At 41.8% G+C, this 72,089-nt stretch overlaps 1 protein-coding gene across 2 annotated transcripts; it reads left to right on the top strand.

Annotated features, from left to right (window-relative positions):
- The first annotated feature begins 32,996 nt into the window (after positions 1–32,996).
- On the top strand, positions 32,997–69,656 carry Stard3nl (STARD3 N-terminal like). Of its 2 annotated transcripts, none has more exons than XM_048461015.3 (9): positions 32,997–33,078; positions 50,251–50,533; positions 53,660–53,737; positions 54,213–54,290; positions 56,371–56,424; positions 56,532–56,649; positions 59,408–59,503; positions 68,229–68,302; positions 69,191–69,656. In XM_048461015.3, exons 2-8 carry the CDS (start codon positions 50,309–50,311, stop codon positions 68,285–68,287), a joined length of 708 nt encoding a protein of 235 aa, XP_048316972.1. In that variant the 5' UTR covers positions 32,997–33,078; positions 50,251–50,308; the 3' UTR covers positions 68,288–68,302; positions 69,191–69,656. The 2 variants fall into 2 exon arrangements, with proteins under 2 accessions (XP_048316972.1, XP_048316973.1); XM_048461016.3 differs by having other exon boundaries at positions 68,229–68,312.
- The last annotated feature ends 2,433 nt before the right edge of the window (positions 69,657–72,089 follow it).

Below are 72,089 nucleotides of genomic sequence, written 5' to 3'. Positions count from 1 at the left end.
TGCTTGGACTCGATTTGAACGGGCATATTGCAATGAGTCTGAAGTTCAGAGAAGATATAAGCAAGAATGCTTTAGGAGCACAGTTTAAGCAAGTCTATATCTTTAGAGTTTAGAAAAAATACTGAAAGAATTCATTATGTGTTTCTGATTACATGAGCTTACCCACACTAATCTACCTATATGTCTAACTTATGTATGTAGAAAATATTAGAAAATTCTGTTGCTAGCTTGTTGGTTGGACTGTCATTAGCCCCTTTGTTGGTTTGGATTCATCAAAACCAATTTCACACTTCTATCTTATATTTTGGCATAATTTAAGGTATAGAAAAGAATGTACAACTTTGCATTCCTTCTTTTTTTCTTTTCTTTTGTTTAAAAAAATTCAGTTGGCTAGAACTTCTTTTCATCGCTTGAGGAAGTCATGCAGCTAGAAGATTGTGAGATAAATCAAAGCAAGCTGGTCTCCTTTCTAAATCATTAAACATTTACATTTGACTGATCAGAGAACATCTTTTCCTTAACTGTCTTCACCCTCTGTTGAACAACAACATTTGGAAACAGTAATTTGGAGAATATCTCACTCTACCAGAAGGCTCAATTTAGCAAATCTTTGCTGAGGGACTAGAAAAATTAAGAACCAGGGTGGACTTTTAAAAGCATCATCCTTGAAGTCAAAAGCATTCTAAACCAGCGAAGTGAAGGACATGTGGGTGGTGGGTTAATGGTGGAATTTGTTGAGTTTCATCAGCTTAGGCCAGAATGAAAAATTGCTTAGATGGGCAATGGGCCTTTTTTTCAGAGCCTGTCATTCTCCTCCCTAAGGCCAGGGGATTGGTTCCCTAGGAAGAGCTATGAAATTACAGAGGTGTTGTGAAACAATCAAAGGCACAGTGTAGAGACAGCTTCCACTCTGAAAAGACTGAGGTCATATGTGTGTGTGTGTGTGTGTGTGTGTGTGTGTGTGTGTGATAGAGAGAGAGAGAGAGAACTTAAGAAAGCCTTCAAAGGTAACAGTTATTTAACCACAAAGCTATAATAAGTCTACAGTGTGCTCTAGTTCCTGTGTGAGTTGTGGGTGATAGTATTTAAGGGTACAGGGGGAAATCGAATTAAATGCTAATAAGCTGTGCTGGAAGAAAAAAATCATAAATCTACTTTTTCCATTTTCCAAAAAGCATTTCTGTGACGCTTCCATTTGCATACTTTGCAGATTGGGCAAAACCGTGGTTATCCACAGCAGTTAATGAGAACAGCCCAAGAGTTCCATTTTTCCGTAGTGTTTCAAAACCTCCGGGCCAAGTCATCTTCTGGTTGACGCATCTTTAAATATTATACCTCGTATCAGGTTATCCTATCACATGGCCTTTTAGTAAAAAGTATTGAACTAAGTGTGCAACTGAAACTCCCTGTGGTACAAACACCTTGAACAGAGCCCTGCTGGTGGGAACTCATGATCCCAACCTGCTTGGGTGATGTTTAAGAGAAGCCTACATGCTGGCTTTTCCCACCCTTCCCTGTAGTCAGCACTTTCCAGGATCTAATTAATAGTTACGTTTAACCAGATTCCCCTTAAATGTTAAGGAAAGTGAGAGGGGAATTGGACCAATTGTTGAGTCAGGAGACCTGATCTCCATTCTGCGCAGCATTGGTCTGGGACATTAGTGAAGACACAGTTGGATGTGATAGAAACCATTCTTAGGGTCTTTGCCCTCCCCCGTTAAGCTGTCAAGCCAGTTTGGTTAAATTTAGGCCTCAGGAATGTGTGTAGGCTCAAAATCACAGATTGCAAAGCCCTACATCCTCACCATGACCTCCCAAACCTCCAGTTCTCAGAAGATCGTCTTCTCTCTGGGCCTGCCTTTATCACAGAGACACCCTTGACTGCCCCCTCCCAGGTTGGGACTGTGCCCCTACTGCAGAAGCCTCTCTGCTCACCCTGACCCGAGGCTGACCTGTCTCTGTTCCCAGCAGAGCCTCTGTTTGCTTCTGGCCCACCCTCCTACCACACTTGTTCTGAATGTTGCCCGACATTCGCATAGAAGTGATACATCCTCAGAGACAGAGTCATATTAGGAGACAAGATACAACATTGTGAAATAGGAAACCAAATCTTGGAGTATCCACTTTGCAAAGCCATGGCCAGTTTTATGTGTGAGCTGTAGCTCTTGCCCATGGTCATGAAGGGACTTTCTGTATCTGAACTCTAAGCCTCCCTTCCTCTAAAGATACAGCCCAAGCACATTCTGCACCTTTCACACTCTCTCACGACTGGCTTTTCAGTCTCACTTGCTACTTGGATTATGCTTAAAGCAATTAGTAGTTTGTTTGCTGTTGGATACATTTTCCATTCAGAACTTTACATCATCCAAAGAGTTCCAACAAAAGCACATTTAACTTTCTTTCCTCTTATCTAAAAGTGGTGCTTATTCGCCCTCCTTCCCACCATGAACCATCTCCACACTTGTTCTTCATCCTTCCGTTTCCCTTCAAGACCAGTAAGATCAGAAACCTTCACGTGAACTGCTTTCTCTGATTGCTATCTTTAAATCCCTGAAATTCAGATTAATGAGGGAGAAAATGCTAGTGGACTGACCACCCACCCGTTCCAGCATTTTTACTTCTAAAGTTCAAGCTTAACCCTTGAACTTTCTCTACTGTACATTTCCCCCAATTTTAACAATCAGTTTTAGTTTCTGTCTCTCTGGCTCTCTATGGAATATTATTCATCCTAGTCTTTTTGTTTCATTTCTTTTAGTTATTTGTTTTTTGAGACAAGGTTTCTCTGTGTAGCTTTGGAGACTGTCCTGGCACTTGCTCTGTAGACTAGGCTGACCTCGAATTCACAGAGATCTGCCTGCCTCTGTCTCCCAAGTGTTGGGATTAAAGGTCTGCACCATGACCACCTGGCCATCCTATTCTTTTTAAATTTTGATTTTCTTTTATTTACCAAGACACACTCTTATCTCTATTCTATTTTCTCTAAATAAAGTCCCTTTCTTTCATGTACTTCTGAACCTTCGACTGTCTGTCTATCTTCATCTTCAGGAATGGGTAGAATTAACCTGTGGCTGTGTGTTCTGGTACTTGGAACCCCTTCTTCATCCGCCATGCTAACTCACATGGTGTTGACCTCTGTCACCTGTGAGTGACATGATTGTGCTGTCCCAAAGTCTGAGCAGCTGTGACTATCTTCAGAAGATCATCACAGAGTTGGGTTCAACAATGTCCTCTAGAGATGGAAGGGAGGGTCCATGTGGCAGCAGCACTGGTTCACAAGGTGGTTCACAGGTCCTGCCCCTAAAGGCAGCAGTGACCGGGATGGGGGCACTCTTCTTTGGCGGTGCAGTGGGTTGTAAGTTGCCCACACTCCTTTGAACAAGTGCAGTTAAAGTCACTGGAACATCAAGCTAGACATGGGTGGCACTGTTTCTTTGGGTTGCCCTTGGTGCTCTGTCTGGGGAAAGGAGACATTTGTTCATATCTTCCTAGGAAGAACCGGTGAAGCACAACTCTCTGCAACTAATATGTGTATATAAAATTTGAAGGCTGTGGCATGGCATCTTTGCTTTTCAGCATCAACAATGGCAAGAAAAATAATCAGTCACAAAATCACCAGAATCAAACTCATAGCCCAAATGCCTCTGTTTATTTGCTTTTAAACAAAATAAAACAAAGCACAAACTATATGTGCCACCAAAAAACTTAATTTAAATCTTGCCCAACATGTGCAATGCATGCTCAAGGTTTGACTCCCAGCTCTGCTAAAGAAATACTAAAACTTTAAGTTCCTTTTATTATTTCTCCATTTGAGAAGAATTCTTCACGCATTTCAGCTTTACTTTAAAGGTAGCATTACTTGGTTTTCTTCCTGTATATTTTTTTGTTGTTTTGTTGACTCTTTTTAGTGAGTTCCTTTGTTTGGTTGTACTTAAATATGAATTCAAAATCTCAAGCACTCAGAAAGCAAATGTCCAACTACTGGGCTTTGTCTTTAGCTCCATTTATTTATTTGTTTTAAATTTTAAAATGTGTTCTTTGATTTGATACAGTGTCTTGCTATGTACCCCTATGTACCCCTGGCTGGCCTAGGTACTTACTTGCATTGTTGACTGAAGATGGCCTCAGATTCACAGAGATCCACCTTCTTCTGCCTTCCAAGTGTTGGGATTAAATACACATATCACCATGTTCTCACTAGCCTTTTCTTTTTTAAAGATCTTGTTTTACTAGTTTTAAATTGTGTGTGTGTCTGTGTGTGTGTGTCTGTAAGAATGTAAATACACGAGTTCAGAAAGGAGCATCAGATGCCCTGGGGCTGGAGTTATAATCAGTTGTGAGACAACTCAACTAGGTGCTAGAAACCAAGAACTGGACCCTTGGAAGGGTCATATACACCCAGTAAGCACTGAGGCATCTTTTCAGCATACTTTTATTTTTAGGAAATTAAAATTGACAGTATGAGACTTATTGCATGTTTCTGTTGTTTAAATCATTTTTAATGATTTTTTATGATTTAAATCATAAGATTAATGTCCCTAAAAACAAATTTGTATGTTGGTGAAACTTTCTCATTTCATAGGATAAGGTTCATCATTTAGTGATATGTTATGTGGGAAATGCTTGAAACAATGTAAGTGGGGAGAAGCAGCAGCTAAGTAGACACATGAAAGGAGAAACTGGCCATGAGCTGAGCTGACTGTGGGGGGTGATGACACTGTCGTGCAGTTCTCAGGACTTTGATGTACAGATTTGCCATTCCCTCATCTTCCGCTGAGCATTGTTTCTGTAGAAGGATGTCACTGTTTCATCTCAACGGAGCCTGCTGCAGTATCAGGCATGATTTTGCATATTCCTTTTGTTTGTTAAAATAGGATCTCCCTATGCAGCCCATGTTTGACTCAAGGTGTCTTAGCTGGACTTCTTCAGACTTCACCAAGGCTGGAAGTAAAGTCAGGCATCACTGTTTCACTTCTTGCTCACAATAGCGAAGACTTTATGTTCTGCACTTTCTGTGTAGAATCTCAATCTAATGCCTTTTTAATCTTTTTTTCTTCTGGGGGAGATTTTGGTTTTAATATATAGCACAAACTTGAAGCCTTTTTATTCCCACATGGTTTGTGAGTTTGCTGTCCTAAGAAACTATCTAGATTTGGATCCTGGACAACATGTATAAGATGTATGTGTTGAAAGTTGCTTAGCTTTCCCAAGGCTGTGCACACATCTGTAAAATGGGTTCTCCTGCTCGGCTCTGCAACAGTTATATGGCGTGTTTGCGTAAGATTCATGACAACACTTCAAAAGAGCATTTCCTCCCTTTACATTAGAAACCAGTTTCTCCTCTGTAAACCTCTCGTATTATTTTATAGAAATGTATAGTAACTTATAAGCGACAACTGTTCTAGTTTAATTAACGATGCTGATTCAGTGGGCTGGTGTATATCGTAGGGGAAAACTTGGTGTTTTGAACCAGAAACCCAGGCTATGCATTGAGCATTCATACCATTACCAAGGTGTTTATTCTAGGGAGGGGTTGGAAATGAATGCTACAGTGTTTGTAAGCTGAATTACCCCAGTGTTTGCAAACTTCCTTGATTATGGAGCTCCTTTGAGAATTTTTTTTAAAAAATTGGTACGTGTTCGGAAGCCCTTCCCTATAGAAATGGGTGACAGGGGTCCAGGACAGGAGTCTGGGCTTTGTCTGTTGCCTCGGGTGGTTTATGAACAGGAAAGTATAGGAAAGGGAACATCGGATGAACTGTCTGTTTCGCTGACTTGGGGAAAGTGTATATAGGCAAACTAACCACAAAATTACATTTTTTTCTAAGTCATAACATGCCCAAATTCAATCGCTGTTTTCTCAGAGTTAGCAGTGGGTTGAAGCCTGCAGGGCTGAAAAGTTAATTACACTGAAGGTCATTTGGCCACACAGTCCTCTGTGGCAGGGTTGTATTTCTGGGTTAATCTATGTAGCAATTGCTTTCCTCACTGTTTCTTCCTGGTACCTCAGGACTTTCTTCATACCCCAATCCACCTCCCCCAACTCCAGAGTAACACTAAAACAGACATCAAGACCAGAGGAGCTTTTGGCAGAAGATAAATTTGTCTTACAAGGAAGAAAAAAGAAAATTTGTGCCCATTCCTCTTCTCCATTCTGGGATTTTGTCAGGTTTGAACTTATAGAGGTCTGATGTACGCTGGCATTGTTCAGGTGTGCATCAGCTGCAGTTTGTCTAGATGAACAGAGCAAAAAACCAATCCCCAACGGCCTTCTGTGCCCGTAGATCAGGGCATCACTGAACCCTCAACAGAAAGGTTTCTTTTTGAAGTAAACAGTAATTAGCACAGAGACCCGCGATGGAACAACAGACAGAGAACGGGAGATTTGGAGCTCTCAACTCTAAGTGGGAGGGTTTGTATCAGGCCCTTCCCTCAAGGCTCAGGGAACTGTGAAGAGAAGGTGGAAAGACTGCAACCCAGAGGTGGTGATCAGCTCCAAGGAATGTCATTTTCTGGAAAAGAGCATTTCTACAAGTTTAGGCTTGATGCTGGAACGTACAGTTTACTAACCAACCAGTGACTGGACAATGCCCCTGTTTTCTGAGTGTAGGTGCCCACCAGAGGTAGTAATGTAATGTGTATGGTATTTTTAAAGTGACCCCAAGCAGGTCAAGTTGGATGAACTCACGGTGACAACAGGTGTATGTTTTAAAACTTGAAATAGTTTGTCTCTTTTAATGTAGAAACCACTACAAGAGAGACAAAACCTTGTCAATTCTGGACCAAGACCCTAAAGTTAGGCATTTGTGTAAGATGATCAGGTTTCAAAGTAAATTTGAAAACAAGAGGAAGCTTCCTGAGGGCAGTCTGTGGCATAAGCCTGATCCTTCCTTCACGTCTTTTTCCACTTTCTGTGAGGGTTCTCATATTTTCTGTCAAAATCAAATTGCCTCTCTTCCACTCAGTGACATGCTCTATGCAATGATTTTGTCTCATTGCCCCTGTCAGTAGCATGTACATAAGCATCGTACGTGTCTTGTCAAAAGACTAGACAGTCCTGGCGGACATTGTAGCTGCTCAGCAGTAGTCTGGACAACACAATGGTTCCACATTTTTTGTAGGTTTGGGAGGGTTGCAAAAAGTGATCCCCACCACTAAATGTGAAGTCATGATGCCCTGGCGGACTGTGTCTACCTGGATCCCTGTTGCTGAAATTTTCTCTCTCCATCCCCCACCCCCAACGTAGCCGGAGAAATCCACCCATCAGCAGCAGTTTCTTACTGCTATAGCCAATAGTGTACTTTGACATTAAGTAAGTCAACTTTTGTCTTTGTTCTGATAGCTAGATCTGCTCCTACCATGTGTGTGAATTTGTGTTTGTGTATGTGTATGTGTTGTGTTCTAGAACATTTCTGTAACCTGTTGCTAAACTAGCATAAATGGTGTTGGTATAACTGGATACCCATAGGCAACAACAAGAACTCCCCCAGAAAACAAACAAATGACAGCAACAAGCCACTTCCCTTTCATACCTTGTTCCAACGTGATTCCAAATGCACGACGGACTTCAATATAAGAAGAAAGCTGCAGTGCTTTTAGCGGGAAAGAGTCTTAGGAGAAGATCCTTAGGATGCTTTTGGATTTGGCCAAAACACCTAGTCCACAGACGAAATACGAAAGCTAATCTCTGTTTTCGAATTGTCACACCAAGAAGAGGGAACTTCAGTTGAGGATTGCCTCTGTGAGACTGCTCCATGGGTATTTTTCAAAAACCTTTTTGTTTCAAGATTTCCTTTGTTTTGTGTCTATGAATGTTTTGCCTACATGTATGTATGTGCATCACATGCAGGCCTGGTACCCTCAGAGGTCAGTAGAAGGCAAAGCACATCTATCTTGAAGCTGGGGTTACAGATGACTGTGAGCTACCGTGTGGAAACCAGAACCAAACCCAGATTCTCTGAAGAAGCAGAAAGTGCTCTTACCCATTGAGCCATTTTCTCTGGTCCCTGTGAGCATTCCTGATTTCTAGTAGATAGAGGAGGGTCCAGTTCACTGTGGGTAGTACCATCCATGGTCACATCGGCCAGGGTTGCATAAAAATGGGAGCTGAAGCTGAATGTGGTGGCACAAGTCTCTAATCCAAGAGCTTAGAGGCAGAGACAGATCTCTGTGAGTTGAAAGTCAACATGGTATATACAGAAAGTTCTAAGCCAGGAATGGCTACATAGGAAGACAATATAAATTTGTATCTGCGTAAGTCAGTAAGTAGTATTTTTACCTGGATTCTGCTTTACTTTCTGCCTCCATGTACCTCGTTGGCAAACTGCCTTGAGTACTTGCCTTGGTTACCTACCTTGGCTACCCTGGATGATAGACTGTAATCTTTAGGTTGAAAGGAATCCTTCCTCTCCAAGTTGTTCTCGGTCATGGTGTTTATCAGAATAACCAAACTAGGACAGGAAAGGCCATTAAACTGAACTTCATTATCTTTAAAAGACGGATTCCAGTCATTACAAATCAGAAGAGAATTTTTAAACTACAGATATTCCAAATGACTGGTATTCAGAAAACACAAAATTCTTACACTAGAATAAAATTGTCGGGGACCAGCCTTGACAAAAATACTTCTTGCCAGGGTAGAGGCATGGGGATTTAGAAAATATTAGTACGAATATGAAGACACAAAAAAAATAATAAAATGGAGAATCATATAAGATAGTATCGGGAGGGAATTTCAGCGACTACTGAAATTTGCCCCTGTTTAATTTCCAACTGCTTAAAATACCCCTGACCCCAAAAGGTAGGAGTAAGACAAAAAAATTACATTAACAGGATACAAGGAAATTAACATACCAACTGAAGGTCACAGGCTACCCCCACAGTTAAACATTCTGTTGCTAGAAAAAAAAACAAGCCATGCTCACACCCTAGACCAAAACTTTCTGTAGGCAAATCACTCCCTGGATGGAATCCAAAGTTATCTCCTTAAGGGAACTGGAACTTGGTTGAATCCTTGTTTGACTAGGAACACATCTCCCTCTCTATTCCAGGAGTACAAGGTCTGGCTATTAGCCACACCTGTTGACAATAACCTTGAGAGCACAGAGCTCTCCTGTGCCTAGTCCTAGGTGGGACCCTTGTTTGAGGTAGAAACACAATAACCTTGAAGGAATAGAGGTAAGTTCCAATTCTCTGACCTTTGATTAACATGGAAATAGGCTCACATTTTTGGGCCTCCACAAAAAAATGAACAGTTCAATCACAAAACAGGAAGATGACATTTTGCAGAGAAGGACATACAAATGGCAAATGACTGTGTGAAAAATAAAAGATGGTCATGCCATTAGCCAGTGGGGGGAGAAATTTAAGCCAGAGAATCACTGCATACTTGTCAGAATGTGTAAAATAAAAATAATAACATTAAATGCACAATGGAACCTGGTCACTCATATGCTGGTTAAGATACGGAGAAACTGGATTGCTCATACTCTGTTGATGGGAACGGAAACGTGTAGCCTGTTCAGACAACAATTTGACAATTTGTTTTAAAAATCAGCCATGCAGCTACCCTTTAACCAAGCAACCAAATCCCAGATCATTTAAAGTCAAAGAAATAAAGGTTTATGTGCACACAAAGTCATTATATCATTCTTTAAAGTAGTTTTATTCGTAACATCACATAAGACCAAACCAGATGTCCAAGTATGACAAATAAGCCAGAGGATATTCATATAATGGAAAATAATTGAGAGTGTATAGAAATAAACTGTTTCTGTGTGCAGAAACTTGGATGAATCCCCAGAACAGGATGACCATAATCCTTCTAAATTTATATATATAAATGTTATGACCATAATCCTTCTATATATATATATATATAAATATATAATATATATATATATATTCAGTGCAATTATAAACATAGAAATAGTGGGCTTTCCATTTGAGAAACTTATTATGCATTTATATGGAAATAAGTAAATGCCAAAGGAACAGAAAAAATAATTTTGAAAAAAGAAGACACATTTAGAATAAACTATTCCAGCTATACTTTCTTACTTCAAAGTTATGCTGAAGAGTCACAGATAGTGAAACACTGATATAAATGTGTGTGTATATTGCATATATATTATATATACATTACACACACACACACACATACACACACACACACGCACACACACACACATACACACACACACACGCACGCACACACACACACACACGCACATATATGTAGACACAATGATCAAAGGAGCAGAGGAGGCATTCCCAAACCAGACCTACAAAGAGAGATAGTCAATTGATTTCCGATGAAGATAGCTGCACAATTCAATATTGTAAAAAAAGATTTTCACCAAATAATGATGAATATTTAAATTTCTGTATATAAGTAAAAATACCTCAAACTAGAAAGTCTCTTGGGAAAGTAAATTTTTTTGACCTAAGGTTCAGCAAAGATTTCTTAAATAGCAATACAAAATCTAGTAACAGTAGCAGATAAATAGATTATATATTCAAAATAAAATAAAAATAAAAGATAGGACATAATCAAAGCACTGTTTAATCAAAGATCATTCATAGCAAATGAAATGGAAATCCCAGAAAAGATTATTTGCAAAGCCAGAACTTAGCAAAGAATTTCCATTGAGAATGTATACAGAATGTTTGTAACTCAGTAGTGAGACCATGTTTCCTATTGTGGAGGGAGCAGCTTAATGTCATAACTATGCCCACTCTGCCAAAATGGCCTACAAGCCCACTGTAATTCTGTACAAAATACAAAGGGCTTGTTCTATGAATGCAGTTTGGTGAGCTGAATAGGCTATTATGGAAATGCAGATGGACAGCAAACAAATTGCTCATGAGAGAAGGAAGCCAAAGAACCTTCTGCTTTTCCAGTTAGTAAGAAAAATTCTCATCTCAAAGCAATAAACTTTGTAAAGGACCAATAGGATAGAGTAGAAAATGTAAAACAGACACACATGTACGAGAAAACTCCATGAATGGTGAAGATGCCATTGTTTAGGCTGACAGGCCATCTGCAGGAAAATAGAGCTCTTTTTTATGCTTTAATTCCAAGTTGATAAAACTCTGAGTTAAACCAAAGCAAAATGTAAAAGATGTACCTATAAAACCTTAAAAACAGAAGAAGAAAAGATTATCTTATAAACAGAGTAAGGAAGAACTCTAGTCAACAACAAACAAATATAGATAAAAAAGAAAGAACTAATATATTTACCCCATTAAAAAAAAGTCACAGTGAGAAAATGACAGCAATGAGACAAACATGGCCAACAAGTTTTAAGAATATTACAAATATTGGAGCCACAGAAGTTTGTCTGAAAGTATACCAATCACAAATGAACAAGGATAAATGTGGTGCAGAAAACTCTGGTCAATAGATAAAGTGGTCAAGAAATACAAACTTCGTGAAAGAGGAAGAAAAACAGGTGCTCATTAGCTATAAGTGAAACACAAATGGAAAATTAATAAACTACTGTTGAGACTGGAGGCGAGGCTCCGAGAGCGCTGGTGTTTGCTGTTCTTCCAGAGGAGCTGAGTTCCAAGCACTTACACAGCGAGGCTCATAGCCTCCTAGAAGCCCAGCTACACTGTAGCTGCTACAAGGATTCTGATGCCCTTTTCGGCCTTCTCAGACACCCACACACATGCAAATACTCACCCAGACACAGAGAAACACAAACATTTAAAAAAATAAAAAAAGAAAGAAAGAAAGAAAGAAACTGCTGTTTTCCACAGAAAGACAAAAGCTGTAAACCCTCTCCAACAGAATGTGAGGAAAACTGAGTCTTCATCTGCAGAAGGTTATTGCAATATATTGGTGCATATTGCAATAATTACTAGGGAAAAGAGGTTTGCCTACATATCACCCTTCAATCTATCATTGTACGTTTTTCTGACGCTTCTGCATTTTTGCACCATGTATAAGTATATAAAAGGCAAATCCTTCTGTCTCTTCAGCAGCTATGCTCATAATAACAAAACCTAAGATTTTATTAGGTGATGCAGTCATACAATGGAAAACTAAACTATGCAAGACTTAAAATTAGTGGAACAAGAGGTTGGAGAGATGGCTCAATGGTTAAGAACACTGACTATTCTTCCAGAAGACCAGGGTTCAATTCCCAGCACCCACATGGCAGCTCACAACTGTCTGTAACTCCAGTTTCAGGGTATTTAAATCCTCATCACCAGTGTCCATAAAATAAAATTAAATAAATTATAATTTAAAGAAAATAGTGGAACAGGGCTTACTTTCATCAGTAAAATTGAATCTTAAACACTATGTTGAATAACAGAAGCAAAGTATAAGTAGTACTTTACATTACACTACATTCAAAACCATATAATATTTAAATTTTTGTTTATAGATACCAATGAAAGAAAAAATAAAACAGTAGAAAAAGAAAGAGTGTAGCTTAAGTGTCGTACATTGATTGGCCGTACAAAGGCAGGAAAGGGAATAATGGGAGGAAGAGGCTGGCAATGAATTCAGGGATTCACTAAGGCTGTTGTCCTTGGTCTTGCTGTTGGTAAAGAATGTGGACACCTTATAACTGTACTTTAAGCAAACAAACTATGTTCAAATAACCTCCACTGTAAACATGCTCTATTTCTCCATATCTAAAGAATTAGAGACAGTAACTAAGTCTACAGAAAGAAAGTGTTAAGATTTAAAGTTAATACAAAAAGGAAAGTATAGAAATTTTGTCAGTCCCGTGCAGGAGAAGCTATGATGTAGCTTGGCAACAAGACAATCATTTTCTGACACAGAAACTGGAAGAAAACACAAAGAGGTTCACAGCCCTGACTCCACAGGCTGTTGAGCTCTGGGACTGTAAGGAGGCTCAGGGAAGACCATGAGACCACCAGAGAACACAAGTATTACACACTCAGACTCATGGCTTCATACCAGGAAGTGGTGTTGGTCACAAAGAGGCTCACAAATGTGTGTGGGGGTGGCGTGGAGGGAAATGTCCAACAATCTATGACTGACCAAAGCAGCAAGGAGCTAGAACTTTGAGGAAGCCCCGGGCAGAAGAAAATGATGTAGAAACAGCCCCAACAGCAGGAATAGGAAGCAGCCGCTGGATGTATCCGCTCTGGGTGTTATGTAAATCTAGTCTGCGCTGAAATGCCATGAGGTCCCAATGGAGGCAAGTTGAAATCTGAGACTGGGAGATGAGAGAATGAGCAACTGATAGAAAGGCAGACAGACAGACAGACAGACAGACAGACAGACAGAGCAGGGCGGTGGTGGCGCACGCCTTTAATCCCAGCACTCAGGAGGCAGGGGCAGGCTGATCTCTACCTCAGTGACTATTTCCAGGTTTCTGCCTTGAGTTCTGGCATTGACTTCTGTTGATGATGGATTATAACCTGTGAATTTAAGAACCCCTTCCTCCCCAAGTTGCTCTTAGTCATTGTGTTCTAGTACAGCAATAGAAACCTTGAGACGAATAACAATAGAATGAGATTAGAAGACAGTGGCAGGAGCCCTGGATGCTTCATGAAAAGAGAAATTAGAAAAGTCTTAACACCTCAAGCCAGCCGTCTAACTTGAAGCCTCGAGAAGCCAGAGAAGATAATAACCTACGTCAAAATTTACAGAGTAAGAAAGAAATAAACATCAGAAAATAAATAAATTAAATTTTGTAATAGAAAACCATATAGAAGCTAAGAAAATTAAGATGTTTTAAAAGATTAACAAAATGGACAAACTTTTGGCTAAAATAAGAAAAAAAAAGAGAAAAACACTAAAATAAAATCAGGCAAAAGAGGAGATATTGCAAGTGATATAACATAAATGAAAAGGATTCAGAGTCTAGATAGATGACTCAGCAGTTAAGAGTGGATTTCTGCTCTTGCAGAGGCTCCAGGTTCTGTTCCCTGCAGTCACGTGGTGATTCACAACCAACTGGAACTCCAGTTACACATGAGCCCGTACCCTGTTCTTACCTTCTTTCCCCGGGCACTGAGCATACATGATGTACAGACATACATGAAGGCAAAACCCCCATACACATTAAAATAAAAAAAAATTCTAAGGGAGTAGGTAATTATATGACAGATTGGATAATCTAGAATTTGGATAAATTTCTCAAATCATGCAACCTACAAAGACTAAAACATGGAATAAGGAAAGCTCTTAAATTTTCTGTAACCAGAAACTGAAAACCTCTGCCACAGAGCCTGCGACAGATGGCAGATGGCTTTCCCACAGAATCCTAGGGCACTTTTAGCAGAGAACTAAGACTAAGGCTACTAAAGACTTGCAACATACGTACTACAAGAGACAAAGAGGCAACATTTCCGAACCAGTCCAGGAGACCAGAAATCACCTGATAATAAAGTCAAATATTAAGTCAGCACCCAAAATTAGTTGCATTTCTATACAGTCACAGGAGAATTAAAAAAAAAGGCATTGAAGTAATTATATACTACATCAAAAATAATAAAATACAGTTTGGGCATATAGCCCCCTGCTAGTGTTTGCTAGCGTGTGTAAGGCTGTAGGTTCTATTCCTAACATCACAAAATATAAAATAAAATAAATAGGAGCTGACAAGATGGCTCAAAGGGTCAAGACCCTGACTTCTATGGTTCATGGCATGAAGTTAGTTCCTGAGAGCCACATGGTAGAATAAGAAAATGAACCCCCCGACATCCACACTCAAATTTTTTGGCACCAGATTTTGCAAATTTTTTTTTTGTTGTTCTATACCAAAACCATAGGAAATAAAGGCAAAAAAAAAATGGGGCTACTTAAAAATGCTCATCAAAGGAAAATATAAACAGGGTGAATAAATATCCTGTGAAGGAGAAAATATTTGCAAATCATACCTTTTTAGGGTCTAGTGCCCAAATGCACAAAGAACGCCTGCAACTCAGCAATGAGTAAACACAGCTCAACGTGACTGATATGGCAAAGGTCTTGGAGGGATTGCTCTACCAAGAAGTACACAGATGAATAAGAGCATCTGTCTTGTTTTTTGTTTTTACCCATTGCTGTGGATAAATAAAGATGCAACGTAAGGGAGACATTGTTTATTCTGGCTCCCAGTTCAAGAGTGTAGTTTATCGGGGAGGGCAATCAATGTGGCTAGATCTTGAAGCAGCTGGGCACATGACATCTGCAACTAGGAAGACAATAGTGATGGCGTGCTGGTGCTCGGCTCCCCTTCTCAGCTTCTGTGGTCTAGGATTCCAGCCAGGGAATTTCTGCCTCAAGTACTGTTACCAAAATAACCACCCACAGGCACACCCATGTCCTGTCTCCAAGGTTACTCTCGCTTCCGTCAGGTTGAGAGCATGTATCACAGCATATGGAAGATTCTCAACAGAATTACTCATTGCAGACATGAACATCAAAACTAGAATGAGATATTACCTCCCCTGAAAAAGCCCCATTATTGAGATGTGGAAACCTGGAATTCCTGTGCTCTGTTGATATGAATGCAAAATTATCTGCCAGGGAAGTGTATGGAGGTCACTGCTTTAAAAATCCCAATATAGCCACCATAGGATTCAACAACCCCATTTCAGTGTAAATACACAAAAGAATTGAAAGCAGGCTCTTCAAAGCAATATTCTCATAACCGTGTTCATCACAATAGCATAGTCAAGAAGTGGAACTTCAAATAGCCTCAAAACACAACATTATAGAGCAAATATATGCACATATGCATACAATGCAATGCAATTCAGCCTTAAGAAATAAACCCTGTGATGTCTTTACAACATGAGTGGACACTGACAACACTGAATGACGCATATAAACCAACCACAAATAGACGAGTACTACAGAATCCCACTGGTAAGAGTTATCTTAGAGGAAAAGCCATAGAAACAAAGTCCCTGGGCTGGAAGAAGAGATAAGAGTGCTGTTCAGCAGATAGTTTCTACAAGTAAGATGAGAAAGTTCTAGAAGTTAATTGAACCACAATTTAAATATAATTAGTACCAGTTAACTATATGCTTAAAATAAAAGAAAGTTAAATTGTATGTAATTCTCTTTATTATAAAATCAAAACAGTGTGAAACCCTGTGACGCAGAGATCACAGAGCCACTCTGAAAATAAAGATCACGTTAAAGCAACACCATGCTTTCTACCTGCTTCCGACGTCATCTCTCTCCTCCATGTTCTACCAGCTTAAGGTTCAAGTAGTGGTCAGAAATCACTGCCAAAGTGGGGACAGGGACTAGGTAGAAAAGGTCATCTTTTCTTTAATAACGTGTTATTGACTTGTATTGGTCTCTGATTTCCTCCCAGAAGATGATAAGATGCTAATCAATAGACAAACCTGTTCATTCCAATTGCAAGCACAGAGCTGTGACTGCTAGCTAAGCGATCACTGATCACTAAGAGACACTGATAACTAGGAGTCGGCAAAAGGCATAGGGAAGACCTCTTTCACCTACGGGCTAAGCAATAGATTTCCTATGCAGTGTCTGCACCGAAGAGGAGAAATAAGAGCTGAGATGTCTTCAGATGTGTTTTGCTTGTTCAGGGTGCTGGACGTAAAAACAGCTGTGCTGTCCAGAGAGGCAACCTGGGAAGACTGTACACTAAACTGTCAGCAGTAGTCACCTTCTGCGGAGGACTAAAAGGTGGGGTGGTGGCATGAGAAAGACTTCACTCTGTACTGGCAATGTAGCCATTGTTTGATTTACTACAAAAATAATGTGTTCACATATTATTTATATGGCACGGTTTTAAAGTCAAGAGTTGAAATGAATGCATCATGCAGGTTTGTTTCATATGGCTAAGGAGTGAGTTGGTGTACTGTCTAGTTAGACATTAACGAGCCTCCTGAAGTCAAACAGGCTTTAAAATTGCTTGATGCTAACATTGACAATAGTTGTGAACCAGGTGTAATAGAAATGATGTTTTCTCCAAAGTGTGAGTGTATGGGAGGAGGAGTTAGGGATACATCTCTAATCTCCTTTCCCCTAACTTTCTTTTTTTCTTTCTCTCTTCCTTCCTTCCTTCCTTCCTTCCTTCCTTCCTTCCTTCCGTCCTTCCTTCCTTTCTTCCTCTCTCCCTCCCTCCCCCCTCCCTCCCTCCCCCCTCTCTCCCTACCTCCCTTCTTTCCTTCCTTCCTTCTTTCTTTCTTTTCTTTCTTTCTTTTGTCAATTAACCTTTTTTTCTAAGGTTCCTTACTGGCCCTGCTTCCTTGAGTGACCAAGATGAAAGGAAAGGAAGCAGCTGGGTGGGAGGCAACCAGGTGACAGGAAGGGTCATTTCCACATATCATTTATACACAACACTAAACGGACAAGCATGGAGTCACTATTGTGGTTAGCAGTCGGCAGCATGGGATGGAGAGAGATGAGGAGTAGGATGTCTTCAAAAATAATACAAGCTCCTACACAAACCTGGTGTTCTTCAACTCAGGAATTAGAACTAGTTTGGACTGGCCAAAACCCCATGAGGGATAGAGGGAGGAGGACGGCTCAGGGAATGGAGGGAGAGGGATGTCTGGAACTGGAGTGAAGGGTTTGACCTCTCCTGCTGCTATCCCCCAGCTCCTCTGGTCTTACAGGAAGGGGGCAGCTTGTACATCCAAGATCAGGTCTGGGACTGTCATACACTCCAGGCAGGAGGCTGGAGGCAGCTAGGTGCACGGCCACCTAGCTTTTCTGCCAGGAAGCAGTGGTCCTTGGACTCTCTTCCTATCAGTTTGTTTTTTAACTCAAGCTTGATTCCTGTCAGTTTCTTCTTGGAGAAACAGCATCCTTGGAGTTGGCATAGACCATTTCATTCTTAAGGTGTGCACTCTCAGGGGTCTAGAAGATGAACTTCTGGTTGTCCTTGCTCCCCTTGCTCACCTTGGTCTTGTAGATTGCATGGAAGAGAACACAGCAGCAGTCCTTGTCTGGCAGTATCTTAACAAAAACGGTGTAGGGGTCATCCACAGGACACCTCACAACTCCTACTGGGATCTCTTTGCCGTCCTCCAGGATGATGTTCTTGTCTTCACTCAAGCAGAAGATCCCCACCTTGTATTTCTTCACTTCTGGAATTGAGCACTTGCACACTTTCCTGTCGTTGAACACCTGGATGACAGCATCAGATACAGCCTCAGCAGGGGCCTGTTTCGGGAAGCAAGAGGGAGACAGGGAGAGCTGCGGAAGAAAATGAGCGGCTGCAGCTGCTGCTGGACCTGACTCTCCCCTAAACTTCTAAACAGACAAAAGCCAGACCCAAAAAGAGGAACACGGTATGTATTCACTCATATGTGGATTCTAACCATAATTAAAGGTCTTTGAGCCTATTATTCGTGATCCTAGAGAAGCTAAATAAGAAGGTGAACCTGTTGAAAATCATGTAGCTATCTGCCTGGAGATTGGAAATAGACAAGAGTCCCAGGTAACCTCGGGTGCATGGGAGGGGGTGGGAGGGTTGTTGGAAGGGGAGAGGGTTAGAGAGAAGGGAGTAGGGGAGGAATGGGGAAAACTCGGGGGACTGAGATGGGGGGAGGGAGGAAGGATGGATATGGGATCAGGGAAGAATATATCTCAACTAAGGGAGTCATTTTAGGGTTTACAGGAGACTTGATTATAAATGGGATCCCAGGTTCAAGGAGAGATCCCCAGACTGTTCTCTAGACCGAGGAGAAGGTGCCTGAACCGGCCGTGGCCCATAACCATACTGATGAAGATTTTGCTTATCACCATAGATCCTTCATCTGACGATGGATGGCGATACAGATGGAGACCCACATTGGAGCACCGGACTGAGCCCCCCATGGTCCAAATGAGGGGCAGAAAAAGGAAGAACATGAAAAAAACTCAGGACCGCGAGGGGTGCGATCACCCACTGATACAAGGGGACTGATCTAATGAGAGTTCACCAAGGCCAGTTGGACTGGGACTGAACGAGCATGTGATCCAACCAGATTTTCTGAATGTGGCCGGATCTCTGAGTGTGGCTGGTCCGGAGCCTTTCTGAAAAGCCACTGACAATGACACTGGGACTTGTTTCCTCTGCATGTGCTGGACTTTTGGGATCCAGTCTGTTCGGATGCTCACCTTCAGGGACCTGGAAGGAGTGGGGAGGAACTTGAACTTCCCGCAGGGCTGGAAGCCCTGACTGCTCTTAGGGATGAAGAGGGAGGAGGAGGGGGAGGGGGGAGTGGGAGGGTTTTGGGAGGAGGGGCGGAAATGAAAACTTTCATAATTTAATAAACTTTAAAAAAAATAAATAAATGTTTTCCCTCTAAAAAAAAAAATAAAAGAAAAGAAAATGAGCGGCTGCAGCTGCTGCTGGACCTGACTCTCCCCTAAACTTCTAAACAGACAAAAAAGCAACAGCAAAACCCTCAAACAAAAGAAAAATGAAGAAAAGAAAGAAAGAAAGAAAAAGAAAGGAAGAAAGAAAGGAAGGAAGGAAGGAAGGAAGGAAGGAAGGAAGGAAGAAAGAAACCCAGTAACTCTGTCAGCTCTAGCTTGTGAAAACGGGTTTACTAGGAACAAGTGCCAAGCATTTACTGCTGCGTGTGTGTGTGTGTATGTGTGTGTGTTTGTGTGTGTATGTGTGTGTGTGGTGTATGATTTATCTGCTTTCCAATGAACATTATAGAGAACATAATTTGTGGAGAAAACTTTGCACCAACGTAGGGCTATCAAAAACTAGGAATCACTAACAATTTAGTCAAACTAACAATTCTGTCATCACAGCAAGAACAACAGGCAACAAATGCTTACAGTAAAGCTAAAACTTTCCAATAACAGAAAAAAAGCAATGAAGATAACTTTTTTTGACAATTCACGACAATGGTAAGCATCACTTTCCTGGATATTCCGCCATTATTTTGGCTGTTCCTCACACACTACCACCAGAGCCTTCAGAAGAATCTTCCTGCCAATGTAAACATTGTGTGAAAACTTTGTAAGTATAGCTGGGAAGAATAGACCCATGACCTCTGCGTGACTCCTCGGTACTTTGCAAGGCAAAGGCCTAATTTGACATGTGGAATTGGTGGTCTAACCAACCTTGGCTAGCAATGGGTCCACATGTAAGGGAGATGCAGTGGCTTGCTACCCAGATCTTCAGCTCAGTATCATGGATGGTGAGTCATAGGGGCAGAAGGGTGCCTCCTTCCTGGCCGTTTTGACTCACTCAGTGTAGCAGGGGAGAATTCTCACTGGAGTTGTGGTCCTGAGTTACATGAGAGACCACATTGAACTAAATAGTTTCACCAAAATGCAACTGGATCCCTCATGTTTGGAGAGAACAGGATGGAAATGACTAAATTCACTGACTGTTTGGGTTGGCAAAGTTCTACCAAGTTCTAACATTAGCCATGGGCTCATAAATCATATTTTCTTTGTCTTTTCAACTTCTTAGAGATAATTTGCTACATTGTGAATGAGATGCCTTCCACTTTAGTTTATTCTTCAAATGATGGTATCTCCTCGGATTCTGTTTGGGTTTTCCCTCCCCAATTTATACGCTCTCTGTGGGTGAAAATGATGTGTGCTGTTTGAATGTGACATAGTCTTTCTTGGATCTAGCTGAGCTTACCTTGGGGAGCTTTGGTGCTGGGCAGTCACAGTCACCAACACCACAACATGGTCACCAACAAGAACTCAAGTCAGCCACTTAACAAGCTCACTTTCAATGTGTCCTTGTTAAGAAAAATAAGGAAACATGTACAAGAATAAATAAGCAATTATGTAAATAGTAATTTATAATAAAGATAATGGTACATAAATAAATGCATATGTCTATATTTGCTTCTATGAGTTTTATGGCTTTAACTCTTACACTTAGGTCATTTCCCATTTTGAGTTAATTTTTATATGTGAAATGAAACAGAGGTCCAATTTCATTGTGCATATGCTTGCCAAGATTTCCCGGCACTGTTAGTGGAAGGGATTTTTTGTTCAGTTGCCACTTGCATTTTTTGGCTTTAAAGAAGTGTAATAAGTCTTTGAGATAATGAACTTACAAAGATGTGAGATTACATTACTATCAGAGTTCTCAGTCCAGTGTCACTGGACCTGTTACTTTGAGCATGTGGTGCACTTTTTGGTAAGAGTACCTGGTAGAGCAAACTGTTTGCTTTGTAACACAACATAAAGAATCTGTTAACTTTGCCCAAACGCAGTAATCTGGTCTGCAGTCCTTTCATGAATGCCCCTTTCATATGCAATTCAAAATTCTAGAGAGGCCTCCCTTGAACTAATTTGCAGAATTCAATGTCTGTTTGAAATTAAAAAAAAATGCAGGTATTGGTATAGAGTGCAAAGGTTCCGGGTCTGTTTGACTTCTGGAAAAAGGGGGAAAGACTGCATTCTGGAGAGAAAGCTTCCAGTCAGGAGCAGGATTTTCCACAGGTTGTCTTACTATAGTTAAGTCCAATAAAAGAGCCCACATTCCTAACCCACTCTCCTTCTCAAGATGGACAGTTGAGACAGAACTGTCCCTTCTATTCTCCTTTGGGCATTCCTTAACAAATTTATTTTCTTCCACTAAGGTCTACTAGGTTTAAAGAACAAATGTGTTTACTTATTAGTATTGTGTGCATTTGAATGTGTATGATGGGTGTCTGTATGTGTGTGAATGCCAGTATGGCTACGTGTGAAACGTAGTGGAATAATATTTAGGGTGTGTTACACTTGTTTATGCTGTGGAACATTTATCTAATGATGCAAAGATGTGTTACATTCTTTTATATTGCCTTTGTTTAACTCTGTGAAACTGTGCTTCTTTGCCTATCTAAAACACCTGCTTGGTCTAATAAAGAGCTGAACAACCAACAGCAAGGCAGGAGAAAGGATAAGTCGGACTGGCAGGCAGAGAGCATAAATAGGAGAAGAAATCTGGGAAGGGAGGATCAAGGAATGAGAGGAGAAGCACGAAAAGAAGAAGTCAATCACCTAGCTACACAAACAGATACAGAATAAGAAGGAAAGAAAAGATAAACAGAAATAGAAAAAGGTAAGAGCCAAGAGGCAAAAGGCCGATGGGATAAGTTAAGAAAAACTGGCTAGAAATAAGCCAAGCTAAGAGTAGTCATTTATAATTAAGAAAAAGCCCCCATGTGTGATTTATTTGGGAGCATTTTGGGGATTTGTCCTCTCCTTCCACTGTAGGTTCTGTGACTGAGGTGAGGTCCTGAGGCTTGCAAGAGAAGTGCTGTTACCTTCTGAGTTATCACATTGACCAGGTTCTTAGATTTTCAGTGAAGTGTTGAGCAGCATGAACCTTAGACAATGGTTCTGGATTTGGGCATTGCCAGACACAGAAAATGAGTCCAGACCTTTGTAGTCAGTGAGACCCTCTCATTTTCTGTGGATGGACCAATGACTGCTAAGGAAGGGGCGACTGAACTGCACATGGCTAGCTAACCCTAAGTTTGGAGTTTGGGGGATACTCCAGCGGCTGTCTGAAGGCACTGTCTTTCGGAGTTGCCTCTCCTTTCCTGCTCCTCTCACTGGCTGACTGTAAACACTTTCTGAACTACATTTCCCTGAAAGGAGAGGCCCCTGTGCTATTATCCTATAGGCTGCTGACTGTTCAGAGCTTCAGTTATTATGGAGAGGTTCTAACGCTGTAGGTTTGGAGCTAAATTACAAATAGTTTTAAGCCCACCAAATTTATTGACCACTTCTGTGTGTGACCTAAAATCTGTGATTACTAGATACATCCTTTATAACGCATGAACAGATTCTTAGCTTCCCCCAACCCCAGAGCTAATGACGTCATCAAACAGCATCTGAGGCTTGCAGTGCAGTTTCTTCCTTTGCTATAAACTGCTTACCGAATGCTATACCCACCAAGGGTTTTGAAAAGTGTGTTGTCTTTTGACTTTCTTTTGTTCTGTTACTATAAAATAAACCCCATCCATGAAACTTTTATTACATCCGAAGATGGAATTTGCGGTAATTTAAATTTGCTTTCCCACACTCTTGGCAAATTTAGATACAGACTATCTCTTATCTTATCCCTTTTTATAGGAGAGCTGTGTTTTCACATTGACAACTTTGTTGGTAGAGGGAAATGGTTTTTGCTTTTAAAGCTTGTAGCTCCAGTCTGAACACCAGCTTTTGTTTGGAGAGTGTTCATTTCTTCTGTATTTCTGTCTGTTCTTATTGTTGCTTTGGGGTGTGTGTGTGTAAGAGTCTGCACTTTCCAATGGATACCCACACCCGGTTCAGGCTGCGCACTTTCCCGAACTCGGGCCCACGAGAATGGACGATTGTCCTGAGGGTTGAAAAAGAGACACACACACAAAAGAGACCTTTGCTCATTTACCAGAGTAAATGGCAACTTTATTAAACTCAAGTCGGGTATTTATACCAGTGGGCTAGAAGGATCGAAAATGCAAAGCCTCCTCCCATCCAGGAGCAGGAGGAGAAGATTAAAGTCTTCCCAGCGCCTGGAGCAGGATCAGCTGGGGAGCCAGGCTATGGGCCCATTGCTAAAACCTTGAATACAAGTGGAATCACCATAACAAAGAGAACCAGGTTCTTGCTAAGTTATCCCCTCAAGCCAGAGCTAGTGCAGAGTCTCCAGGGAGCCGGAGGTCACACGGCCCTGCGAATCGCCAGGCGAGAAGGGAAGAAACCTTGGTAGCTACGTGTGTGTATGCACATGAGTATGTATTTGTTTTGGATTTTGAGAATCTGACGGACTTCAATAAAGATTGCAGTAGGTAACAGGACCTTATATTTTCAGAATTTGAGCAAATAACCTCTTGAACCTTTCTTGAATTGCTCTGCAGTATAAACTGGTACAAGGTAAACTGTCTCAATGGGTTTGGAGCTCAGGCAGATGTGCCAGCTGTGAGTCTTGGTCCTTATTGTGTAAGATTCAGAGGGCCACAGTTTTCAGGAGGTTTGTTGAAACATTCTTTTGGTTGGGTTTGACTTTTTGCCTTTCTTTTCTTACATTTCTAGGATGGGTGTCTCAGTTTCCAGCCCAGCTAGGAGTCCTCTGGATGCATGTGAGGAAATTAGTCAGATTAGTTCTAACACTAAGAAGAAGTTGATACATTATTGTAACACTGCACAGTTCATAGATACAGAAGACGGCTGACAGATGGTTCCCTGGCCATTCTTTAAGTTCTCAAACTAATATATGCTGGGAATTACTGTGCTTTTTTTCTAAGAGTTAAGTAAATATGATGAGATTCCTTATGTACAATTCTGATGTTATTGTCTAATGAGGATACTAAGAAAGAAGGTGTGCTGGATTTTACTTCATTTCAGGACAGAAAAACTCAAAGGGATAAAGAAAGCGAAAAACATATTTTTTTCTTTTTTTAAACCTTTATTTCTTTTTTATTGATATTTATTGAGCTCTACATTTTCTCTGCTCCCCTCCCTGCCTCTCCCCTTCTCCCTTCAACCCTCCCCCAAGGTCCCCATGCTCCCAATTTACTCAGGAAATCTTGTCTTTTTCTTTTTTCTACTTTCTACTTCCCATGTAGTTTATATCTATGTAAGTTTCTCTTAGTGTCCTCATTGTTGTCTAAGTTCTCTGAGATTGTGGTTTATAGGCTGGCTTTCTTTGCTTTACGTTTAAAAACCACCTATGAGAGAGTCCATGTGATAATTGTCTTTCTGTGTCTGAGTTACCTCACTCAAAATAATATTTTCTAGCTCCATCCATTTTCCTGCAAAATTCAAGATGCCATTATTTTTTCTGCTGTGTAGTACTCCATTGTGTAAATGTACCACATTTTTCTTATCCATTCTTCAGTTGAGGGGCATTTAAGAAAAACAGGTTTTAAATCTTCTGAAATGTCTCACACAGTTGGTGTTGAACCCACAGTGCTACCTTCTTACACAAACAGACAAGGACAAGCTACAGCTCTGTCTTCTACAGCATGTAAAAGCTTCAAGAATGGTTTCCTCCTTGAAGACCTAAGACACAGAATATTCTAAATATTCAACAGAGAGATGAAACATTCTACAGAAAAGCCCCTTAAACTTAGGAAGTAAGCAAATCAAAGGATTCAGGAAGTCCTTTAAACACTCACTAGTTCCCTCCTCCAAATGCATATAAGCAGTAATTACTGCTGAGAGACATTCTCAAATCAGCAAAGCTGTCCAGAAATCAGGCAAGCTGAACCACTTAAGACACAGAGACAAACCAAGCTGCCTGCAAGTTGTTCCATGTGCTACCGGTTTCCAGATTTCCTGAACACTTTAACTGTCATAACTGGTAGGTCTCTGAAGTGTTTGAAGACCATCTATCTATTTAAAATATATCTGTTTGAGCTTGAGAACATGCCTAACATAACTATAAGTTAGATTGTTATAGACGACTAACTACTAACCTGTCTTTATTATCCTAAACCGTTTTCAAGAACTAGAACTTCACATTACATTTTTAAATGAACTGCAGAGGTACAATGCTTTAAACAAGAATAGAAACATATGTGCAGTATAACAAAGATGACTTCAAATTTGTATCAACATTACCGGGTGGTGGTGGCACATGCCTTTAATCCCAGCACTCAAGAGACGGAGGCAGGAGGATCTCTGTGAGTTCGAGAGCAGCTTGGTCTACAAGAGTTAGTTCCAGGACAAATTCTAAGGCTACAGTGAAACTCTGTCTCAAAGAACTTTAAAAAAAATGTATCAATATCTTAAATGAGTAGAAAGATATATACCTAAACATGTATAACAAAAATAACCTTCAATTTGTATCAATATACCAAAATTCATACCAATATAAAACATTTGAGATTAGTAATTACTTTTTAACCTCAAAGTATCTTCAATCATACACCCTTTTATCCTTTCATTTCCATAACTCCCTTTTTTCTTTTCAGAAAGCTGTCCTTGAATCCATTTTCCCTTGCTTAGTTTCCTCACTTACCAGGACCAGTAACACAACCTCCCTAAACAATGACAAACATCCATAATTCACCGAATGACCAAAAACCACTCACGCCACCTCTTGGGAATGTGAACATTGTGTTCTACAGATGACTTCTAGTTGTTAGAGGTCAACAGCAACTTTAGGAGGTCTGAGAAAGTTGGGATAATAGTCAAGTCCTGGGAGAGCTAGCTGTATTAATTTTTTGTTTGGTCTCTGTGTCATAGAAAAATGTAGAGTTATCTGGAGTTTTGACTATATTAGTCTCTGAGACTGGACCGTCTCAGCTAACAGTTTTGAAGTTGTTCTGAATACAGAATTTCTGAGGAAACCGCAACAGAAGCATTCTGAGAAGCTGGATCACCTGGGCTACTTGTCTTCTTTGGTGCCTGGAGTTCTTCCCTGAAAACACACAAACTTTTAAAGGTAACATATACATCTGCATTAACACAAGTACGGAATGTGTGGTGTGCACAAATAAGCTAAAGACGATCTTTTTGTTCTTTCTGTTTGAGCAGGTAAAAGACATCTGCCAACTCTGTAAGTCTGTTTGGACTGCACAAGTAACCTATAATGTAAATCTCTATCTGATGGCATGTAATAATAAATCTCGAGGACTCTGTGGCCAGAAAGATTCATCCAGTCTCAGAGCTGCCCCATGTCAAGGGATTAGCTTATACCTCACCTGTCTTGTAGGTTTTCTTGTTGTTTTTTTCTTCATGTCTGTAACCAAGATTTTTCAGGAGGTCTCCCCTAATCAAATCTGATCTTTATTAATTTTGAAGAAATCAATACCTTTTGATTTCCTGTGGAAACAAAAGAATAACATACCCCTTAATGCTACATATTTTCTGACTTCAATTCTGAAGTTATGACATTCTTGAAATATATAGATTGGTTTAATTTAGCAGTTTAGCTTTTACAGTCCAATGTCTCTCAGCTGCATCTGTCTTTTGCTTATCAGCTTTCAAAAAATTTAAAGTCAACAAAGCACCATACAGGATCCAGACACCCTGTGTATTTCCCATCCTTATGTGGCTTATTTTTTTTTTACATTACTCTTTTTAAAGACTTTACTATTTTTGAGCTATTTGTTTTTCTATGACTGTCTATACCCATTTTCTTTATTTTCTTCAGCATCTAAGCACATTTTAAAGTGTGTTGTACCTGTTCAGAGGTTTTCTTGGTCTGGACCTGACTTTTTGCATGTCTGCAATTTTTTTTCCCCTGCATGGGCCAGATCTTAATCTGTTAGGCATTCTGGCCTTTGGCTCTGTCCCCTTCAGTTCCGTGAGTGCCTACCCTCATGGTGGGGGATACCAGCCCTGGAGCTGCATTTACTTGCCCCAACTCTAAAAATTGCTGTGTCCACCTGCAGCAGACATTTGTATCCAGTGACTGCTGCTCAAGAACTCAGTTTCACAGCAGGGCATCTCATGTGTGCAGTCACAGAGACTGCAAGAGACTGCAAGAGACTGAGGCTGCCAGTAAGTCACTTCTGACTCTGTCGATTTTTTTTCTTTCTTTCTTCAGTTTTCTGAGGCCCTAAGTAGATTAATGTGCCCCATGCTTGGTGCCACATATAGTGATTTCTTTTAATGTTTTGTTCATAAATAAAGCTTGGAATCAGATAATTAGGGTATAAATCTGATAGAAACACAGAGAAATGATCATTTGATTCTCATCTCTTCCTTCCCAGAAAGAAAAGGCCCTTAAATGTTTCCAAGCCCCTTCTTATTCCTCCCTGTACCTCTCTATCTTCATCTGGGTCAGCCAGAAGACTCTATGGGTCCATCTGAACATGGACTCTACCCTCTGAATCAAGGATTAGCTCCATTGGTGATCTCTGAGCAACAATACAAGCAAATCTCCACCAACACAGGTGTCATTGAATCATTTCTACCCTTGTAATCCCTCACCATATTTCTATTGCTAACACCAATGAAGGTCATTGGTTTGTAGTCTTAGTAAGGGAAAGTTTATAAAGGAAAACATTTAATTGGGGTTGGCTTACAGGTTCAGAAGTTTAGTCCTTTATCAGCATGGTGGGAAGCATGGTGGCTCATAGGCAGACATAGTGCTGGGGAAGAAGCCGAGAATTCTACACCTGGGTTGACAGGCAGCAGGAAGAGACAGTGACACTGAGCCTGGCTTGTACTTCTGAAACCTCAAAGCTCACTACCTGGGACACACTTGCTCCAACAAGGTCAAACCTCTTAATAGTGCTTACTCCCTGTGAGCCTTGGTGCATTCAATCTGAAACACTTATATGAAAGAATGCCTACCAACAAAGCTAGACTAGCAGATCTGGTAGGCCCTTCTTAGAAGAGCTATTCCTTCGAAAGACTTTGTAAATTGTAATCTCTCTTCTGCTTCTTTTTTAACTTGGCTACCTGGGTCCCTTGCTTGCTGTCTTCAAGTGTTGGACCCTTGCGTCCAATCACCGAGGAGGAAGAGTCACCCCAAGAGACCATCTCTCATATCACAGCTTATGTAAAAACATGAGGATTTTATTAATTCTGTCATGACAGGGTCTTCCAGCAGTCGGGAGGCAAAAAACCCTGAATGTCTGGTACAGGATATTTTCAAAGTGAACACAGAAGGAAGGAGTGTCTGGGGGTTGTTCTTTAACTATTATGATTGGCTTATTCAAAAGGGTTATTACCAATAATTGGCTGGAAAGTGGTTGCCAGATCAGATGAGGTGAAGGGACACTTCTGGGGGTTACTTTGCCCCTTCCCAGGGACTAAGTCAAAACATCAGTAACTGAGTCAACACCTAAGGGTTATTTTGCCCCTATTCAGGGAGATGGAAAGTTCCCAACATCTCAGTACGTGCATATATAGCTGTTACGTCCTTGGTTCCCAGGGGAGGAGGGGAAGTACTGAGAGTTGTCAGAAATGGCTTCAGAATTGTCTTAAAGTTCTACACAAGGTTGCTACACAATCTGGAAAAGGAGTTGGTCAGCAATACATAAAAATGATCTGAATTTCTCCTGTCACTTTATAGTTGATTCTTTTTTGAATCAATAGTTGTTTTGCTATAAAATTTCAAGCATTGTCAGACTTTTGGCCAGGTTTTAATTCTGACACTTCTATTTAAGGTTTTAGTGCTTAAAGGGTACTGGAAATGCATAGAGGATCACGTTTAGAACAACACTCTGGATCCTTTTCTTATGGCACATAGCAATGTTCTAGAACAGATAACACTAAAATGGTATTGCTGGCATCCATCAACATGCTGAGTCCAATTTTGGCTATTATTAATTCTGGTATCACTCCAACTATCCACCTGTGATGACACCCATGGGTAACCATATTTCTGGAATAAATGTGAAAAGGAAATAGTTATGTCGGAGAGTATCCAAATCAGCTCGGAGTAATCGACCGTAACAAGAGTGTCTCATCTTAGGTAAACAATAGAGATGCCAGCAGACTCACATTTAATAGAGAATGAAATTGTTGCTGTTATGGTCGCAGAGTTGTATGATGCAATAAAAAGCAAAATAGTGATAAACATATAAGTAAATAAAAATACTGTTTATGTAAATTAAAATTACACTCTGCTTCATTTAAATGACAATTTAATTGCGTGGTACATTTACATAATACTAAGGAAATTAAAATATATGAAGGCTTGCATTGTCCAAGAATAAGGAAGAATATTTATAGTAGATTCTAAAAAGCATTTTGTAATGAAGAGTTGAAAATATATCCACAACTTTGGTACCACTATAGTTGGCAGAATGAACCTGGGAGACAGGAGCCTGAAAATGAGGGGGACCAAACTCTAATACATTATTCAAGGCATCAGACAATTTATATTCTGAGGGTATTTTGAGGGTTAAGTAAGGTCATGTAAGCAAAGTTCACTTGAGTTCAAGTTGCACACAATCACAATGGCAAGGTCACACGAGTTTAGGCTCTATATATTTGCAAGGACAACCTGTGGTTGGAAACATCATTTTGAATAATAATGGTTAAGATAATGGGTAATCTAAAGTAAACCACCGATTCCTATTTACTATATCTGGGAGGGGCACAAAAGCACATTCCAAGAACAAATCTGTGCTGTGGAAGAACAAAGGTTTTATCTTGTCTACTTGACGTTTTCTCACAAATTCTCAGAAATCTCCAGTTTTATTCTGTTAATCCCACTTGGCGAGAATAAGACCACCACCATAATTTTTAAAGCAAGCTGGTCAGGACGATGGATACTGGCCAAATCCATACCCAGGATTCCCAGAGAATGGCGGTGAATTACATTAGTCCAGTGCTTATTAAAGCAACACCCACGAAGCTACACACTCCTCACTTTCCTCCAATCAGGGCAAACATACATCCTAATGTACTTCCTGCCTATGTACCTCCTGCCTTCACGTGATCAAGCACACACACCCTGTGTAGTTGGGGCAACCAACCTTGTTTACAGAACTGAAAGGTGTGGCTTGTTATCTTACAGGGACAATAGCACCCAGCATTCCAAAAAGTTATCTGTCTTGTACAAATGGAGCTTCCAGGTTAGAGGCATTTTTGTTTTATAGATTTCTTTTTTATATATAGATTTCTTAAATACAGTAATTAAAACTTAAAACATAAATTAAGCCCTCACAATTCATGGACTGTGTTCCAATATAATATATTTGAGATTAAGGACTCATTAAGAACATAAGAAATCTTTAAGAGAAAGAAAGGCAGATAGTATAAATAAAGAATAAGCAAAAACAAACAAAACTCTGACTGACATTGACAAAAGAGGCATTTAAATAGTTTAAGTGTATAAGTTCATTTTTATCTAGGAAATGAAGTTAAACTAGGAGGTGGTGGCACACGCCTTTAATCCCAGCGTTCTGGGAAGCAGAGGCAGGTGGATCTCTCTGAGTCTGAGGTCAGCCTGGTCTACAAGAGCTAGTTCCAGCAAAAAAAAAAAAAAAAAAGAAATGCAAGTTAAATACACATCGTGATGTCCATAAATATATGTGTATATATGTGTAAAAAATGAAAAGAAGTACAAACAAATACAACTGAAAATACTATCTTTGGCAAATGCTGAGTAATCAGATTTTTTCCTTGATTATGAACATGGAAATTGATGAAACCAAAAAGTTACTGGGAGATATCCATTACTCTTAAGCAAAAAAGTATATTCTGGGGCACAGTCATATGAAACTTCATAATATACCAAAATCAAATGTAGAGCTATAGGCACCAATGATCTGGTACAAGAATATCCATACCAGCATCATTAGTAATACTTCAAACTTTAAATAACCCAATATTGAGAAACAGTAGGATGAACAAAATTTGAAATTATGAACAAAACTGAGAATGTTAAAGTACTACAATATTCTTTTAATAGATATCAATATTACAAATATTACTTATTTCCTTATTGCTTAGATAAAGTGTAAGACAAAACAAACAAGGAAGGAAAGATCTATTGTGGCTCACATTTAGGGCACAATCCAACATGGCACAGAAGGCCTGGTAGCAGGGGTGTGAGGCCTGTGGTCAGAGGCACCCACAGTCTGGAAACACACCAAGGTGAATGCGTCTGCTTGGCTCATTTAATTTGTTTGGAGACGCCAGAACATGAATGTTGCTCCCCCACATTCAGGGTGAGTTTCCCATTTCAATTAATGCAACCTAGGAACTTTCCCAGACATGCCCAGACATCTGTCTCATAGGTGATTTTAGATCCTGGGAAGTTGATAATCAAGATGGATATCAAGGTAAAAGAGGCACTTGGAGTATGTACTGTGCCTGGAAAGTCCAAGATCGGGAAAACTAATCACAGTGGTAATACTCTCAGAACAGTGGATACTGTTAAATAACTAGGAAGAAGGCATTATAGCAATTACACAAGCTGCTTCACCTTGTCACCCAAATGATTTCGCACAAAATCCCTGCACTTAGTTTGTTTATATACACACACCTTGTCGTTTTTTTCATGTCTATCAACTTAGGTTAAAAAAAAATCAAAATTTTCCTGTTATGTCTCTTCAAAGGGATACCAGGAAGGATAATTTAAATTCCATGGGTGGAAACAGACGCTGTAGCAGCGCCAGTGGACCTCATCAGAGGTGCCTACTGCTAGGATTGAAGATATATGCATCCTGAGATCCAGTGTGTTCTCTTGTTAGTGTCTCCACCAAAACCAGTACTTGGACAGAACTAGTAAAATGTATCCACACATGTTTAAGGTAGCATTTCTCCTACTAGCAATAAAAGAAATATACTTTATGTCTGAGGGCACAGAAGTGACAAATTATACATATTGGTTCTAAGGACTATTGTAGAGTATTTAAAAACCAATGAGGCACACTTAAGGATAAATGAATATCAGGACGTGAGTGTTAAATATTTTCACAAGTCAATGTCCAGGAGCTAGGACCCATCTCATAAAGATAGAACTTTTAGTTAGTTCATAAACACAGATTTCACCCAACTTATAATGTTCAAAAGTTTTGCATGCACATAAATTCACTTCTGTACTTTAAATATTATAGAGCCAATTAAAATAACTTTATAAGAGTATTCTAATTATCAGTATTATTTTTTAATAAACTGAGCATCTTCAGAACTGATGGGGCATTATATCTTCCTTTACACCTTTACATTTTTGAAGGATCTATTGGGCAAAATACAATCATCACTTTGTGCCCAGTTTCGTGTGTAACAATGATCAGTAAGAAAAGGCATTACGGAGTGGGAGAGCAGAAAAAAGGCTTCCTATGTTAAGTCTGGGCGAGTTGAAAGTTATTGTGGCGTCCTAAATCAGGTTCTTGGTGGACACATTAAACCAAGCAGGCAGGGCCTGAAATCCACCCTCAGGATTACTTTTCACCGGCTGCAGTCTAATCCTTATAAAGCGACTAAATGAAGCGGTCTCCAGAATCCAACAGGAAGATAAAATCTGCTACAAACTCTCAGCTGTGATATGGAGAGCCTAAAGGGCGCTGGAGGCTCGGCCAGTTCCAGACCCGCCCCCTGCCTCCTTCCTGAGCCGTCTACTGGTCGTCACAAGACTGACAATGCTTCAAACCATTCCGCCGTCTCCTGCACCTCCTCTCTTTTCCGGCGAGCCGCAGCGTCTGTGCGTTTTCAGCGTGTTGACGTCACCGGTGGGTCCCGCCCTGCAGCCCCGCCCCAGCCCGGCGGGCCTGGACCGCGGAGCCGGGTCTGCAGGCCAGCGGGCGGCTCGCGCCGCAGAGGAGGTAGGCTGTTTTCCTGTAGCCCTGCTGGGCAAGTCGTAGAGGTTCGGGGCTCGCAGGACTCCCCGCGCCTGACCAGGGCCGTGCGACCTGTGGGTGCAAAAGCGGCGGAGTGCGGGAGGATCTTGGGCCCCGGGCCCACTCCCACACTCCAGGAGGCGGGCGGTCCAGCCTCCGGCGCAGTGCCATGCACCCTTGTTAAGACCGGGATGACAGGCGGTTGTCGGCTGGCAGGTTACTGTCAGTTACCAGCCTTGCGCCTGCATCCCCAAAAGCCCTGAGATAACAAAACGAAACGAAAATTAAAGCATGAGTCACGAATGTTTTAGCTCTCCGCTTTGCTCACTCATCCTCATTCTGCTTTTTTTTTTTTTTTTTTTTTTAAATCTCGGTATAGTTCTTTCTCTTCCTCTTTTGGTTGGAACATGAGTGGACATCGTGGAACTTTTCTTATTGTTCTCTTAATACGGCAGTTGTAAAGGCATTTGGCTCTTTTCATAGATGGAATCACCGGATCCATCACTTGACCCAAGACTAGATTGGGTAAGGTTAGTAAGATTGGACACAGTGACAGGTCTGACTTCTCAGTGCTCTAGAGTTTCTCCAGCATGTCCCGTCTGTTGTCTTTGTTTAAGGGTCCTAAACGGAATTCTCACCTTTGCTTCATCTGACCATCATCCTCTTCTAGAGCAGAATTGGATGAAAAAGAACAATTTTTATTGTGTAATGGCTGTATTTATGGATCAGTAAAGTGCTGGATAAACATGCCCGTGAAGGGACAGTGCATACTGTGCTTCCCTTTCTTTCCTGAAATCCATACATTTGTAATAATTTGTATTGTTAGGAAGAATACATTTTTCTTTGAAATCTTCCTGTTTCAAACATGGACCTTTAAAAGTTACATCATCAAATACACCAAAGAAAGGAAGTGAAAACTGCTCCAAGGACTAGTGATTATCATTTAGATTTATTCATTAGATAATTTATATGATGAATGTCTGTCTGTGCCATATGCTGTTTTGGGTGTTGGAAATTAAGGCTTGAACATTAGATAAGGCTCTGGCGCTCAAATTCCTTAAATTTTTGTGAAGATAGAATATATGTGCGAATAGAATCCTGGTTTTAGATAGGAGCGAATGCTAGACTATCAAGCAGTAGGATACGTTGGTGTGGCTGCGGTGTGATCCAGGAAAATGTCCCTGAAGAGGTGATGGTCTGATGAAACCTGAGTGTTTGGAGTGAGTCATGGGGAGATCAGGAAGTTGCCAGTTACAAGGCAGAGGCTGGGAAGGAAGAGGTGGCTTAGTGGCAGGGGAGTCTTATGGCTCTAAGAGGAAACAGTGGGCGAGTGGACCTTGGTTGGAGGTGGCGCTGTAAAAGGAACAGGAATCTGAGGCCTGAGAGGAAGGGCAGACTTTGAAGGTGCTCAGACTCTCAGCAGCTTTCTGTTTATTTTGATTATAAAGAATTCATTTTGTAGTTTTCTCTTTGGAGGTCCTCTTAATGAAGAATGGCCCTCTTTCCCCTAGTCCTGTATCCCACAGTTACTTTTCCTTTCCATTGTTGCTGTGTGCAAGACTCAAACACCCTGCATATCTTCAGCTCTAGCTTTTATCTCCTTACTTCTAGTTGTCAATCATTTCCAATACAGCCTTTTGTGTGTGTGTGTGTGTGTGTGTGTGTGTGTGTGTGTGTGTGTGTGTAGTTTTTTGAGACAGGGTTTCTTTGTAGTTTTGGAGCCCATCCTGAAACTAACTCTTGTAGACCAGGCTGGCCTCAAACTCACAGAGATCCTCCTGCCTCTGCCTCCCGAGTGATGGGATTAAAGGCGTGCACCTGCATCACTGCCTGGCTTTCTGTACAGTCTTTATCTGCTTTCCATTTAGAAAGCGCTGGCAGGCAGTCCTGCTCTGTCCAAACATATGCTACGAAAGTGTAACAGTAAGTAGGTTAACCTTTCCCATTAGAACTTGTATTAACAACTAAGGTTTGCTCTGTCTTTATTTAGTTCCTGCAGTTTTGCAGTTTTCTGGGCACGTTGCATGCATTCTGTTCTTTCAGATTTAACGCAAATGCGAAACTTCACCAGTGAAGAAAGCATTCACTAAGTCACCTCTGCTAGACTGCTGAGGTCATTAGCTTTACTCCAGTCCACTCCACATGCTCTCCCCTCTCCACCAGGCCTATAACAGGGTCTGCAGGTTGCTGATGTGTCACTGTAGAGCTCATGTAATGGGCCCTTTCCCTGGAGAAGGGGCTCTGGGACCAAGGTACGCAGTCTTGCCCACACTCAACGTGTACAGTGACCAAGCGTACCAAATGCTCACCTCCAGTATTTTATTGTGTTCTGTTTCCTTCTTGGAAATCCCTTAGCAAAGAGTGTCTGCCTATATCAAAGTACAGCATGTCAATATCTGGAATGCATTGTTCCTAAACTCGTAGAAGGCAGTTTAAAGGCTAGGACAGTGCTTTTCCTTGCACTAAAATATTCTTTTTAATTTTCTTCCCTTTTCCGAAGAAGTAGATGTTAGCACTTTACATGAGCCCTTCCTTTTTGTTAGGAGATTATTGCTTGTGAGTGACTCCCAGACAGTGGTACATATCGCTTGTGAGTGACTCCAGACAGTGGTACACAGGGCTTGCGAGAGGCTCCAAATACTGTGGTATATGATTGTAACACCATCTATATGCAAAGCTCTGGAAGGAGAAATCCCAAGCTGTATGCCAGCCTGGACAACTTACCAAGACTCTGTCTCCTGCTTACATAGATCTAATCTACATGGGAAGTAGAAAGTATAAAAAGACAAGATCTCCTGAGTAAATTGGGAGCATGGGGATCTTGGGGGAGGACTGAAGGGAGAAGGAAAGAGGCAGGGAGGGGAGCAGAGAAAAATATAGGACTCAATATATATCAATTTAAAAAAAAAGACTCTGTCTCCTGATTAAAATAATAAGGCAGGATTGTAGCTCAGGGAAAGAATACTTGAATAGCCTTGGATTCAGTCCACAGTATATCAGAAATTTTTAAATTCAAGTTTTAATTTCAGAGATAATTGAAAGAGATAAAAGTTGCTAATAGCTGGGCAGTGTTAACACACGCCTTTGATCCTAGCACTCGGAAGGCAGAGGCAGGTGGATCTCTGTGAGTTCAAGGCCAGTTTGGTCTACAAGAGCTAGAGCTAGTTCCAGGACAAGCTCCAAAACTACCAAGAAACCCTGTCTCAAAACAAACAAACAAACAAACAAACAGTTGCTAGTAGTTTGCCAACCTGATTTTATTCTTAGATATGAGGTAATATGGCAGATAGTTTGCTGGTTCATTGTTTCTGGTACCAAGTAGAGGTCTTCCCATGACTGAGGAAGTACTTGGATTAGCTCAGTGATGTAATTCTTCTCACGCTACTTTTAAAAAGTAGAAACCAGTTTATAAACTTTATGTGGTTGAGAAACCAGTTTGTTACCTGACTGAGAAATAGTGTAGTGTGGTCCTACAGTTTAAAAAGGGCCATTAGCTGTGTTTTCTTATTTGATGAAGTACATTAGGTTAATAACAATATTATAAAAATTAAAATCAGTAGTTTAATTTGCTTTCTGGCTACCCTTTTGACCTGTTATCATAATGGAAATTGAGTTTAATGACTTTAGACTAATATTAAGAGAATTGGCATCTTTCTTAAATGTCAGAAGATATTTACATTTATGCAAAAGAACTTTTTTGTACTTTAACCCAAAATAATCAAAACTGGATGTTTAGACAAGTCTCAGTGTTTGTAAGGATACTCCTGCATCCGGTGCCCATATTTTTAGAGATCTAGGTTGTCAAAACCAGAGCCCACATTGTAGGCATCCAGTGTGTGCCGCAAACGCGGATCCTGATGGCTTCAGTGCCACTGTCCATGCAGTGGCTTTTGCAGTGTGGAGCCCTTTAGCTTTATTTGTGCCATCTTATTGCTGGTAAGAGTTTCTTGGCTTTGTTTCCACAGAGCTGTCTTCCTGTTCCAGCTTGGGTCTGATTTCTGTAGTCTCCAGCCTGTCCCTTTTGAGAAACGTATATCTTTAGGTGTAAATGTTGACAACACATTGCTCCTGAAAAAGTCATGGTAAAATAGTTACAGTCATTAATATTGTTGATATAGCTGGAGAGCTGAGGTCCAGAGAGAGTGGCCTGGGGACTCTTGGCTACTTACCTGGGCCTGGTGAACACTGAATGCTTATGTTGAACTTTAGAACTCTGGGCAGGCTCTTTGCTCAGGACTTGCTGATGGTTTCCTATCTTTGTGAGCAGACTTACATATGGAAGGTAGTTCTTTTCCTATGAATGGAGAGCAAAGCCTCTGTTCTCACCCAGATCGTTGACTCTGGTTGTTGAAGTCTGGGGGATCTTCTTGGTCAGGAACTTAGTAGGGATGCTTTTGTCCTTTGAGTTTGAAAACTCTCTTCTGTTTTCTTTGGTTTCTCAGAGTCTCCCCCTCCCCCAAATGTTTTGTGACTAGTTCATCTTCACTTTATTAAATGCATGATTTGGCTCAGACCCTTTTAAGTAGAAGCAGTTACAGATTTCTGTATCCTGTGTCTCCCAGAATAATAGACTTTGAATATTGTTTATTGTTTATTATAGTATACTCTTATTTTTGTTTTAGAAAAATATATTCCATAATTCTTTGAATTAATCACTTCCTGTTTGTCAATTTGATGATGCAGAATCAGATAATTCCAGTAACATTTTTCTTTTTAAATGTATTTTAAATTTTTATTTTTAATCGTGCGCGCGTGTGTGTGTATGTGTGTGTGTGTGTGTGTGTGTGTGTGTGTGTGTGTGTGTGTGTGTAGGTGTAGGTATATGCACCTGTGAGTTCAGGCACCTGCAGAGTCCAAAAGAGAGCATCGGTTCCTCTGGAGCTGGAGTTGAAGTGCTTGTTAGCCACGCCCAGCAGCACTGAATTCAGGTCTTCTGCAAGGGCATTATGTGTTCTTAATTGCTGTGCTCCATTTCAGCTCGCGGTGAGAGCCTTCTGTTCCTGTACTGTTGTAAATTCATCAAAGGTACCAGCAGCTCTTGAAGTGTTAGGACTTTCTCCAGCACAGGTGAAATTACCAAGCCAGGACTTGCTTTGGCATTGTTGCTAATAATTAGTACAGAAGATTTTCTGTGTCAAGAGCTGTGTCATGGAGCTATGGGGCAAGGCTTTGTTATAGGACTAGCCTTTGCATTGTAGGAGGTCCACGGCCATCTCTGGTCTCTACCCATGGATAGACAGCCACACGGCAAATGCCCCAGGACTGGGAGCACATTCTACTCCCTAATGCCGTATCCCATAGGGAATCTCCGTTGTCTTTAATTCATTCTCCAAACCTTCCTCTAAGTTAGGTTGCAATATTATTGCCCCTATCTTGAAAAACATATATAAAAACATAAAAACAATGAGTAACTTGGCCAAGGTGGCAATGCTGGGATGTAAAATGAGGCAGTGCTCTTAATCTACTTTTAACCAACACAGCTTCTCTGACTTACTACTGTCATTAGTCTAAAGATCCTATAAATCAGAAGAAAAATTAAATGCCAGCAAGAGCCAGCTAATGCCTGAAGAAAACACTGTGGATGGAGAATATTGCCAGTTGCCTATTTTTCAAGAGAGACTAGAAACCTAGGGTGTTTCATTAGTGAAAATGTTCCTCTCTGCATATTGACAGTTGATTCCCTGTTTAGGAAGTGTGTAAGCCAGCAAGTAAACACAACCTCCACGGTTAGTCTGAGGACCTTTTGGAGGTACATGGTAGTGCTTTGCCGACCTAAGGGGCTGTGCACCCACTAAATGATGGAAGTCGGGTACATGCTGAGTGGGGGGCATTGTTTGGTGTTCCTTTAAGGTGAGGGAATGTGGACAGTAAAGCTGGTTGTCTACCATGCTCTGCCCCGAGTCTGCTGCTGGTGCATACTAAACTGCCCACTTTTAGCTGTGACAGGTATTGTTCATAACTTCCTCTTTCGTGACTTACACTCGCCCCAGTGTTTAAATAAACATCTCACGGGCTTTGAGAACACTTGGACTCTGGAATTGAGTGCTTCCATCCTGGAGAAATGAACCACAGCCGTACTTCACATTGTGGAGAGTCACTTACCTGGAATTCTTGTTTTCCTTTCTGTGAACAAGGAAGTTCTCTGCCAACGTTTTAGAAACACTGACCTCTTGGTGGCCTTTGGTGTTTGCCCTGCTCTTCCTGCTCTCCTCAGTCCAGCCTTATGGGCAAGGAGCATTCAGCCCCACGCTGTCTTTCACAGCTCTCTCTGATTGGTGCCACACTTCTGCTCCTGCCAAGGTTGTTTCCCTCGGCTCCCTCACCTGGGCTCCCCCGACAGAGGGTGACTCGCTGCTGCTAGACATGCTCGTGCTTCATCCACTTTAAGTTTCCACTTCATTGATGCTTTGAACAGCTTTTCAGGTCATTCGGAGCCACGTTTCTTCTAACGTTAGCCTTTGCTTGATGGCATTTCTGGTCATAAATGGCAGATTCTCAGCCTTCTTTCTATTATACCTGTTTTATTCTTTGTTTTCAAACTACTTGTATAACTTTTCATGAGACTAGAGACAGAGTCTTTTCCATCTGACTTTACCTCACAGCACCGGCACAATGTTGTGCATGCAGCTGGTGCAGTGAGTATGTCCTTCTGTTTGGTTGGTAGGTCCCAGACATACATGCAACCGGTGCAGTGTAGTGAGTATGCCTGTCTGTGTGGTTGGTAGGTCCCAGGCATACATGCAGCCGGTGCAGTAAGTATGTCCATCGGTGTGGCTGGTGTGTCCCAGACATACATACAGCAGGTGCAACATAAAACAAGAGAGCAGCCTGCCACGGTTTGCTAATACATACTTTAGAATGGGTGCATCTTGAGCACACTGTGATAAGTAAAAGAAGCATCACACAATATACCGCACTTCAGTCATACAAAATACTCAAAACAGATCGTGTTGTCAGGGCAGGGCAAAGGGGAGGAATAGGGAGCCGCTGTGTAATTGTTAGGAAATTTCCATTGGCAGTGCTGAAAACATTTTGGAACTAGAGGTGAAAATTATACAACATTGAGAATATGTTCAATACCTCTGGCTTGCACACTCAATTTTTATAATTTTATATTATGTAAAGTCCACCCCAATGTTTTAAAAACATTTAGCTCATTGTTTTGGAGTATGGAAAGCCATGGTCTGGCAATCCATAGCTCCGCCTCTAGCAAGGATCCCTGACTGTCGCAGCATAGCAGAGGAGTAGATAGGATAAAGCTCTGTGCAGAGATCACATGGTCAGACAGAAGACTCACGGCCCACAGCTTCTCTTTTGCACCCTCGTGCCTTTTCCAGAACCAACCAGTCCCCAGGGACTGCAGTAATGTATTTCTCCAGTGATCCAGTCTCCACCAGGCCCTGCCTCTTACTGCTTTCACCATCTGTTCCATGGCTCTCCACGTTGAAAACCAAGATGCTGGCACCTGAGCCTTTTCGGGAGGCCCTCAGAAGCCCTTGGGATCAGGAGAGTGTTTTGAGGAGGTGACAGACACATGAGCTTCCTTGAGCAGTGGGTAGGCTGTTGATAGTTAAGTTCTTGGCAGAATGGGCCTTCTAGGTGGGGCTGAGGTATGACAAAGGTGCAATGCCAAATGTGTAAGATCTACTCAGAGTTGTAAGCTCAGCTGGAGTGTTAGGCAAGGGAAACTTTGTTTCTGAGCAGAGGGAGGGAGGGGTGCTGGGCAGTTGGAAAGGCCAGGTTGTTGATTGAGTGCTGATTGAGAAGAGGTTGGGGAGAACTGATAGGGGCTGTTTTTCACTGGTGAGGATGCCAGCAGCAGAGTCAACCTTAGCATGTTTTTCTATTAGAGCTGTAAATAAGACCATTCTGATGGTTAGTGCCTATTCTTAGATATTTGAGAGTGTTTATAGATGGTGTGTATATGTTGGTAAGACCTTACTGATGGTTAGTGCCTATTCTTAGATATTTGGAAGTGTTTATAGATGGTGTGTATATGTTGGTAAGACCTTACTGATGGTTAGTGCCTATTCTTAGATATTTGAGAGTGTTTATAGATGGTGTGTATATGTTGGTAAGACCTTACTGATGGTTAGTGCCTATTCTTAGATATTTGGAAGTGTTTATAGGTGATGTGTATATGTTGGTAAGATCTTACTGATGGTTATCGACTATTCTTAGATATTTGGAAGTGTTTATAGGTGATGTGTATATGTTGGTAAGATCTTACTGATGGTTATCGACTATTCTTAGATATTTGGGAGTGTTTATAGATGATGTGTATATGTCAGGATCTTTGTTTAGTCACAAAATTTTGATTTTGTAATTGCTTATTTCTAAAATTACAAGATTAAACTTTCTGAGAATGTTGCTACTTTAAAGTCTTTACAGGCACCTAGTAAGGTTTTAGAGGTTGTGCTACAGTCTGGCATGGTGGAGCATGCTTGTCATTCCTGCACTAGGATTCTTGGAGTAAAGTTAGAAGGTTCAAGGTTATCCTCTGATGCATAGGAGGCTCGAAGCCAACCTGAGCTACAAGAGACCCTGTATCAGAATGAATGAGAAAGGGGACAGAATGGAGGAAGGGAAGCAAGGAGGTGTTTTCAGCTCACTGCTTTCTTGGAATCTCAGCCTGGAGTTGCATTGCATCTCTGGCATTGTTTGTTCTTTTATGTGATTCCATTTTCTGAAGCACAAATTAGCCTGATAAAGATAATCTTGGAAATTGTACCTGATTCTTGTCATTTGAAGACCTAGTTTCTGTGTAAGTGTGAAAAAAAATCTAATGAAGAAAAGAGAAAGTAATACTTTAAAAAAAAATCTAGGTATCAGTTTAAATCTAGTTATCTAGGTATTTCAAGATTGATATCTCTAGCTCACATTCACTACTATTGCAACTGCACGTATTTATCTGTGGAAGAGATTAGAAGATTATTTTTGGAGCTGTGGCCATTGTGTGTGCAAATTGCATTGTAGGAAATAACACATGCCACTTCTGTCTGTAAATACTTTGTCAGAGATGGAAATGGCTCATCCTTTTATTGACATGCTCTCGTTGGTAAGGTGATCTCAAGTGACTTCAGGGAAATTTGATATTGTGCATTCCCAAGTATTTTTCCTTGAGGACTTCTTACGTTAGAGACACCAAAGATGCAGTGGATTGATTTGCTGTAAGTTAGAGTGAAAGACATGCTCAGCAGTTCTTATTGCACCTTCCAGAGAGAGAGTCCTATGATGTTAAAAAAGAGACTTTTAGAGTGGCTGACTACTTACTAGGCTGCTTCTTGGAATTAAGCTGTTGTTTATATGTATTAGAAAAGATAGGTTGGGAACCATGAAGACTATGTGGTAAACCCAGTCCCAATTCTGGTCTTTGAGATGCAAGATAATTACTACAGGAGGTTCAATTTTTAAAGCAATGCTTTTTATTATTTGAGGATTTCATACAATGTATTTTGATCATCTTCATCCCCTTTCCCAACTTTTCTCAGATCCTCCCACTTCCCTCCCTAGCTTCTTGCCCCTGACCTTCAACATGATCCCTTTGTGATGGCCGACTACTCCTGAGTGTGAGGCCTGCCCTGGAGTGTGGTTGATATAGCAAATATCACTCCATTAAAGAAAATGAATTTTCTTTCTCTGAAAAGTAATCAGATGCTAAAAGATCATCAAATAAGGATGGGATCGCATGCCCACATCCCTCCTCTAACCTGAGATTTTATCTAGATTAAGCTTGTGTGGGATTTGTGCATATTTTCACTATCACTGAGAGTTTATATTTGTATCATTCCTCTTCTGTCTGGAAAGACTTTCCTTGAAGTTACCAGCTTTGTTCTTAAAGTCTTCCTGCTCTTTTTTCCATAATGATCCCCCAAGCCTTGAGAGGAAGGATGAGATAGAGACGTCACATTTAGGGATTGTGTTGGTTTGTTTCTGTAACTTGTCACATGATGGAGTCACCTGGAAAGAGGGAACCTTATCTGAGAAAATGCCTTCATCAGATTGCCCTGTAGACATGTCTGTGGAACATTTTCTTAGTTGATGACTGATGTGGGAAGGCCTAGTCCACTGTGTGTGATACCAACCTTGGGCAGGTGGACCAGGGAGGTATAAGAAAGGTAGCTGAGTGTAAATTTGGAGAACAAGCCAGTCATAAGTAGTGTTCCTCCATGCCTTCTGCCTCAGATCTTACCTTTAGGTTCATGCTTGGCTCTTGACCTGTCCTTCCAGGGAATTGTAAGATGAAATAAACCCTTTTCCACAAGTTGCTTTCGGTCATGGTGTTTATCACAACAAATTAAGGGGCCGGAGAGATGGCTCTATGATTAAGAATTCATGCTGTTCTTCCAAATGACCTGGATTCAATTCCCAGTATAGTCTCATGGTTATTTAACAACCCCACCTGTAACTCCAGCTTCTGGAGGTGATCAGATGTGTCTGGCCTCAGTGTGCACCTGCACTTATATTCACATACCCATACACAGATCCACACACCTGCTTTAAAAGATAAATCTAAGAAAACAAACTAAGATTGGGCCGAACACTCAGTAGTCTCTTAGTCTCTGCACGTCAGTTAATTCTGAGTATCTCTGCATTAATTGCCATCTGATGCATGAAGAAGCTTCTGATGAAGGTTGAGCAGTGCATTGATCTGTGGCCATTGCAATGAATCATCAGGGGGCATTTTTGTACCATCTCTGTTATTGCAAGGAGGAACCGCTTGTTCATCTCGGCCGCCCAGAACTGAAATAATCACACAGAAACTGTATTAATTAAATCAATGCTTGGCCCATTAGCTCTAGCTTCTTATTGGCTAACTCTTACATCTTAATTTAACCTATGTCTGTTTATCTGTATATCACCATGAGGTCATGGCCTACCAGCGAAGTTTCAGCATGTCTACTTCTGGCAGCAGATCTATGGCGTCTCCTGACTCGGCCCTCCTTTCTCCTAGCATTCAGTCCAGTCCTGTCCACCTACCTAAGTTCTACCCTATAAACAGGCTAAGGTAGTTTCTTTATTCATTAATGGTAATCACAGCACACAGAGGAGGCTCCCACATCACTCTGTTTAGCAAAATAATAACAGGGAATCTTTTAGCTTCTAGTTCCCTCTATCCTGTGTTGGCCCAGTGATATATGTATCTAGCCAGTATCTCTTCCCTGAACTTGCTCATGGCTTACTTTTATTTGGATCTGAATAAATATCCTCTACTTTATGCATCCACACAGAGTGGATGTTCTGTCCCCATCTGTCCTCCCTGTCTTTTCCCTCTCAGTACACAGCAGTTCTTTTATGTTCCCTCTGGTTCTCATTTCAGTCCATCCTTCATGTCCAACCGCCAGATGCTCTGGGGTTGGCGTGAGAATCAGTTTTTACCACCTCTACTGCCATGGCCTAGTCTCCTAACTCCATACGTTTTCTTCTGAGTTACTGCCATACTGTATCTGCTGAGAGGACCCTGGATTCTGCTTTTCTTCACGGTGTACGTACTTAGTATACACACTAGTCATAATTGGCTTCTGGAGAACCCCTTCTGTCTTACTTGGAGAGGAAGTCTTCATAGTGGTACCTGTGGTCCCACATGCCCATGCCTTGTTTCCCTTCCCAGTTCTCATCCCCTTGTGCTATCTCACATGCTTCAGCTGCTCTGACTTGTTGGCCACACTTCTTCCTGGGTGGCCAGCCACACCCAGGGCCTTTCCTCTACCTATCTTCATCCTGATACCTGCCAGGTACTTCTCTTTTATTCTAGTATTGCTAGGTGAACTTATCAGTGATGTCATCATGACCAGTTTCAGATCACAATGTTCTCAAACCCTTATGTTTTCCTTGTATCTAAGTCCTTCCTGTGTAGGCTATGGTCTGGGCTTGTTAGTCACTGAAATCCAGTGTTCAGAGGATGGCCCTCTGGAGCTCTGGTATGCAAATGTATTTGAGGAATGGGTGAGGTGTCCTTGAAAACATTTGGATTTTTCATTCATTATCTCTCTGAAATTTATAGTACAGATTTGTATTTTGGTTCTCAGTTTAGGCCTATCTCATAAATGATGAAAATACTATCACATTCTTATCTAGTCTTTGTATCTTAATATTTACCTCAGCATATTTTTTAACTAAAAGTTCAGTAATATTTTTAATATTGCTAAAGGAATATTTTGTGGTCAATTATATTTATATGTACCGTCTGTAGAACAGTGTAGATACAGTAACTCCATCCTCAAAGGTGCTTTCAGCCTATATGTTGTGGAACTACTCTGAGATAGTTTGTATGTATGATGATGCTTAGCCTCTGGGCTTCAACATGTGTATCCTCTAAGAATGAGGACATTCCATGTCATAAGTTCAAAATGCTGATCAATTCTGCAACTTGCTTTTGTAGCCTTTCCTTTTATAATTGTTCTTAAAACATTTTCTTTAAAACTCATAAAAATGTGTGTGTGTGTATGTGTGTGTGTGTGTGTGTGTGTGTGTGTGTGTGTGTGTGTGTGTAGGATCACCATGCTCTAGTGTGCATGTGGAGTCAGAAGACAACTTTGTGGAGCCTCTTCTCCCTCTACCTTTCTGAGGACCCTGGTGACTGAACTCAGGCTGTCGTGCTTGGACTGCACGTGGCTTCATCCGCTGAGCCACCTCACAGACCTGGTTGTTTTGAAAATTGTCATTTGAGCCAGGTCTTTCGTCACTTTTTATGTCTGCTCTTTATGTCCTTTTCATTTTGAAGAGTATTCACACTGCTGCCTTTACTGTTTTGTTTGTTTTGTTGACTGGTTTTTTTTTTTGGCCTGTGATTAATTACTTCCTTATAATTGATTGCTTCCTTATAACTACGTTCAGGTTAAACATTTATAGTGGGGAGTATGCTGTAATGTTTATTGCAACACAATAAATGATATCATGTGAGCTTGTTCCAGTATCAGTCCAGGTGCTGACTGCCAGGTCTCCCCTCTATAAAGGCGTATTGTCCCTCAACAGAGCTGAACTTAATCAAGGGGTAATACTTTGAAACTCTCTCTCATACGTTTAATACTTGTTAGCATATGCTTATGTTTCTTGCCTAAAGAACACCTGCACTGAAAATTATAAACCGGCTTTCTAATTTTCTTCCTCCTATATGTTTATCTGATCTCCTGTCTACTCTTAGCTGTTTTTACAGTAGAGCCACATCTACTAAGGTTTAGGGGTTTTTTCAAGCATGAATTCCAACCAAGCTGTTATTAGTCACACTTCCATCAGTGTTCACACTGTCTCCAATTGAACAATAGGTGGTCTTTCAAGACAGCTGCACAAAATCTTTTTAAATAGTCATGAGATTGTTTTTTGTATTTTCTAAGAAATCTGTATTATAAAAGAGATTGTAAAAAAAGTGTTTACAAACTTTAATAGATGCATAGAAATTCGTTGGTATTTCAGTTGGCATACAAAATACTGGATTATATTATTACACCTTCATACATTGTTGATCTTCCTCTCCCAGCCCTTCTTGCAGCTCCTGATGCCAAACTCATGGTTTGCATTCTTCATGCTTATGTTTGGGCCCATTCTCCTTCTTGAATTAGTTTTTTTTTTACATGATATAAGTTAGAGGTTGAAATTTGTTTTGTCCAGTTTCATATGCTTGTCCTAGCATACTTTTCTGAAAACAAACTTCATTTCTTTATTCCATTGCTTTGATATCTTCATCAACAGTCAAATGCCAATATATATATGTGCATCTATATGGGACCCAACTATATCTCATGATCTATTCATTTATCCTTAACATAGTGGCATACTGTTCTGATTGCTGAAGCTTTATGGAAAACCTTTAAGAGACACAGCCTTCTAGTTTGGTTCTATTTCAGGATTGCCTTAGACATTCTCATCTTTGCATTTTTTTATAAAAAAAACTTAAAAAATTTTTCTTTTATTTTTTTGAGATTATATCCCTTCCCTTTTCTACCTGTAAACCTTCCCTTCTTGCTCTTTTTCCAAATTTATGATTTTTTCATTAGTTTTTGTTATATATGTTTATATATACATATTTCTAGATACATAAACATATATATATATATATATTTCTAAATACATAAACACAACCCGCTCAGTCTGTATAATATTATTTGTATGTATGTTTTGGATACCCAGTTGCTGTACTATTCCCTGGGGAAGATTAGTCTCCTGCTCTCAACAGTCTTTAGTTTCCTGTATTTCTTTGTGTAAAGAAAGTCCTCATGGTCTTTCCCATCCATGCTCTCCATGTTGACATGTCCATTGTTATTGCCCTTGTTAGCCTCAAGGTAGTCAGAGTCATGAGACTATGACTGTAGCTTCTTACATTCATGGGGGACACCATCTCACAGCAATTCCTTGATCCTCAGCCTCCTACAATCTTTCTTGCCCCTCTTTAGCATTGGTCCCTGAGAGTGTTTTGTATCCACTGGGACTGGGCCCACAACTCTGCATTTTAACTGGTTGTGGGTTTCAGCAGTGGTCTCCATCTGTTGCAAAGAGATGTTTCCTTGGTTAGGGGTGCACTTGTCTGCTGAAGTTGTGGCTCTGTCAGATAGGATCGCCATGTTTAACGCGTATATCAGCAGAGTAACCTGGGGGAAAATAGAGATGCTCACATGGTTTTGCTGTCCCCTGAATCATAGCCATTAGAAATTGACATTCGTCATTTACCCTGTTCACAGTTTACAGACATTGACACTGTCTCTTCATGTCTCAGCCAGATCAGATCTCCCTTGAGAAGAAACCATTAGCCCTTTCTAGGGAAAAAAAAAAAAGAGTGCAATAAAGCAAAGCAAATATTTCAACTTTGTAGACCATAGATTTTCTTCTGCAGATGTCAGTACATATAGAATAGCAGAATTCTAGTAAAACTTTCAGAAATGTGATTTGGCTGACTTAATGTGAGCAAAAATAGCTAGTACAGAGACTTTAAACGTGTGGGTATGGTCTGCCTTGTCTCTTATGTTCCTCCATCTTTTATGACAAGAAAATGATTATGGTTTATGTGGTCTAAGGACATGGCAGACAGGGCAGACCTAGCCCTAACGTAGTGTGAAATCAAGGTGTGTGAGGCAGGGTTGCTTAGCTGTGAATTTGAAGACCTGTGAACTTCAGAGTGAATAAAGGTTGTTTTAAGTTTTATATAATTAACCTGCCCAGCCAGCCAGTAGTAGGATGTTTTGACCCAACTGACATGGAAAATAGGCAAATACTTTCAAATTTTAAAGCATTGCTTTCTTTTTACAACACGCTGAAGTTGATTCCTTACAGATTCTTAGAATATTTTTGCTGATTTGCCGATTCCAAGGAGAAAAGTAACCCAAACACTGTGAGCTGGTATCACCCAGTTTGGAGGAACACGAAAGAGGGCTGTGGAGATTCTTGGCCGATTCTGTTCCGAATTCTAACAGCATGACATGTGGTTTTAGTTTTAAACAAACTGTGTACAAAGTACATTTGAAAACTGAGGCAAAAGGAAAAGGAGAAAAATAAAATCTCCTCACTTGTATATCAGATTTTCTAGAATCAGATATATCATGAATACATCTTTTAAGAAATTAATTTTATAGTCATGTATATACATATGTATGTGCTTCATTTAGCATTAGAGTTTTATTACAGTTATTATAATTTAAGCACTGTCCTAACTCATAAAGACTTGATAAAGGATCCCTGTGAATCAGTCTTCCATGTCTATTCTAGGAATATCCTTTTCTGCTTGTTCCTTTTATTAAATAGCAGGTTAATTTCTGATTGAAACTATTACAGATATTTATTTTATAATTAGAAATTTTGTTGAAAGGCTACACATACATGTACATCAATGTAAAACAAGTGAACACAGGGTCAAAAGGTAGAACTTAACCAAGTTCCCTAGACACACTCCTGCTTTGAGCCTCCAGTCACGATGCCTTGCTCTTCCTTCAAGGCAACTACTAACTGACCTCCAGTACAGTAGATTAGCTTTCGATTAAATGTCTGTGATTTGGTTAATTTCTATAACCAAAGTTATACTATATAGCAAGTTACTATACTATAACTATATTATAGCAAGAAGTATATTGTAAGATACCAGTTCATATTATTAAATTGCTTTTTTAAAAAAAAACAGTGTTATATCATGTCAGCATGCGATACAAATGTATGGAGAGACGTTTGTGCCTGAGCGTAGGAAAGTGGAGAGCAGCCACAGGTGGAAGGGGAGAGAATGCGGGAAGGGAGTAAGACGGAATGAGACCACACTGCCGGGGGAATCTTAGCAATCTGTTTAAGTTCTGTTTCTTCCTAAAAATGATCTTGGCCTGAATGCTGCCTGCCAGTCATGTGACAATTAGAAAGTGAGCATATGAATTTGGACACAAGTACCACCCAGCTTTCTGTCCACATTCATGGTCAAAGCAAAACATGAGTATCAGCGGGGCCTAAAGCACGAGCGTAGTCCTTCCCTGGATGGGAAGCTGGGATGCCCGACAGTGCAGCCACCCACTGTTTCCATTCCGTGACCTCACCCCATCTTTGAGGACTCTCCTCATTTAGATGACTCCTCTGCAGTCTGATTCTAGAATGAGGCACTCCAGGTCTTGGGGAACCCCTATATAGAATCATAACTTATGTAATTATCAATCTGGTGTTTGTATAGTGCTTAACTTTGGGGGATATAAATCCTACCTTCCTAGGAAGAGGCCCAGAAAACATACTTGTTTATGAAAAGGTGATGCGGAAATGCCAAATTTAATGATGTCTCTATGGTAGGAAACAATTCCTCACAGGGAACTATGTTATAGTTAGTTTCTGTGTGCTGCTTTCACATCTGGCCCATGGATGATAACAAGACCATGGGGTTTATCCACTGTGTGACACGAGAGCTGGCTCCGGGGTCCGGAAAATGCTTTGGCATTTGTACCTAATACCCCGTCTTCACCATGTCCTACTGTAAACTTGTTTTCTTCTTTCTTGACATTCTTTTCTAAAGCAGCCACTTAGTAATATGGAGTACAAGTGTTGCTTCTTATTTTACTTCCTCTCTTCTTTTCTCTCCAAACATACGTGTCTGATGACAAAGCACTGGGGTTCAGTTAGACTGAATCTCCCAGGGGTGAGGGTAGCATACTAGTATGACACCAGTATGGGTTTAATATGGATTTTCTCTTTTGTCCTCTACAGGTTGCCTCTCACTAGGGATGGTGGAGTTGAATGGAGACTCCTTCAGTCCTCCTCCAGGATGAACCACCTGCCAGAAGACATGGAGCGTGCTCTGACCGGGAGCCAGAGCTCACACGCGTCTCTGCGTGACGTCCATTCCATCAACCCCGCGCAGCTCATGGCTAGGATTGAGTCCTATGAAGGAAGGGAGAGGAAGGGGATCTCTGACGTCAGGAGGACTTTCTGCCTCTTCGTCACCTTTGACCTCTTATTTGTAACGTTACTGTGGATAATAGAGCTAAATGTAAGTTGTTTTGCTCATAATAACTTCTTATTTCCAGAGATATAAAAATTTACATTTTTGCCTCACCCTTTTTGTCTTATTTAGTGAATTCCATCTTTTTTCAAATGATGCAGTGTGACCTGGCTCCAGCTGACTTAATCTTTTCTTTTTAGTGTTAGTGTAAACATACCTGGTGAACTTCAAATTCACTTCCCCTGGGATTATGAAATTTGAATTCCTGGTGCTTGTCTTAGTAGTAGAGAGCTGGAAGCCGCACAGCCTGTAGCACAGATTCGGCTGTCTGTCTCTAGGAAGCTTCGCTAGGACACAGCTCTGCTCGTTGTGCAGAGGCTTGTTTATCTATGTCTGTATTCTGCTTGAGTAGCTGAGGAAAACCTGGCTCAAAAGGCAAAAATGACTATTTGCTGGGCCTTAAACCAGATCTTCATCTTAAGACCAAATCAAAATGTTGGGCGTGGAGAGATGGTTGAGTGGTTAGGAGCACTGACTGCTCCTCCAGAGGACCCAGGTTCTATTCTAAGCACCAACGTGATGGCTCACATATCTATTAACACCAGTCCCAGGGGATCCAATGCCCTCTTCTGGCCTCTAAGGGCACTAGGCAAACACATGGTGCAAAAACATATATTCTGGAAACAAAATACTCATATACGTAAGATAATTTTTAATATTAAAATATAAGTATAAAATGCTTCTGAAATATGCATTCTTTATTATGTCTGCTTTTTAATTCACTTGTTTAAGATTTTGCAAAAGAGATCACTTCTTCATATTTTATTAAACAAGTTCTAGAATAATTTGGAGAACTATGCAATTATGCCACCCATTAATTATCAAATATAAATATGCAAATTTTAACATATATTGTTTTAAATTCTCTAGTCATACATTAATAAAATTAAAACAATCAGGTGAAAGTTATTGTACTACCACACTTGTCTAAACTAGATGCTGTTATTCTTAAAGCCTTGGGTCTGGGTGCTTGTGTCGCCTACTCCTAACCCAAGCCTTCTGGAAGATAACGCCTCTGTGCACACACCGTCTCGCTTATTTGCCAGTGGTTCATTTCATTCCTCCCATTCTGGTCTCCTGCTTTCACACCGGAACAGACTACAACTTACCTTAAGACCGCTATAGTAGTATTCCTTCTGTATAAACTGATTAGTTTTCTGTATCCTCTTGGAGATTGTGAGAACCTATTGTGCTGGTATCAGTGTAACTGTCACCATTATTCGGTCTGTCCTGCCACTGTCTGAATCTGTGTGTTGTGATTCTTTGTTGTTGTTGTCTTTTACACACTGGTAAACTCCTAAAGACAGACACTGTTTTACTTTCTGAAGTTTTTCCTGTATCTGAAGCAATGCCGGCATGCAGTAGGTTCCTGGCAGATACTTTGTGAATGAGTGAAGATCGCTGTAGCAGTGGTGAGCAGCTGGATTAAGCTAAAGGCAGGTTGGCAGCAAGCGCACAGTCAGAAGCGGTGGCAGACTTGCTGAAAGTCCATTTGTATCCACCCCAGTGTTTAAGACCACTTGTTAATGGAACCCAGAACAGTATAGGCACACTGTCCCTTACCCAAGGTGTTTGGGCTCAGAAGTGCTTCAGACTCCAGATTTTGAGGGTATTAGAATATTTACATAGATATAACAGAATATCTTGGGAATAAGACCCCCATGTAACAACAAATTTACTTATTTATACTTTATTCACATAGTCTGATGACCAGGTTCCACCCTTTAATGGACATGAAGTTGAACTGAAACTCTTCACATGAGGTCAGGTGTGTAAATTCCCATTTGCAGGATGTGTGTACTTAGACAACCTCGGGTTTAGAAGCAGTTTAGTTTTCAGATGTGTGGATAAGGATGCTCGGTTTTTTCTAGACAGATGATTGGAAAGAGATATGAACTATAACTGGTCTTCCTGAGAACCCTGAGCCAAAGATTGTTAAATGAGAGTTTAAAGTACAAGTTTGGATTACAGACATAAATGGTAAGAATTCTGCTTGTAGGCAGCAGAGAGTCAAGATAAAGTGCACCTGGATAGCAAAGAGAAGCTTTTCCCCCTGACCAGTGTGCACCCAGGAAACAGAGGCAGGAGGGAGATGTCCATGCTTGAGAACCTTCTTTGCTTAGGCTGCTGGAAGTAACTATTCTTTCAATATTCTGGGCGGCAACTTTCTGTAGTTTGCAGAGCACAGCGTGAGGTTAGGTGTCTACTTGCATGTGACTTCTCTTTTCTTCTACGCTTCACGTGTGCGGATCAGTAGCCCGTTAGGTCTATAGCTGATCAGTACTTGTCACTCAGAGCCCTAAACGCCTCAAGAGTTGTAAGGCACAGACTAGTGGTCATGCTTTGCCTCTATTTCTTTAGCAAATGCAAGTCAGTGGGATAGCTAAGCCCCTGCCCTTTTCTTTGTGCTTATTTCTATTCCAAGTTGAACAATTTTGGAATCTTGTGAAACAGTTCTTCATTAATTCCCCCTCTTACCCAGCTGCCCGTTTAATTGTTCTATCCTTTTTTCAGACTCTCTGTCCTTAAGACTGCATTTGTAATCAGAAATTCATACTGACCAGCTGAGCCACAGCTCAGGGCTGTAGAGAGCCAGCCTGGGCTGCATAAATGGCCTGGAATATGTCTCCTACTTGATTATTACCTTAAATATTGCTCTGCATAGTTTGATCTGTATAATTCTTTGTTTGACCATTTTAAAATTCATTTTGGTAGTATGAATAACAAATAAAAAGTTTATCCTGTTGGATTTTATTGTCCTCATTCACTATAACTGTGTTATACATGATTGTAGATCAAATCTGTTCCTTTTTTTGATACAAGAAAATCTATGAGTGTCAAATTTTTAAATGTCAAGAGCAAATTAAAGCAAAACTAGCCACAGAAAATGTTGGCAGACATGACCTGTGTCATGGCAACTGGCCTTGGGGATGGTTACTATGAGAGTAGGGTCCCTGGCTCTTCCCAGAAATCTGTGAAGACAAATCAAATTGATAGTTTTTTTTTGTTTGTTTCATCTTTGAACATTTCTGGGTTCCTGGGAGATCTGCAGGGAGTATATAGAAACCTTCTATTTAGTCTCACTCACTTCTCTCCTCCTTTGGCTTCTCCTAGGTGAATGGAGGCATCGAGAACACACTGAAGAGGGAAGTGATTCATTATGACTACTACTCTTCTTACTTTGATATATTTGTGAGTACTTTTATATCTTAATCCAGATATAATAAAACGGACACCAAGAGGCGAGGTCCCTTGAAATAGGCCGTAAATGTGGTCTGTTTCTCCTGTGAGCACGGACCCTGGATCACCTGCCCACTCAGTGTCCTCTGTCTCTCTAAGAAGTTGATGGCACAAGAAGAGACAAGGTAGATGAGCGACAAGAAAAGCCAGCAGCGGGAGGCTCCCCACACTTAGCCTCCCCTAGCTGGGGTAGACACACTGAAAGGCCCTGGTCCCAGGGAGGAAGAACTAGTCCCTCTCTCTTTTTTTCCATCTTCCTATTTATATTGATAATAAGGACTTGATTTTGAAACCTTGGCCAGAAGGATCTAGGGCCGCAGTTCCACACTTCCACGTGATGGTCTGGTAGCCATGACTCTCGGGGCTGCCCACAGCTGAGTCAGAAAACGATAGTAAATTGTAACTTTTCTTACCGTTTCCCCCTCAGCTTCTGGCAGTGTTTCGATTTAAAGTGCTGATACTTGGATATGCTGTGTGCAGACTACGCCATTGGTGGGCAATAGCGGTGAGTGTGTGGCATGGTGGGTCATTTCCAGGTCTGGTGGCCAGGCTGCTCATAGCAGACTTTATTGAGAGGAGACAGGATCTTAATGAGCTCTAATTTTATCAGTTTTTTCTAAATCCCCTTCTTCCCTCACTTTAGAAGGTTTAATTTGCAGACCTTGTTGCAGTAAAGACAGTTGGTTCAGTTACTGGCATGGTCTGTAGTGAGCAGTCTAGAGACCAAGGAGGACACACCAGCCAGGCTTCTCCTCCTCCCTCTCAGCTTTCAGATAAAAATGGAGGGCAGCGCTTTCAGCTGAGATGTGAGGAAAATGCCTTGCTTTTGATGATACCCCCCGCCCTCAATCCCCACCCGATGGTCTATATTAGTTACTTTTAGCACTGAACTAATTAAATCAGTGTAAGTAATTGCTATATCGACGTAAGCAACTTGAGAAGGGGAAGAGTTTCTTTGCTCACAGTGTGAGGTGGGAAGGCATACATGGAGTGTGAAGCCGCTGGTCACGTGGCATCCGTGGTCAGGAAGCAGAGAGATGGATGCTGGTACTCAGCTGACCCCAGCCCCTGGAACGCTGTTGCCACCATTCAGGGTTGGTCTTCCCCCTTGCTTTAAACCCCTCTGGAAACACCATGACAGACATGCTCAGAGCTTTATCTGCTAAGTGATTGTAAGCCCCAACATGTCTTAGACATGCCAACCAACTGTCAAAGAGGAGAAGGCCATTGTCATTCATTTCCTTTTGTTCCTCAGGTTTCTCCAGACCAGCAGACCACCTCACAAGTCTCTTCCCTGCCTCTAGCACAGAGACAGGGCACATTCTTTTCATTCTCAGTTAGTACAAAGAAGCTGAACGTTAGAGTCAGTTGGTTGTCCGCATCATTTTCACCATGTCTGTGGGTGTCCTGAGTGATGCTCATTCCTGTCCACAAAGCTAGTGAGGCAGGTGGGGGACAGGTGCAGAGCTGTTGAGCTCCTTAAACTAGAGGGTGCTCAGGAGCAAGGTGAAATCCGGCAGTAACAGTCTTCACGGGGCTGGTGTGCGTGGAAGCAATAGTCGTCCAGGATGGCTCTGCCTGTGCCGCCTTCCACACCACAGGGTGCAGGGCAGACTTGCTGTCACTTGGAGTCTCATTTCCAGGACGTAGCTGACCATTTGTTTTAGCAAGTCCGAATCCTGTCTCTTCTGCTATAACATGGTGGTTTTGATTATTATACCTTTTCATTTTGCCAGAACATTCTGCATTTGAGACATTCAGTTACAGAGGCTCCATGTAGAGTCATGTTTGCCAGACTGCCCATCTCGGCATTTCTTATGGAAGAGATTTGCACGGACTTGTGCAGGGCGTCACAATAAAGCACCTGCTTTCGTTTTCAGATAGATTTCCGCTTAGATTCAAATGGTACTGTGTTTCATCTCAGATAGTATAAATAAGGAATGGTCAAATTCTATTTTTGTTTCTGATTATTCGATTTATTTGTAGAAAGGGCAAATCAGATAAGACACCTAAGCAATCAGTATCAGTCTTCAAAGTAAATTATTGTCTGCTATTGAAGTGTTTCTCCCAGTGAATTACTTTGGCGTGTGTATCTGCTTAGTTGTTATAGACAAAGACTCAGTGTGTCCTGGCCTCTATCCTGCTGGTCACTTTAGTCATTTCTGCCTGTTGCTCTCCTTAGGCTTCTCCCTGCTGAGGTCTCAGTTGGAACAGTGCTCAGCATGGTGGGGTTGCTCTGGGAGTCACAACCCTCGGGATAGCTCTCTCTCAGCATGCCACCTATCCTTTCTGACGTGTACTAGAGTTGTACCTCATACTGACAAGAAGTTTCCCAGCACTTTAGTTGGGAAGTTCTACAGTTCAAGAGTAGGAATGTTGTAAACATCTACCGAGATCGAGAGCCATAGGAAATCCATTTTCCCCAGAACGGGTGTTTGGGAGAGCACAGATAATGTGGGGAGTAGCCGGGTTTAGCACAGTTGGCTGAGACACTGTCTGCTCCTAGCTCAGCTTTCTTATTGAGGGAGGAGCCCTCACAGTATGAAATGCCCTGTTTGAGCAGTGTTATGTTGTGTGTCTTGCAGTTGACGACAGCAGTGACCAGTGCCTTTTTATTAGCAAAAGTGATCCTCTCAAAGGTATGTGTGGCCCTCCTTCCCTGTACCGTTGCCCTCTGCCATGATGTAGCCCTCCTTGCTGTGTGAGCTGATGGTGACCACTTTCCCTCAACACCCCTGTCCTCCAGCTTTTCTCCCAAGGGGCGTTCGGCTACGTGCTGCCCATCATTTCCTTCATCCTCGCCTGGATTGAGACCTGGTTCCTGGATTTCAAAGTGCTGCCTCAAGAGGCAGAAGAAGAAAACAGTAAGTTTTTTCCCTGTCAGCCTCCCAGGCTTACACACACCACGCTGTAGGGAACTGTTGTGACTTCTTACTATGAGGGATGCTTCGGGGACTAAACCGAGGCAGTTAGGCACCTGTTCCTCAGGGGCTGTGTCAGAACTGAGGGGAAGCGGGTGGATAGGTAAGCGCAGAGTGGCCCCTCCTTCTGGCTGCTGGACCAGGCTTCCCCTAGAAGGTATGGCCTTGGTCCAACAGACAATCATACAATAACAAAAATAGCCACTGCTTCCTTCCCACTCCCTGGGTGACTTGATCTTTACTCACTATAAGGAACCCTGTAGATCGCTAAGCGTTTATACAGAACGGAACTGTCCCTTTCAGGGACAAAAAAATGGTGAACAATTTTAAGTGAGTGGGAGCAGCAGTTTTAAGGAAGCCAGTGGCCCTGCAAAGTGTTTTATTGCAGTGTATACAGCAGGCTTAGGATGGGCTGCGGATAGAACAGACAGTAAAGTGCCTGGCACTGGGACCATGGTGGTTCATTTGGAGTTCAGAGTAGAACTCCAGCTATAGCAGGGCCCTGCTCTTGTAGCTCCTGCTATCCTCCTGTGAGAGACTGAGTGACATCCGGCACCATAGTCTTCTAAAATCTAACCAAGCTGGTCCATAGCCACATGGTATCTACTGTACGAGGGTGATTAGGAGGAAGGTCAAGTGGTCCATTGAGAGCTATGTGGTTGGTTCCTGGCCTGGGTTCTTCTCTATTGAAACTGTTAGTGGAGGGAGACACAGTGCTGTCTGCCCCTCTGGGCAGTTTAGCTAAGAATGCTGTTTCAGATATATCCCTATTGGACCCTTTCCCAGAATCTGGCTCAGTTTGTCCTAACAGGAAAAAAAAATCTTGTGTTTTATAGAAAATTAAACATAATTATAGCTCCAAAAGCAACAGGATCAAGAATCACTTTACGTGAAGTTTGATTTGAAAATCTCTCTTCACAGAGAGAGGCTAACTCAATTCAAAAGTGAATTTACAGAGTATACTAAGCAGCGTTCTAAGATTCTTCTGCTATTCTGTGTTCATTGTCCTACCAGAGATGGGGAATGTCAAGTTAGCATAGGGAGGCCACTTTTTATTACATACAAACACCAAACTGAACATTATTGAAAACGTATCACATGTTCACATGACTGAGGTTTGAATGGTTTGTGATTAACGTTGTTTCACAGTATCTGGTAAAGCTGGACACAAAGGCTGGAGATGGCTCAGTCAGTGAGGAGCCTGCTGACCCACATGGTAGACAGAGGGAACCGACTCTCACAAATGGTTTTCTGATTGGACACTGTGGCACAGGCTCACCCCACACAGGCACACATACACAAATAAATAAACATGAACAAAATTAGAAAGAAGTGAAGCAAAGTCACCCAGTATCAGAAATAAACCATATAATCCTCACATATAGATTATAGTCTATAATGTATATATTAAATACACACATACACACATATCTGTAGGTACAGTATATATGTAGAAAGATGAGCTTGAATATTAGGTGCTGAGAAAGGACAATGCGGGTTAAGGACACATGACCCATGAAAGAGGATATAAAGCTAATTGTTTCTCTGATTTTTAACTTTTTCCCCTTCTTTTTGGTGGTGGATAAATGCATTAAAATGTTACTGACATAGAAAGTGGCCGTCCTTACTGTACACCAGTTCATAGAGAGATACAGAGTTCAGTACTGGGCAAGTGTTTGTTGAGTGGCTAGACTCATCTAACTGCATGATATTTTTATTTGTGAGCTTACTACAGTAAAGTGATTTTTACATTAAAAAATGAAAACACAATTCATGGAGTTCAAAGCAGCATTTTCCATCCCTGCAGCAGCACAGAGGACACACCTGGTGCCTGCTCTGTGGCGAGGCACTTGCTACCACAGTTCCTAACGCTGACACTGATTTGAACAAGAAAGCTTCAAGGACGGATGGTCTCCCTCCTCATCTGAGGCTCTGTCACTCCCCTCTTTCCATGAGAAAAAGTAAATAAAATAGACAGCAGGGCTAGAGCAATAGCTCCGCTGTTAAGAGTGTGTCCTTCTCTCACAGAGGACCTGAGTCTGGTTCCCAGCACCCAAGTAGGGTGACTCACAACTGACTGTAACTCATGCTCTTAGGGACCAGATGCCCTCTTCTGAGCCTATGAATATCTGCACCCACATGGACCATACTCCAACATGGATGCAGACACACAAGCATCCTGGAGCACGTGCATGCACACACTCACATAATTAAAAAATATTGAAAACTAAAATAAGTAAATAGCAGTTTATTGTCTGCAGCACTCTCTACATGTTGGTGGTTAAAGGCCATGTAGGCATCACAGTTGACATCTGCCGTTTCTCTAACCAAGGTAGATGGTAGACCATTTGTCCATGCTGGCTCAGTTTTGATTTCACTTTGTGAAATTAGTGTTAAAAATTGGTGTTGATGTTTGTAGTGAAATAAGAATACTCGAGGGATTGAAGCTCTGAATACTGAACCCAGGAGTAATTGGAAATGATTATTAAAACTTTTTTTCTGTTTTTCTTTAATCTTCATAGAGTTGATGTGTAGTTTATTAATGAAATCTTTATTTGATGGTTGAAAGATCTTCAAAGTACCTTGTTTTGCTAATAGCTTATTTGATGTATTGAAATACCATTTTTATAACAGTTAATCTTGCCAGGAAGATACCAGCAAGGCGGTGTGGCTCTTAACATCTGCATTTCTTCTCTCCCAGGACTCCTGCTTGTTCAGGATGCATCAGAGAGGGCTGTTCTCATCCCTGCGGGACTTTCTGATGGTCAGTTTTACTCCCCTCCTGAGTCTGAAGCAGGTAAAGAAAGCAGTCCCTTGCCATTTGTGTTTGGTTTGTGTTGAAGCCTCTCTATTTTTCCCTCTTCTGCCTCCTGCTCTGTCTATTTCCCAGTCAGTTCAGCAGATACTGAGCATGTATAAACTAAATAGGGAGAGTCTCTAAGGAGACCATTGGTGAGACAGATCTAAAGAGAGGAATGCTGGGATGGCATGGATACTGGAACTTGTGATGTTTGTCCCAGAAAAGAAGGAATAAGGGAGCAGACTTGGTTCTGTCCTCATTCCTCCATCCCTAAACAAGTCTTCCTCTAGGGTTGCTCATGGCTGAGAGGCAGCTCCATCTAAGTGCTCCTATCAGGAAGTGTCTCAGGACTGCCTCTCTCTCTCTCTCTCTCTCTCTCTCTCTCTCTCGGCCGATACTCTATCATTCATAGGCTTTTGGTTGGCCTGTATTCTCTGCCTGCATCATCTGCTTCAAGTCACACCATTTCTACATTTCTACTGGCTCCAAACAGATAGCATTTCTTGGTTTACTGTCTGTCACTTCCTGTCTTGTACAGCTACTGGGTTTGCTTCTCAATAACCAGCTGCCAGGGTGCTCTTAAAAATAGCAATGGACTTAACTATAGTAGCAGCAACAGGCCCTAACCAAAAATGCACAAAGGTTTAGAATAAACATTTTCCAAAGAAGGTGTGCAGAAAGCCAGTTCTATGTGGAAACATGCCCACACCCATAATCTTTGGGAAAAATACACACAAAACCATGCTAAGGTGCCACTGTACCCTGTTAATATAAGTATTATTTTTTAAAAAATCCCCTACATTTGCTGAGGACATGAGGTCAAACCTGTATACCCAACAGTTGAGAGGACAAAATGGTACCTGTAGAAAACTACATGGAGTTTCCCAACAAAATTCAACTTAGAATTTATTGTGCTATCACTCAGCGGTTGCTTCTCTGGTTGTCTGACCAAGAGAAAGGAAAGCAAACTCTCAGACACAGTGAGCCCCTGTAATCATAGCAGCAGTGTGCTCAGTAGCTATCAGCAGGTGAGCACGTAACACGTGACATCCGCGCTGAGACGTAAATAGCCTTAAAAAGGAGTTAAATTCTGACCCATGCCACAGCATCTGTGAGCCTTGAGCAGACTATGTGGAATAAAATAAGCCAGATACAAAATGCTAACAGTAGCCTGATTGTAGTTATCTGAGGTCAGATCCCAAGAGTCAGTAAAACAATGGTTGCGCAGGATGGAAGTTGTGCCAATGAATCATGCTGATGGTTACACAGTAATGTGACTCTTAACGCCGCTGTATGGGACACTTCAGAATGATTAAAATTGTTATAGTGAGTGAGGTAAAAAAATGCCTACAATATTTGATTTTATTGACGTTTATTTTGTACAATATAAAAAGTATTTTAAGTTGTCAGGACTTTACAGGAAAGTACCCGGTACTGGGCCTCTCCTCAGGTTTTCTCATTCACATCTTAGAACCATTCTGTGAGGTGAGCCATTGTGCCAGCGTAGAGAAGAGCAGAGTCAGGCACGAATGGACGCATGCCAGCCTCATCGTGAATGGTGGTGCTGGACACAGTGCTGACTCAGGCATGGGAGCCCATGCTTGTGTCTGTGTGCTTACGACTTCGCATGTCTGTGGAAGTGTCAGAGTGGCTGGGTCAGCTCCCTGGCCAAGGCCTTCAGTGACCTGGCCAAATTCGCCTCTGTTGGCCTCTCTGACTTCCTGCCCACCTCTCGCCGGCCTTCTCCTCTTCCTAACTTTCCAGAAAGACTGGGCTTCAAGGCCCCCAAGCTGTCATGCATCTTGCTACTTCTGTTCTGAACATGCTAGCTCTAGCTGAAGCCCTGAGAATCTCCACTCAGCCTTCCCTAGCTGCCCACCCTCCTGCTCTCTTGGAGAGGGTACCTGTGGCCCTCTAGCTCCCATTCTACACCACTCCACCCTGCACCTCCTATACCATCTCTAGCAGCCAGTTGTCTTTCTCTGCCCTGGGATGGCATTTGAATTAGAGGCTCATTGTTGTAGTCCAGCGTTAGACAGAGGGAATACTTTAAACTCCTAACAGGCAGAAAGAGCTGTGAAAACAAGGAAAGGTGCAGCCCAGGAACTCAGGGTTACTTCCACGGTGTATGATTGATGTGGGATCTAAAACAGCCTGAATGGAGAAATCGTAGGCTCCATGAAGTACAGGTGTGTGTTAGTATGAGGCCAGAGCTAGAAAAAGTACAGAATTCAAAGTGAAGCCTTTCACTACTTAATAATGAGTATTTGATTTAGTTATTTTATGTCATAGGACTTGTTTGAAAAATAAAATTTATAATCCAATTCAACTGTAACTATTTTAGCTTAGTTTCTGCAGGCTAATATGGTTTCTCAATACTTTGTTTTCTTAACGAGGTGCTCAGTTCAGCAGGCCAATAATACTATGAAGCTGTCTTTAGCAAGCTTTCCAGACAGATGCAGGGCCTCTGTCTGTGATGTCTGCCACCACCTAGTGGGCCTTTTGGGAATTACCTTCTGTAGTGTTCCTTCACGTGGCTGTTTATGTACACAAGATATACATTCATTCGTAGTGGTGAACGGAGGTGGACGCTTAGAGGGCTTGCTTTCTTGTGTTACCTTTATATTATATGACTGTTCAATCTGTAAAACAGTAAGATTATTGAGGAAGGTGATTTGCTGGAACTGCTGTCTCGCGCAGGCTCTGGCGGTGCTGAGAGTGAGCAGCAGGCTTGCCCACAGAGACTGGGCGGCCTTGCTTGCTTGTTTCCCAGCCGCCAGACTACTACCTGACACCTGATAGGTTTCTGTCTGGTGAAGGGATGGATTAAAGTAGAGGAAATTGAAGGGAGTGTAGTAAAAATGTTTTCTCACTCGAAATTTAGATTGGGCATTAAGAAATCGGCACGTCTCGGCAGATGCGTTGCTGGAACGGTCGCTGTGCTTTGCTCACAAGCTCACTTTCCGGGCTAACAACAGCCTGCTTGCTTGTGTGCTCCATGCTCAGGGGAAGAAGGCACAGTCCACAGGGGGCGAGCGAAGGTGCTGGCCGTGGTCAGAGAGCAGCAGTAAATGAAGTGGGATGCTTAGGTCGGGCAGGTCTTTACCCCGTAGAAAGCCTGGTTTGAAGTGCAGACGAGTTTGGGGCTGAAGTTGTGTAGTTCAGAGGTGTAGCACTTGTCTACACTGCGTGGGAAAACTAGATTTGATCCTGGTGCGGTGGACAGACGGGTGGGTGGATGAATACCTCAAGTTGTGTAATATTCTGTGCAAGTCGAGATAAAAGCACTAAAATACCCGAGTACTCGTGCCCTTGCTTGAGAATGAGCCTTGCCTTATTCTTGTCACCAGATATGACTATTAGAATCCTTTAGCCCTCAGAAGGACTCTAAACGAGGCGGTCACCCCTGGTATAGGGAACGTATTCAATGCAGTTAAAACTCATTCCCAGGGTTATTAATTAATAGATGTTTTAAGCTCAATGGAGGTGTGTGTAACTTTCCATACTGTAAATAGATTCATCTTTTGTTAATGTGTAGTTAAATGAAGTTCTTCCTCACCAAGCTTTCCAGATAGACCCAGGGCCTCTGTCTGTGATATCTACCACCACCTAGTGGTCCCTTGGGGAATTACCATGATTTTATGGCTAGTGGTAATTTTAGGCCATTTTCTTACACCAATAAACTTTCCAGGCCTGGTTGCCCTCAGTCTCCCCCCCCCCCCCCCCCCGCACACACACACACTGTACATCTTGCCCTAAGGTGGCTGTTGTACTTCCTGCCTTGACACTTTGTCTCCTGGACATTGGCTAGCAGAGGTCGTGCTGTGTGGTTTCTGCATTCAGCTCCCTGTTCAGTGTGAAGTCTTAGGAAATGGTAATACTCCAGCAAGCGTCTCCTTGTTCCTTTTGCCATGTGACACTGCACCGCTTATTAGCCAGTGGCACCTCAAGTTTGTCAGTTTGAGCAGTGTAAGTAGTCAAATTGTGAGCAGCCCCATATGTGTTTGGAAATTTAAAATTTATTATTTTTCTTGGATGGATTTTTGAAAGATTTACTGAAATATTTCTAGAACGTTTCATGTGCTGCTCTTTGAATTCCTTCATTTCTTATGCTCTTCAAGTAGTGGATATTGGCTTGATTCTCTCTGAATCCTTGTGATGCTGTTTGCTCATTTTTGGGTTTGGTAGTCTAACAAGATGGAAGATGGCCCAGTGTGCTTTATCGTACGTGTCCCTCGTGATCCTGACATGTTTTCCTCAGTCCTGGTCCACATGGTGGATATGTCTTTTCACTTCATGTGTTTTTTCATATTTTCAATTAAATAATTTGATAATCCCATACATTTATATAATATAATCTGACCACATTCACCCCACCCCGCCCCCAGTCTCCTGCCTTTTTCCTTGGTTCTGTGACCTACTGGTTTTAACCAGAGTCCTCATGAGCACAGGTGTGAAGCTGTCTGCTGGAGTACGGAGAACTCACCAGTGGCCACACTACTCAAGACAATGACTTCCCCAGGAGTCACCAACACTCAGTAGCTCTCCAGGGAGGAGTAGGGCCTGTTGAGCCCTCCCCTTTATCCCCATTGATCTCCTAGTCTTGTGCAAGCAGCTGCAGCTGCTGTGAGTTCATTATCCAATACCACATCATATCCATCAGACAGTGGTTCACAGCCTCTGCGCTGTCCTGGGTCTTGCAATGCTTCCACCCTTCCCCCATGGGAAGTGATGTGGAGGTGATGTGGATGCCCGTGGAGGTGACATGGATGTCCTGGTTAAGACCCATCGCTCAGCACTTGAAGGGGTGAGGTCGATCGGTAGTTAAAAATTAACCAGACTAGCTTAATATAAAAGATATAGCTTTAATAAACAGAAGAAAGGAAAACTTACACCAGAGTCCCAACGATCCGAGAACACAGGGGCAAAGAGAGAAGTGGCAAGCGGCAAGCGCACTTCGATCTTTTATTTGTCTTGTGTGGCCCCAGGGGGACACATCCTAAGCAGAATGTGATTGGCTGAGGTTCCCCATCAAGCACTTACTATTCTCAGCACCCTGAGCAGCTGTGAGATTCTCCATTTACCTCTGCTGACGGCGGAAGGGAGCTTCTCTGACCAAGGCTGAAGCCTTTCTCTGGGCCAGCAGGCTTCAGGCCTACTGCCATGTGGTGCCTGGCCTGTGCTGTTTTTTGAGATTATGCTTTAATGTCAGTTCAGCCTAGTTTACGGGTTTCCTCTCTTAGGATGGTGTGTTTGTAGACACGTTGAAGGTCTCTTTGTCCTCACTCTGGGTCATAAAGAGTTTTCTGTGGTTTCTATCTAGAAGTTTCAATTAAAATGTGGGTATTTTTGTTTGGTTAGTTTTGCATTTTTTAGGATTATAGTATATTCTAATTACTTTTCATATGCAGAGGAAATGAAGGACTCCACGCACATGCTCTTGATGTTGGCTGTCTGTCCATTTGTCTTTTAATCACTTAGTAAAAGAGTGACTCCCACTAAACTCACTCGCCATTTGTTAAAAGTCATTTGCTGACGTGTGCTAAGTCAGTTATTGTTTGACTCCTTTGGGATTGGGTTTAACAGATTCTCTTTCTACTTTTTAAAAAGAGTCACTTATTTTTGCTTGGCTGACTCCAGACCTCTCTTTTGGTCTGATATGGGTGTTCAAAATTGCAGCTTCTTCTAGGCCTTGCTTACTAGTATCCCATGCATTCTGCCCTGCTGTGGTCCTTGTTTGGTTGGTGACAAGGCCTCTGTGTAGATCCTTATTCACACTTCTTCAACCTATTAGATTATGAATTGATGGCTCTCAAAAAAAAAAGCGGAAAATTTGGCCAGTATATTCTTGATCCCATCATCCACATACTGTGGACGATGCACATATTGGTGTTACCTGGCCAGTGTCTGTCCCTACTCAGCATCCTGTGTTCTTTCTCTGCTGTGCAGATCAGATACTGTCTGTCAGTCCCTGCTGTAGCCAAATGCCCCTGCTACCTGCGCCTGTTTCCCGAATTTCTTCTCACAGATGCTCCCAGCTCTGCAGCTTCCCCATTCCAGGACTTGCTTTTTCAGTCTCTTCATTTTTAATATTTTTCTTGACAATCTCTGGCTGTCTTTTCTCATGATTTTCTTTTCTTTCTTAAGTTGATTCTGTGTATCCTGTGGATGTATTTATTACTGCTGTTTTGATGTTTCCCTGGTCATAAGCAGCATCTAGAGACACACGGAGGGCTTGTTTTGACTTGTCTGTTTTTTCAGAAGGATCACATTGTGCTGTTGTGTTTTTTTTAAATAATACTTCCGATAATTTCTGTTGCATCTTGTTTCCTGTATAGTGTAGCAGTTCTGAACTTGGATTTTTTTCTCTCTCAAAAGGATGCCATTGCTCACTTAGTAAGTTAGTTCAACATGAAATTGCACTCTGTATGGACTTATGCTACATCTGTTTTATGTGTTTTGTTTTTCTTTTTTTGAAAAACTTGACTTTTAAACTTTACCAAATTTTAAGAAAATATTTACTTATTCTTTGAAGACTTCCTGTATGTATAAGATGTATCTGCACTCCCTCGTTCTAGGTCCCTGTAAGCACCTCCAGTGCATCTGCTTTGCAACTTGGCGTTCTCTTTTGTCTTTAACCCACTGAGTCCAGTCAGTGCTGTCTATATGTGCAGGGCGTTGGGGTGTGGGGCCATTCCATCGGGGCATGGACAGCCTACCAATGGTCAATCCTAAAGAGTGACTCTCCTGCCCCAGCAGCCATCAGCTGCCAACACTGCTCCTCTAGGGCAGGCCCATAGGTGCCCCTCCGCCCTCCACCCTGGTACTTTTCACTTGTGTGATCTTGTGCAGGTCACAGCAGTGCTAGGAGTTCATGTGTGTGAAATGTCATGCTAGTGGACAGAATTTCACACCACCCCTCCCCATCCTCTGGCTCTTACATTCTTTCCCTTTGAAGCCTCACTTCCCGGAAGTCGCTGCACTCTGCCGTGCTTAGTGGTATCAGACACTAGACAGAAGTCAGGCTCAAGATCCTGGTCTAGGCCTCTCTCCTCTGCCAAATGGCAGAGTGGAACTGTATGTAGAAGACCCAAGACATCACACTGGTTCATGCCGTTGGCCAGGAGGCTGTCAATTGAGCATGAGAGCAGGAATGTGCAGACTGGACATCCTTCTGAGCCCTGCTACTCTATTGAAAAGTAGTTAGCTACTCAGAGTCTCAATTGAATACAGAAAACAATTGGTGGGCTGGATGTGAAGCCTCACCACTTAGCCTTTACCTAGTCAGTCAGAATTCACCTGAAATGGTTAACGCTTGTGAGGTTACATGTGAGGCACAACCTTAAGCTCCTCTGTGCCATGCGTGTTCTCTGCCTTACTGAGTAGACATCTCTAAGGACAGCAGGCCCTTGCGAGCATATCATCTCACACTTACTGCGGCCCATGAGGCTCTGCCTCCTTTCCTAAGTCTTACTTTTCTCACTTTCCTTCTTAGACTCCCTCCGTGATTATCAGAATGCTACATACTTCCATAAAAACGCAAAGCTGCCCTGACCATCAAACTACAAGCCATGTCAGCATTCAGAGCTCATGGTGTTCTCTTCTAGCTGTGTGTGTAATTTTACACCACTCTGTCTCTCTGTCCTACAGTAAAAGCAAGATTCTGTTTGTGGAGCTATGAGTTAAAAATGAGTTACTATCATTTTACTGTTTACATTTTGAAATATTCAAAAATATGTGAGTGTTATATGGTTATTTTCTATTTTTTCTCATTTGTATATATACATTTGGCTTTTAAGTTTTGCCATATTCAAGCTTAGAATGTGCAAACTTTATTAACTATATGTTATGAATTTGCTTTTGCAATAATGTTCTTGTTATAAATTACATATAGTTTTAAGTGAGCACAAGTTATTTCACTGAAATATAACTCAGGCAGGTAGCTCTGATTTCTGATCTTTAGAGAAAAAGTCTTCAGGATAAATAGTATTTTACTTAGTATAGATCCAAAGGAAGGAATTTCACAACTAGGCTGCTTGCTCAGTTGTTGAAAACCCTAAGGCTAAAATCCGTCTGTTCAGAAGAGCTGCTCAGTAGTCCACGGACACACGACCGCCTGGCCGCACTTCTAAGCATTAGGAGCTGTCATTGTGCCCGCTTTATTCAACCTGTGCAGTGGTTTTTAAAAACACCTAGATTAAATATTATTTACACGTAAGAATTCATAGACAGAGAGATGCCTCGCTGGCTGCCATTTCAGAGGACCTGGATTCAATTCCCAGCACCCACCGAGCAGCTCACAACCTTCTGTAACTCCAGTTCTCAGAGAATAAATACCTTGTTCAGGCATGTGGGTGCTGCACAGACATATATGCAGATGAAACCCCTGTACATATAAAATAATATTTAAAGGATACACGCAGATCCTAACCAAGAGGGAGATGAAGACTAATGACCGATAATAATTCTTGGTGTGTTAGTTCTTCTGACGAGTACGAAAGTGAATCTCTTTCACCAAACTACAGGTATAGGTGGTGTTTGAAGTTTCCTCCTACAGAACCTAAGGTCAAACTTTAAAATGGCAATTTATTAATCTCAGTCTCTTGAGGATTAAGTATGTATCTTTTACATAGAATTTTATGGCTTTATGTGTACATTACAGTGAAGAAATTTGTAATGCTAATACGAGACCCTGATTTTCCTTTTCTTTCCTACCTCCTAGGATCTGAAGAAGAAGCTGAGGAAAAACAGGACAGCGAGAAACCACTTTTAGAACTATGAGTTCTGCTCTATGAAGTAAGCGTTCATAAGTGAAATTGTTCCAGCAAAGTGTTTGAGTGTGGGTATTTCCGTTGGATGGATTTACAGGAAGTGTCTCGGAGTGTGCAGCCACGCAGGGCCAGGCTTGTTCTGCTTGTGCGTGTGTAACAGCTGCACTTTACTCACGCAGAGGCCTTCACACTCTGTGTTGTGACTGCATAGTTTGAGAGATCCTCAGAGACCCACATTTCTAAGAAAATGAGCATTGGCTTAGCCAGCATGTCAGCGCCGGGTGCTGGCTTAATGCAGACAACCACTTAATAGTGTCTTCAGGTCCGCTGTCCTGTGACCTATGGGATTGCTGTTACCTCCATGTCACACTATAGGGTGGAGAGCGTGGGTGAGGAGCTCGTCTGCAGTGGTACAGCATAAAGTGGGGACCTGAACTCTAGTCCACCTACTTGTACCCTGGAGACTTGTGCAGTCTCCTACAGAGATACATCTCAAAGGTGTTAGTGCTTCTGATAGGAAATCTGTGAGCTCCTGCCTGGACATTGGTGAGTGTCATGTCCACATCTGGCCTGCAAGGACTGTAAGCAGCCAGCGAAAGGCAGCAGCCCTTCTGGCCGTAGCCACCAGGGAAGAAGCAGACTGATTCTCAAAGTAAGGGCAGCAGAGAGGTTGCTGGCTCAGGCCGTACGGCAGCAGACAAGCCCTGTGTCCCTGTCAGTGTCAGCACACAGCACAGCACAGCAGCTGGACACACAGGCAATAGTCAGCCTTTTGTGAAACCTTTACATTAAGCCCTGTGTCGTCATGTCGTTGTCCTTTCTGTGTCTGTCACCCTCAGTACAGACTCAGGAAACTGGTAGGCAGCACTTGGGTCCCATCACTGCTCAATATTTGTCTCTTCTCTCTCCCAAGTGTGAAGAACCCTCACTGCAAGCAGTCCAAGGACAGCAGGTGGAGATGGGGTTCCCTTGACAGTGCAATGCGGATCTGCTCACTGCTGTTGTGATGAGCTCATGGATTTATTTATGGCGATACCTCATGGACAGTGCTCCACCTCCACTCACATCATCCCTGCCTGTGACCGCTGGGTCGTGCTGTGCGCCTGCTCTCTTCTGAGTCTCGGTCTGACCTGATAATGAATAACTCAGTCTTGTGCTGCATCCGAATCAAAGGACTGCTTAATATATCAAAATAACGATTTTGTAGTAAGTGAGATACCTTTTTATTTCAATTCACAGGATGTATTTTTTTTTTTTTCATGTCTCAGATTTCTTTTGTATTTCTTTTTTAACTCCTTACATTTCACTTGTGTTTTTAAACTCATGCACATGTGCTCTTTATACAGTTTTAAAATAATAAATCCAACATACGAAATTGACTGTTTTGTTTTGTCTATAGTATATATTTGGCCAGGAGTGGTAGGGTTACGAGAGGAAGAAGGTGAGGCTTTGGGGGCATAGAAACCACTGTCCTGTGTCTTGTGTGATCCTACTGGAATATCTTATTCTGAGATAGGGGTCTGATAGTCGACACACACGGCTACCTGCAAAGGGCATGGATGCCTTTGCTGTCACTTCTCCTGGATGTTTACTTAGCTTGGATTAATATGAGTTAATTTACATTATCAGTTGTTTTTCCAGTTTTACTTTCAACTTCCCAGAGGGGCAGACCGTGAGTCTCCATCACTGGCGTTTCCTCCTAGGAAAGTTAACTGCATGCCCCGGTGATGCTGAAGCTTGGGTGGAAACAGATTGGAACTACACTGTTCTAAGAGCATGCCCACCTCAGCAGTGCCACGAGGAGTCTGGCAGGGAGTCTGGGGTACAAGCAAGAAGGGTCCTCTGGGTCTGTTCTTAGGACAGGACCTCAGGAATTTGATGGAACAAACTCGATGATAATTTCTGTGTCAGGCGTGGAGCAGTATATGCTTCTAGCTATAAGTCAGTATGGATTACACCCCTAGAGTACTGGCAGGAGCCAGTAGATGTGGGCCGTCCTCTCCTGGGAACAGTGCAGCCATGTGAAGAGGCCGACTGATGAGACACGAGTGGGCAGTATATGTATGTGACTGTGAAATCGGAGACTAAGAGATCAGACACTGAGATCCTGGAGAGGGCATCTCAGCTGTAGTCATGCTTCCTCTGCGGCTTGCGTGTCCACTCTGCATTCATCCCGTTTGTTCTCTGGCCTCTTGTTACTGCAAACTGATATCCTACGGTTGGTCTTGCTCTGATGCTTCTGGTACCACACACAGGTAGGCGCATGGGTCTGCATACACACACACACACACACACACACACACACACACACACACACATACACATACACACATACACACACACCCCCCACACGCATGCTCGCACACACACACACACACACCCCACACACATGCTCGCACACACACACACCACACGCATGCTCGCACACACACACACACCACACGCATGCTCGCACACACGCACGCACGCACATACACACACATACACACACACACACACACGCACGCACGCATGCTCACACACACTTGGGGAGGATGACAGTTTCAGTAGCACTGAGTTGACTTCCATTCCTTCGTTCATAAAGCACATTACTGTGGCCCACATCTTCATCAACCAGAATCAGAATGCACATCTGCACCTTCTGTATTCTGACTAAAATAGACTAAAGCATCAGTATCTGTAAATGAGGGGCCTCAGACCCCCAAAAGGAGGCTAAGCTGGTGTTGGAGCCACAGAGAATTGTCGGTGTTCCTCAGCGCACTCAAGGGGATGATCAGAGACCTATTGTATGGTCCTGGGCATCAGATTCCAACGAAGTGAATGAGCGCTGACTCTGCACCCCAGGAGGCTTGCTGCCCTTGGTGTGGCTCTTCAGTTCTACAGCCAGCCATCTCCCACACAGCGAGACTAGTTTTGTGTTTTGGTTTTTATTTTTTTCCACTAGCCATGGCCTTTTGAAACGGAACAGAACTGACTGTGGTTTAACTGCCCGTATTTTCTCTTCTAACACCCTAGCTACCCTTTGTGCTGCCCCAGTCAGTGAGGGTGGGTTTGACTTTGAGCATTTTCCAGGAAGCAACCACATTGACCAAGCAGGTAGACAAAGATGCCTGAGAAAATGAAGCCATCAGCCACAGAGCAGCAGCCTGCACACCATCAACCTCCAGTGTCCCCCCACCCCTGCACCTGGCATTCTTTCTGTACGGCTGGGAGGTCTGAGACCACAGGAGGCACTGCCTGTGTCCTGGCTACCTACCGTCTCACAAAGCGGCTGCCGGTTGTCAGCTTCCAGTCTCTGCATCTGCTCTTCCACTGCAGATACTGTTCCATGTCTGTAAAGCGGGGCGAGGAGCTCAACCTGGAAAGGACTGATCAACTCAGGACTATCGAGGAGTTGAACAAAATGCAATTTATGCCCTGGCAGTGCTGAAGCATGCATGGGCAGCCTGTATATGGAGGTTCTGTTGAACTTGTCCATACTGGGTTTCATGGTCTAAATTGATGAGGACGACTAAGCAGGTCTCTTCCTCCATCAAGGAGTTAACGTAATTTAAATCTAATCTCTGAATCTTGTTCATGTATTGTTCCAAATGTGTGGTAGCTCTGTGTGCTTTCCAACAGAACCAGCTTTGTAGACTCACGCTGATTGTAAACAATCTTTCCAATATGAAAGTTAGATATCATTTTTATTCAAATGTAGAGGTTCTAACTTTGCATGTGCCCATTAGAAAAGGTGTGGGATGCACACTGAGCTTCCATCCAGCTACCGCATGGAAAACATTCTGTTTAGTATCTCTGCTTACAGAAATGCA

This window comes from Myodes glareolus, chromosome 14 (assembly GCF_982192425.1).
Source record: "Myodes glareolus chromosome 14, mMyoGla1.1, whole genome shotgun sequence".
Classification (NCBI taxonomy): Eukaryota; Metazoa; Chordata; class Mammalia; order Rodentia; family Cricetidae; genus Myodes; species Myodes glareolus.
This window is presented reverse-complemented; position numbering and strand designations above follow the sequence as displayed.

Bases quoted from the DNA above. Each gene is read 5' to 3' on its own strand.
- Stard3nl (XM_048461015.3), top strand. From the start codon at position 50,309: ATGAACCACCTGCCAGAAGACATGGAGCGTGCTCTGACCGGGAGCCAG. The intron at 53,738-54,212 runs GTGAGTACTTTT...TTTCCCCCTCAG, and splicing joins CTTCTTACTTTGATATATTT to CTTCTGGCAGTGTTTCGATT. The intron at 56,425-56,531 runs GTATGTGTGGCC...CCTGTCCTCCAG, and splicing joins CAAAAGTGATCCTCTCAAAG to CTTTTCTCCCAAGGGGCGTT.